The sequence below is a fragment of the Spermophilus citellus genome, assembly GCF_964194105.1.
Source record: "Spermophilus citellus genome assembly, chromosome: 1".
Lineage (NCBI taxonomy): Eukaryota > Metazoa > Chordata > Mammalia > Rodentia > Sciuridae > Spermophilus > Spermophilus citellus.
The window spans coordinates 149606971-149659165 of NC_138182.1; the positions used below are offsets into that span (position 1 = coordinate 149606971).

Sequence of the window (52195 nt, forward strand, 5' to 3'; positions counted from 1 at the left end):
AGCACAAGTACTCCTTCACTTAACTCTGCCATCACCAGGACTTCCATTACATTCTCCAACTTTTTTCATCTTCACCCCATTTTTCAAAGAAGACATATGACCATCATATAAACTCGCACAATCATCCTATTGCCCCACTGGAATATTCTCATATTCTTATGTCTTAAGTTAGTCTTCTTTTCCTCACCCTCATTAAGGCAGGGGAAAGAAGCAATATTCTAATTTGATGATGAACACAGTGATTTCTGAAGTATAGAGAATGAAGAAAACAAGCTCAGTGTCTTCTACATCAGGAGGCCATGGACCAACCTTTGAATAAAGTGACTGAAGCTAGAATTCTTATATGCAGGCAAACATAGGATAGCATGCTTCTCCCTCACAGTCAGGTGGCTGGAGGGTAAGGAGGAACCTATCTAAAGAATACTTCCTTTTATACCACATTTACATAATTTTGTGGTGCTGCAGGCTGTTCTGGCAGGATCAGTGTCAACCAGCTCATATTCATGATAAACTGGCTGCCAACGCTGGAGTTTCTACTGCCAAAACCATTATAGGGAATGTGCCAATAACTGATTGATGCTCGAGCATCAATTTCTTAGCACCAGGAATGTGAATGTATACAGCTAAGGATAATGCAGAAATCCAGGATGGATGGAGTAACAGGTGGGATTTTGAGAATTTTCTCATTCAAAGTGTCAGTACTCCCAGATGCTATGTGGTTTCCTCAGGCACTGACAATCATGTGACAGATAGTCTTTGTTTTCCTACTAGCCAAATACATTTGGGTTTGGAAAAACAGGTGCTTTGGCAATCAGAGGAGAAGAACAATTCTCTATTTCTTCATAGATTGGAATAGCTTCTCCATTACAGTATCCCTTTTTTTCAATTTCAGCATCAGCAAGACTGAAAGAAAAGTGAAAAAAAAAACCAACAGCCAACCATTTGCTCAACACAGGAGTCAATAATGCTGGTGCGTTGACATCCACATGACTAACAACCTTAAGTTCTCGTTTTACACCTGATCTGATATCTTGGGTCATTCCAAAACTGCCTTCACACAGTACTGAATGCTTCCCTTTTTCCCAGTAAATGATGTTACCAAAGATTCAGATGGAAGTTGAAAGCAAAACGGAAATTCATGTTTTCAAGGCTGCAATAAAATGATGGTTTTACTAGCAGGGGGTTCGCACAGGCAATCCATACCATAGCTGTAGTCGCACAGCCAATCGAGATGCGGGCGCTTACACTGGGGCCCCAGAGGGCGGTGGCACGACCTTGGGCCTCCAGGCGTAGTGCTGGTAGAGCCACAAGTTCGGCAGCCTCCAGCGCAAGTGCCGGGCCATGGTCTCGGCGCTGGAGTAGCAGCCCTTGACCAGGCTTTTCACCGGCCTTAGAAACCCAAGGCCACCATAGTCCCCGCCTCTCCTCCCCTCCGGCCAGCGACAGCTGAAGTCCGGAGAGGCTGCTGTGAAGGGCGCCTGCCACACGCCAAGGGCCCCTGGAGGCCGCTGTGCGGTGCCCCACGAAGCACCAATCCACCTGGGGACCTGCCTCTTTAACAAACCTAACTTGGACTTTTTTTTTTTTCCTTTGTTGCGGGGAGTACAAGAGATTGAACCCAGGAGTGCTTAAACACTGAGATACATCCCCAACCCTCTTTATATTTTATTTTGAGACAGGGTCTCTCTAAATTGCTGGGGCTAGCCTCAAACTTAGGATCCTGCTGACTCAGCCTCCCCAAGAGCCTGGAATTACAGACATATTCCACCACACCGTTGTCACTGAAATCTATACAGTAACTTCGCTTTGGGGAAAGATCTCATATCACCTCCTGGCAAACCTCCATGACACTAGCTAGGAACCATCTTGAAAAGGGTTCTATTGTCTGAATTTAAACTGCTCTTGGAGTCAGAAACCTCTACATATTTGGGACCCCACACAGATACCACAGCACTGACTTGGAATTGAGTAGAAGCTGCCTCACAAATTCATCCATATCCAGCAGAGTGATTCCAACCCAAGCTCACTGGATACTTTGCACTGTAGGAGACAGATGTTATGACACAGAAAGGAATGGAAGGCACTGTCCTTGATAAACAGGAGATGAGGGAAATTGTCCTCTGAGATAGGGGCATGGTCAGCCACCTGTGGATTCCTGCCAGTGCCAGGACTGAAGGTAGGTGACCATACAGTTACCATCATATCTCCCCACTCTGCCATGCTCAGGTGCAAGTTACCAATAGGTCTGGGAGGCAATACTGTGGTTTCTGTTGCTGTCCTGTGTACAGGAGCCTTGAGAAACTCTGGTGCTCCTGATATCATTCTACCCTGGCAGTGTACAGCTGGAGGAGTTAAGAATAATTTTGTCTAACTGTAGCCATGTTCTCACTCCTACAGCTGAAGGCGCCAAGGAGACAGATATCACCCCACTTATGTATGTTTGACCAAAGGGGACTATGTCTGAGGTTCAGCTCACAGGTAGGCATTGCTACCCAAGTAGCAAAAAGGAGTTCCATGATTCCCCACCTCTGCACTTTCTCTAACCACACACTGATGTCAGTACTGGGTATAGGGACCACAGACTTGGTGCTGAAATTCTCATCATCACCTCTCCCCATGCAGCTTCTGGGCCAACAGCAGTTATTTATGCCCTTCTATATTGCTGGCACCACCCATGTCAGAGTCCCATATTAGTAGCATCAATAGGGCCTGAGGAATACCCCACCACCAAGTAGAGGATACCATACCTACTTCAGGAGTAGCCACAGAGTGAGCACCCAGAATTTAAAAGAATGATTATAATAGCTCAGTGAGATCCAAGGGGATACAAGGAAATAGTTAAATGAAATTAGATAGACTAGAGGATATGAAGGAGAAATTTAGCAAAGACATAAAAACCTTGAAAAAGAGAAATCTTGGAAATGAAGAGCTCAATAAGTCAAATAAGAACTGCAGTTGAAAGCCTCCATAAAATAATAGATAAAGCAGAAAAATCTCTGAATTTAAGACAATTTTTAGTGAATTACAACATTTTGAAAACTGTTCCAGTGAAACAAAAAAGAAAAAGAAAAGAAAAAAAAGAATGAAGAAAGCATTCAAGATATCTTGATCACCATTAAAAAATGAACAAATCTATATTTCTTAGAATATCTGAAGATGAGAAGAAAAGAGTTAAGGTCATAGAAAATCTATTTAATGATAAAATAGTAGAAAACTTTCCTAATTCTGGAAAATATACAGACATCCATGTAAAGGAGGCTTATCTGACCTCAAATAGACATGACAAGAAAATATATTTATAATTTTATATTATATAGCCAAACTGCCAAAACACAAAACAAAGAAAGAATTTTAAAATCTGTGAGAAAAAAAGCACCATGCACATTTAAGGGTCCCCAATTTGGATCCTTTCAAAATTATGAGACTTGTTTTGTACACCAGCATATTATCTATTGGGATAAAAGTTTCTCCTGTAATTAAAAATAAATTGTACTCTGTAATTTCTTAATATTTTTATATATGCCAATTTGGTCAAATTAGTTCATCTGCCTTCAAGTCTTTTACAACCTTACTGAATTTTTGTGTACTTATATAACCAATTAATGACAGAGGAATGCATTTGAGGATTTGTGTAATTTTTCCTTATACTTATGACACTTTTGCTTCAAGTATTTTGAAATTCTATTATTGTTGCATGTCTATGCTCAACTGATATTTTAATTATGACCAAATGAAAGGATAACAGTTTCTCAACTGCTCCTTTTATTATAATCAAATGTCCCTCTTTGTTGGTGGTGGTGCTAATGCTGCTGCTGCTGCTGCTGCTGCTGCTGCTACTGCTGCTGCTGCCACCACTGCTGATACTGCTGCTAAAATAGAATCGCAGGCCTGTACATGCTAAGTGCATACTCTGTCACTGAACTACATCCCTAACCTTTAAATGCCCCTCTTTATTCCAGTAATATTCTATTCTGAAACACATTTTTCAAGACTTTATGATTAAGCATTGGCTCATATGTATTTTCCATCATTTTATTTTTAAACTTATCTATATTTGTACAAGATGCATGGAAATAAGCAGTGTAGTGCGTTCTTGAATTCCCAAGCATTTTGACAATTTCTTTCTACTTTTAATTGGCATAGTCACTTTATTGACATTTAATGCAAGTACTTATATCTGGAATTTGTATTTACCTTCTCCTTGTTTGTTTTTCAATTTGCTTTTTATTCCTTTATCCTTGTCTCCTGTCATTTTTAAAATTAAATAAGTATAATTTTACTCCATTTTTGCTTTCTATTGGCTTATTAACTCATATTCTAGCTTTTAATTTCTATTTTTTTTTTGTGGGGGGGGATAACCAGGGATTGAACTCTGAGCCACATCTCTAGCCCTATTTTGTATTTTATTAAACAGGATCTCACTGAGTTGCTTAGCATCTTGCTTTTGCTGAGGCTGGCTTTGAACTTGCAATCCTCCTGACTCCACATCTCAAGCCACTGGGTTTACAGGTGTGTGCTACCACCGCTGGCTCTAATTTCTATTTTAAAGTTTTAAATATGCACATATCACTTAAATTATCATAGTCTGTATTCAAACAATATAAAACTTTTTTGTATGTCCCTACATGTTTCAAGATGAAGACTGGTCACTAGAAAAATCAACCAAATCATTAGAGGGTTATATTTAGGGAGTGACAATCGTCAGGGAGGTAAAGGAATCAGCTTTGTGATTGTGATCAATCAAATTGTCAATGATTTAATCAATCAACCAATGCACCCTCTGGAGCTTTCCAGGCAATGTGTTCACAAGGTGCTGTGCTCTGATTCCCTGGGGAAAGGATGGAAGCTCTGTGCTTCCTTCCATACTTTGCCCTATGTGTGCCCTTTATAATATAACTGGAACTGTAAGTATAACACTTTTCTGATTTCTGAGTTATTCTAGTGAATTATTGAACCTGAGCTCCTTGGTTAGTTTTTTTCTTTCTATGTAGAATCCCAAGGAACCCACAATAAATTAACAAAGATCCTCTAGTCACTGAAAATTCCTAGGGATTTTAAAACTCTGCACTAGGGACCAAGGACATAGAGCAGACCTATTATTTACTATATAGAGGCTGGTTGTGGAGTTCATAGGCAGGACATAAGTAACATTTGCCCAGGACTCTGGATTATATTTTATAAGTCCAGATTTGGATGATCTCTGAAGCCAGGGGTTGGTTGGAGTGATCCCTCCTCAGTCACTGTGAAGACCCAATGCCTGGGTTATCCTGTGCCTTTCCCTCAGCTGTCATTCCAAAAGCATGCAAAATCCCTGGCCACCCATCTTTCACTTTCAATGCCCGGCAAAGGGTCTACTGCTGGGAAAAGAAGATTACAGAAATTTGGTTTCACTTTTCTGTTCCTGGAAATTCTGCTCTCCCATTGTGGACTTCTTCCTTCTGTGCTATTGGCCCAATTCCTGGGAGGGCAGGACAAACCCCAAAGATAGTTTAAGCCTCACAGCTCCTTCCACACAGTCCAGGGTTAAGTCCAGCCCATTTTATCTGTGGTAGCCACAGAAGCACACAGGACCAGGACTGCCAGGGGATAACAGGTCTACACAGAAGTTATTTTCTGGGTTGGGCTGCAGGGACGCCCTTCTTCAAACCCAGCTTTTTCTGATCTTTCGGTAGAGCACAAGGAGCTCAACTGTGACACCTTTTCTCCAAGAAACTGGTGAGTAGAAAATATTTTGGAATTAATACAGCTTAAAAATAGAATTGTAAGTCTGTGTTTCTGAGAGTGGGACCTCCTTGTTGTTCGATATGAGTGCCATGGACTTAAAGGCTAAAAGGCGGATGGTTGATGAACAGCTATAAGCCATTCAGAGAACTTAAATATGTGAGACATTTTCAGAGGCCAGTCACAGGCAAGCTTCATTCCTCTGCACTGTAGAAGGACCATGTAAAGTCAGGATGCCAATAGATACTGATTTTCACTGAGAACCTCTGAAATCTGACATTCTTCATCTAATATCCAAATACTTCTCACTCTGAAGAATAGGCATATCATGTAAACATAGAAATACAGAAGCTCTTAGGTCTTCATTTCATCCCTGACTGTACCTCTCCTTACCAAATTGTGGTCTTGATCTTTGCCTCTATGTAAGAGCTCTGCACTTGGAAGGAGGATTTGAATCCCAGTTCTGAGCTTTGCTAATGGCAGGCAGGACTCTACTGGTCTCTCAACCTCTGTTTCTTTTTTCCATAACTTGAAGATGAAAATTATTATAATGTCCTTATAGGGCTGTTAGGATGAAGTGAGGAATATATGTACAGATGCACATGTTAGGTTTATTTAATGTATATTTCCATATTCCCTCTTACTTCTCCCCTGCTCACACTCAGTAAACACACTCTGAATAGCTGGAAGACAAGGTCATAGCAATTCTATATAGTGCTCTGCCCCAGCTACTACCACCCAACTACTGCAGCAGAAAACAAACAAGAGGACATGACTTTTGTGTGTTGAAAGTTTCTCAGGACACAGAAGTTTGATGTCTACATCTGCATACCCTTCAGCCTCTGTCACTGGGGTCCCAGTCTCTTTATCTGCTCAATTACTCAGGACCTATCTCCATGAATATGTATGACATCCTGTATTATTTGCTCTGGCATCCTCTATAAATGCACTAGTCTAAATCAATATCTGTTTAGACTCGTGTTTCACTCTGTTGGATCCTCTTCAAGTCTCTGGCTGTGTTTTCCACTTCAAAACTCACTTTACTCATTCTGTATTTTGCCAGACCTTATATATTCCAGAGGGGGGTGCAGGATGGGCTGCTTTCTACACAGCAATGGGTTGGCCCTCGTACACTACTAGATCCTCAAGATTTACCCTCTCATGTATGTGAAAAAAAAATTATGCCAAGCAATCAAAGTACTAACACCATGCCCATGAGTGGCTGATACCTTTCCCCTCACCCAATGACAAGTCAGACATCTCCATTCTTCCAAGCAGAATGCTTGCCATCTCTGATTATATATACACCAACCCAGATCTTGTATATCTGCTCAGAAAAGTTTCTTCCAGGATTATTCTTGCCGTTTTCTGTCCTCCTGGACTGTAATAAATGACTTCCAGCGAGCTCCTAAAGGATGTGCCTAAACCCTCACTTGCAACCAGATGGCATCTATTTGACCTGCCTTCCTCTCAGACATCCCACCCTGCCGCAGTCCGCCTGCAGCAAAATAACCGGGGGTGACGAACAACTTGTGTAGATTGATACAGCAGGAGTGGGAGCTGTTTATTGTAGGACAGGAGGGGTATTTATGCATTCCACACAGCTTATCTAATTAACATAAACTAGATACATCAGTTAACCAATAAGGAATCTCCACACTTAATGGCTTGCTGGCTTTACTTCACAAACCACTCCCTCTGGCATTTTGCCAGGCGCCATCCAGACTTGTTTACAGACTCTAACATTTCTCTGGCAAAATGCCAGGCACCATCCTGACTTGTTTATAGACTCTAACACCACCCTGAGTTGAGGTGCCTTGGTTTGTAGTCTAAAAATTCTGCCCTTTCTCTCTATTGCATTCAATATATTGGTCTTGCACATTATTCATCATATTAAGCTCTGGATGTGTGATTTCATCTGGTGCCTTGTCTCAAGGTATACATGTTCTTTAATCAAAAATATCTAGGACTCCAGAACCAGGTTAATTCCATTGATATTAGGAAGGGTGACAGAGGCACCTCCATGGCATGGCTGACTTTGTACAAGACCCACTTCAGCCCCTCCTATAGTCTTTGATCACACCATCTCTTCTACTGATGACACTTTCTACACTAGTCAGTCCCCAGGTATCTGATCTTCCTCCCTCATCATGGGCCTGTTTTACACAACAGCTAGAGGTAGGTGGGGGGGTAGAGTCTTAGAAAATCATAAGTGTATAGTCTAGCATGTTTGCATATTTTCTTCTTAATTTTTAACTTCCTTTTTAGACAAGTTTTAGTTTACAGAAAAATTAAGATACAAACAGTTCCCAAATACTCACTGATCCTTCATATGCATAGCATGCCCCATTATAACCCCCCCACTCACACACACACCAAGTTGATATGTTTGTTACAACTGACACATTTGTTCATTGACACATTATAATCACCCTGTGTTAGTCAACTTTCTATTACTGTGGTAAAATATCTGAGAAAATCAACTTAAAATACAAAAAATATTTTGGCTCATGGTTTCAGAGGTTTCATCTCATGGAAATTTAGGTCTGTAATTTCTGGACCTCTGGGGAGGAATAATGTTATGGAAGGGGAGACTTGGAAGAGCAAAGCTGCTCACTTAATGGGTTTCAGGAAGCAGAGAGAGAGAGAGGAAGGGGCCAGGTACAAAATACACCCTTCAAGTTCATGTCCCCCAATGACCTACTTTTTCCAGCTAGGCCCACCTCTTAAATTTTCAACTATCATCCAATAGCACATTAGCTATGAATCCATAAATGAACTAATCCATGATGAGGTCAGAGCCCTCATCATTCCATCACCTCTCAAAAGCTCCACCTCTGAACATTGCTGCATTGAGGACAAAACCATCAACAAATATGCCTTTAGGGGACATTCCAGATCCAAACCACAATGCAACTAAGGTTGCTCTTGGTTCCTACTGTTCTACATGCCAAAGATTTGGACAGATGTATAATGGCATGTATTCACTTTTATAGTATCATTCCAAATATTTTTAGTGCCCTAAAAATCCTTTGTGCCTTTTCATACCCACTGAAGCTCCTGGCAACCACTGCTCTTTTGACTTTTTCCAAATTTGACCTTTCATCTATAGATTGAAATCATACAATATGTAGCCTTTTTTAGAGTGTCTTCTTTTGCTTAGTATTACACATTTAAGATTTAAGCTTCTCAACATCTTTTAATTGCTTAATAGCTCATTTCTTTTTAGTACTGAATAGTATTCCATTTTTTTTAAATATTCCATAGTTTATTAATCCACTCACCTACTGAAACTCATCCTGGTTGTTTCCAAGTTTTGACAGTCATGAATAAAGCTTCTAGAAACACCCATGTACAGGTTTTTGTTTGAACAAATATTTTCAGTTCCTTTGGGTAAATATCAAGGAACATGTATGTTGAGTATACCAAGCCGTCTTCCAAAACAGATGTACATTTTGCATTCCTACCTGTAGTAAAGGAGAGTTCTTGATGGTCCACACTTTTGCCATCATTTAATAGTGTCAGTGTTTCAGATTTGGTCATTCTAGTATGTAGTGGTACAAAATTGATGTTTTAATTTGTTTTTCTCTGATAATGTATGATGTGGAACCTATTTTTTATTTGATTTTTTGTTATCCATAGACTTTCTTTGATGAGGTTTTTGTTAAGGTCTTTGACTCATTGTTTAATGGTGTTATCTGGTTTCTTATTGTTAATTTTAAGGGTTCTTCGTGAAGTTTAGAAAATAGTCCTCTACCAGGTGTGTTTTTTGTAAGTACTTTTCTCCCAGTGTGGGGAGAAAATTTCATTCTCCTAATTTCACCTTTCATAGAGAAGTTATAACTTTAATGAAGCCCAGATTATCAATTATTTCTAATATGGATTCTTTTGTTGTGTTGATTCTAAAAAGTCATTGCCATACCAAGGTGATCTAGGTTTTCTCCTATGCCATCTTTCAAGGTTTTTATGGTTTTGCATGCTATATTTTGAGTAAATTTTTGTGGAGGGCATAAATTCTGTGTCTAAATTCACTGTCATGCTTGTCCACTTTTTCCAACTGTTTTGTTGAAAATATTATCTGTGTTCCATTGAGTTGCCTTTATTCCTTTGTAAAATATCGATTGATATATATGAACACTCTAAACTGTTATTGAGATGTGTGTGTGTGTATATATATATATATATATATATATATATATACATACATACATAAATATATACATATATGCATAAATAAAGAGAGAGATGTTTATGGACTCTTTATTCTGTTCCATTGGTTTACATTATAAGTCTTGAAGTCAGTTATAGCCACCCTATAGGGGGAAGCACAGGTTGGTAATTTCATCTTTACCTTGTTTCACTGCTCATATGTGCAAATATTATTTTAATTAAAAAATAGCTAAAAGAAGATCAATAAAGAATAGCCTGGGGCTGGGCTATGGCTCAGCATTAGCACACTTTTGCCTGACATGTGTGAGGCACTGGGTTCAATTCTCAGCACTGCGTATAAATAAATAAAGGTCTATCAATAACTAAAAAACATTAAAAATGAATAGCCTTGGCAGGAAAGTTTCTATAGAAAAATAAGACCTTGAAAATAATGAAGAATCTCTTCATCAAAATGAGCAGGACAAGATAAGGAAAGAGGCTTGCTAAGAGCAAACTTAGCATGTAGGCCAGAAATCCTGGCAACATAACATGAATAGAAAGAGATCGTTTCCCCAGTCATAATGTGGGACTAGGGCTGAAGTTCTGTTTTACCTTAACAGCAAAATCAAGATCTTCCCTACTGTGCTAACTCTTTGAACTTCTCACTTCTCTCCTCCCACTAGTGCCCTCTACTTCTCACAGCCATGGGTCAGGCATCCTCCTCCACAACCCCTAATAAAGAGGCTCAAGATTTTACCTTCAGCTGTGACAAGTTTTTTAAGACTTTCAAGATGGAAAGCAAAATCCTCTCTCCAGAAACCATTGCTTCAATTCAATCACACCTGGATGAGGGGAATATTCAGAAAACTGTTTCTGCAATTAACGATGCATTGAAAAACATCCAGAATGCCCCACTGAACATTGCAGTGACAGGGGAGAGTGGAGCAGGGAAGTCCACTTTCATCAATGCCTTGCGGGGGGTGGGGCATGAAGAAAAAGATGCAGCTGCCACTGGGGTGGTGGAGACAACCATGAAGAAAATTTCATATCAACACCCAAAGCTTCCTAACGTGATAATATGGGACCTTCCTGGGATTGGAACCACTAACTTCCAACCCCGAAAGTACCTGAAGAAAATGATGTTTGGTGAGTATGATTTTTTCATTATCATCTCTTCTACACGCTTCAAAGAAAATGATGCACACCTGGCCAAAGCCATTGCAAAAATGAACAAGCAGTTTTACTTCGTTCGAACAAAAATCGATAGTGATGTATACAATCAGAAAACATGCACACCTAAATCCTTCAATAGGGACGAGCTCCTGCAAAAGATTCGAGATGACTGTCTCAAACACCTGAAAGATAACAATATAAATGGTGCTCAAGTCTTCTTAGTCTCTAGCATTCACGTGTCTGACTATGACTTCCCTAACCTGGAGACCACTCTTCTGAAGGAGCTGCCCGCTCACAAGCGCTACATCTTCATGCAATGCCTGCCAAGTGTTACTGAGGCTGCCATTGATCGGAAGAGAGATTCCCTGAAGCAGATGGTCTGGCTGGAGGCCCTAAAGGCTGGAGCATCAGCTACCATTCCTATGATGGGATTAATCAATGATAATGATATAGAGAAGTTAAAGGAGACCTTAACCCTCTACAGATCTTACTTTGGGCTGGATGATGCATCACTGGAAACTATGGCTAAGGATTTCCAAGTATCCATGCAGGAACTCAAGGCAAACATTAAATCTCCCCATTTGCTCTCAGTTGACAGGGATGAATCCTTAGGGGAAAAAATACTGACATATATTGAGAAAGTTTGCTCAGTCACTGGAGGATTCCTTGCCACTGGTCTTTACTTTAGAAAGGTCTTCTATTTACAAACTTATTTCCTTGACACTGTGGTCAGTGATGCTAAAGTTCTCCTTAAAAGGGAAGTTCTTTTCACAGACTCAGAGATCTCTGAGCAGAGCTTTAAAAATGGGGTAAGTGAAGCAGAGAGCCCCTGACTTTACCTCAGTGTTTTCATGGCACTGCAGACTGAAGAGATCGGCTTAAGGATCTCTTGAAGCATCATGGCCAGGCTGCAATATTCTTGGATATGATCCTTCTTGGCAAAATAAAGTACAGGAATCTGGAATTGTATGCTAAGAAAAGAGAATATCTCTGTGTGCTGGTTATTTGTACCCAGGAAAGGCTCATTGAAGATATTGGGCACAGTGAAGTTTCTGGACACATAGCATATCTTCAAAAAATTTTTTTACATAGCATGTTTTTTAGAGTTCCCAATATTTTGCTAAAAAGGTATCATTCTGATCATTTATCAGCCAATTAATGTTGACTCATATCTTTCTTGTTTCTTTTAGGATTATCATTTTATTTGGTGAATACATAAAAAGAGAAAATTGGGGGCTAGGGTTGTGGCTCAGTATCAGAGCCCTTGCCTGGCACATGTGAGGCACCAGGTTCAATCCTCAGCACCACATAAAAATAAATGAATAAAGGCATTATGTCCATACACAATTAAAAAAAATATTTTTTAAAAAAAGAGTGAGTTGCGGGGCTGGGGATGTGGCTCAAGTGGTAGCGCGCTCGCCTGGCATGCGTGCGGCCCTGGTTCGATCCTCAGCACCACATACAAAGATGTTGTGTCCACTGAAAACTAAAAAATAAATAAAAAAGAAAAAAAAAAAGAGTGAGTTGGATATTGTGTAATGGGAATGACTGAGAAACATTAGCTATACAAAACTTTCATCTAAAGTACTTTATTACAGGGGTAAGTGCACAAGATAGGAACTTGGTCCAAGGGTGTGCATGCTGGAGGCCTAACTACTCCTTGGTTGTTAACAAAGATCATTGTGTGCCTGAAGTTGAAATGGAATAAGAGAAAAGAGGATAGTAATAAAAAAAATAAGTAGAAATAAAAAGAAATACAAAATTCCTTAAACAGGGCTGGGTTTGTGGCTCAGCAGTAGAGCACTTGCCTAGCACGGCAAGGCCCTGGGTTCGATCCTCTGCAACACATAAAAATAAATAAATAAAATAAAGACATTATGTCCAACTACAACCAAAACAATAAATGTTTTCTTTAAATTCCCTAAACATATGAAAAGATGTTCCATCTCTCATCTGATAAGAGAAATGTAAATTAGAAACAGAATCTACACCTAGATATAATTTCTCACATATTAGATTTGGAAAACTTACAAAGTTTAATTTTGAGTGAAAATTTAATTTTGTTTTACTCTTCTGGTATCAATAAAAAAAAGATACAAAAAATCACATGGTCTATAATTAGGCTGGGGAATTACACATATATTACATATGTTTATATATATATTTAACATATATATTTACACATTGACTCAGTGGTCCTACTTTGAACAATCTGTCATAAAAGTTAGATATAGTAGAAAAGGGTATTTGCTTGAAGTTATTAAATTTGGCACTATTTGAAATAGGAAATACGGTAAACTATTCAAATATTCTAGTAGGGAATTGTACATCCATAAAATAGAAGCCTTGACAACCATACCAGGGAGTGAGGAATATCTTCTATATTGCTAAGATGCCATCTTCAGGACAGACTGTTAAGTACAAAAATCAAGATATAGAAATATGTATATGGAATGTCACTGCCAATCCAAGAAAGTTCAAAATATGAATATGCCTTCAACATACCTTAAAGAATAACAAATCCTCAGAAATCAAATTTAATAACCTTTAAGGGAAAGGATCATACTGGGTAGAGGGACAGTAGTAAAAGCTACATTTCACTTTAGCTTACTGTATCTTGGAACCATGCTAAAGTTTTATATAGCTAAACAGCAGAATAATTAACCTTTAAAAACAATATTTATGAAATAGAAAATAATATGAAACAAATTAAGGTGGTTGGCATAACCAAATGTAAGTTATTTTAAGATTATAAAATATTTTCATATGAGGCCTGGGGATATAGCTCAGTTGGTAGAGTGCTTCCCTTGCACATACAAGGGCCTGGGTTCAATCCCCAGCACCAAAAAATATACATATTAATATGAGAGTAAATTTCTAGTAGAATATATTCCAAGAACAGAGACAATGATAAAATAAAACTTACACTTTTATCAGTAGCAATATTTATAATAATAACAATGATATTGCTTTACTGTGAATGTATTATACACATTAGGATAAAGCCAAAAAAAAAAGCAATTAGTTTAATGTCATTAAGTAACAAGACATTCAGAACAACAGACAAGAGATACAAATGTAAGTTGAAATGCTGGTGCACATCTGTAATCCCAGACTCCAGAGGCTAAGAAAAGAGAATTACAAGTTCAAGACCAACCTCAGCACCTTACTGAGGCCCCAAGCAACTTAGCAAGACCCTGTCTCAAAATTTTAAAGAAAAAAAAATTAAAAGATCTGGGGATGTGGCTCAGTGATTAAGTGTCCCTGGGTTTAATTACCAGTACCAAAAAAAAAAAAAAAAAGATTTAAATGTAAAACAAAAAATAATAATAATTAAAGTAAAAATAGGAAGTATGAATACATGAGATTTTATCTTTCTGTGTACAGTGAAAAAACCTAACAGCAATGACTAATCCAGGAACAATGAACACTCCTGTCACCACCCAATCTGTGATCTTAGAATACCACTGCATATATGACTCTGGGGCAGTAAATTGAACTTCTTAGTCTGATGCAATAAATATAAAATCTGCATTGTAAGGTTAGAAAATAAGGAAATTGTTGAAGAATGTTACAGATATGACCAAACAACTCAGAAAACAACTTGAGATGGTACCACTAGACTAAAATGGGACAATTTGAGAATCTACGCGTATAAGAACTGCAGGAAATTGAAATATGTCCAATCTGTTTTCATCAGCAAGGCCATAGTTAAACTTTGGTCAACTTTGAAGTATCCTAAGAAACCAACGCTTAATTTTGAATACTGGCATATAAGGGATTAAATCACATATAATAAGAATAAGTAAAACATAATATACATAGTAAATCATAAATAATATGCAATTTTATGTATAGTCCATGTATGAATTTATATATTTTCATTTTCAGAACACTCTACCCCAAAAGGACGGGTATTAAGGGAGGTACCACTAAACCAGTGAAGTTGGCAGGAGAGAGCATGACCAGTATTTGAGAACTGGTTATTGTGAGGAATCTTGAGTGTTGTTATCAGAAACCCTGAAAAGCAAGCAAAGGGCTAGAATTTGGAAATATACCACTTGCTGAGAGAGTTCCAACATCATAATCAGGAAATAACCTATCTCTGAATGAAAAAAAAAAAAAAAAGCAGAATTCTAGGAGAAAGAGCAAAAACTGTGAAGGAATCCCAAGATATCAGAACCCTTCTCTGTGTGAGTGTTTCAGTCTGGGTCAGAACTAGACTTTGGAATGGTTAAAAAAAAAAAAGCCAAAATTTGGATGTTATATTTGTTGATATGAACCAGACAGCACTGTGTAGGCTTTAAAATGAGATTGTTGAACTACACAAATGTAATCGTAAAAGTTATGAGATAGGCTAAAGATAATATCAGGGATAGAGAATAGAGACCTAGAAGGACATATTAAAAGGAAATTAAATTGTTTTTTATTTAAATTAAATTAATTGCTTTATATTTCCTCCTACTTTGTAGAACATTGAGGCTATCATTTCAATAAACTGCTTTTTTTAATGTTTTTGTAATAGAAAAAATAAGGTCATTAAGATTTTAATGATGAAAGAAAATTGTGTTTAGTAGTCATGATTAGTTCACTATTCCTGACTTGGTAACAGCTAAAAGAAAGGGAAAAAAATGTTAAGCTAGCTGAGGACAGTGGTGCATGCCTATAATTCCAGTGGCTCAGGTCTCTGAGGCAAGAGGCTCCCAAGTTCAAAGCTAACTTCAGCAACCCTGAGGCACTAAGGAACTCAGTGAGACGCTGTCTCTAAAGAAAATACAAAAAGTCACTGGGGATGTGGCTCAGTGGTTGAGTGCCCTTGAGTTCAATCCCCAGTACCGAAAGAAAAAAGAAAACAAAAGTTAAGAAGCTTTCTGATTACACTTCTTTCCTGATTGTGCGGGATCTTTTTGACAAAGTCTAAGCAGCAAGAAGTGACCACTCTCAGATTTGTAAAACATGTTAAATGAGCTCTGCATCATTTTGGCTCTGGTTTAGAACCCCTTAGAAGAGAAGGAGAAAGGAACACTATAAGAAAAATAGAGGCATTATTTGACAATTCTTTTTTTGTTTGTTTTCTTGATGATGCTGGGGATTGAACCCAGGGCCTTGTGCGTGCAAGGCAAACACTCTACAAACTGAGCTATATCCCCAGACCTTTGACAATTCTTTTTATGAAATGAAGAAAAGCAAAGTCCTTGGTTCATATAAAATTTCGACCTCTTGGATGCAGAAGTAAACAACGTAAAGTAAGCCCAGGATAGGAAGGCATTCCAACTTGGATCTTGCAAAGTTTGTTGATGGGGAGGTGATCACAGGTTTTGATACGTTTCCCAACAGAGGTTATTGCATTGTGACTAGAATTCACACTCCTAAATAGTTAGGACTATGCTTTTGGTCCAGAAGTATCTTCTTTTACTAATGTTAGGAGATGGGAATAGGCCCCTTTTCCTAATCAGTTGGGGTCAGAAATGTGAGTGGCATGAAAGATATACAACCCTGTTGACACATTCAGTATGTAAATGATTATTTATATAAATTGAACATGACTGTTTCGAGGATGTAAAAGCAACTGAGTGGCTCAAACTAACCTTTTAAATAAGAAAATTGACTGGAAAAGAGATTATGTCAAATATATTGATGACAAATACAGTTTTAAAAAACTTTGCTTTGTATGCATATAAGTATATGTTGTGTGTGCATACCTAAGTTCCTAGACGTGTTCCCTAACCCAAAATCGTTAAAAGAATTCACGACAATGCTTTATTTTTAAGGTTTAATCCCAAGGCAGTGAGAGTGAATGGAAGGATGAGAGGTAATGCAAATTGACAGTTTATACTGCTTGTCACTGCATCAAAATGAGTCACAGAGAGACAAGGCCCAAGATTCAGCAAGTGGACCTTTTCAGTCATGTGGTGTATCTCTGCAGAGGTTCAGTGGACAAAGTCTCATGCCTTGCAGATTTCTATTGAGTGAAAAAAGAAAGGGATCACCTACTGTTTTCTATTAAAGTGTTAAAGAGGTATTTAAGCTCTGCTATTATTTTATTTAAGAGTAAATATATTGCACAAAGAAACAAGTCAATTTTAGAAGAATCTATCTGCATCTGACAAAAATGTAAGTTTGCAAGTAGCTAATATGCCAACTGTATTTCATGGTGGAAATAGGTATTCACTGTTTGCCCAGTATGAAACCCAACCTGCCATCATGCACCAGGGCAGTGTGGATGATAAAGACAGAATTCCTGACCTATGAGATCACTGTTTAAAGTTGTTGTTCATCTTCAGCTATGAAGAACATTAGCCCATGATTTCTTTTTATTTTTTATGTTTTTAGCAAACAAACTGGTGGAACCCTCTTTATTAGATACAGAGAGCCTGGCCCACACAGGGGACAGATAAGCTTAGTCACTGTGCCCAAGGACAGGGACTTCTAAGGGCAGGAATACTGTCCTGCTGAGACAGGCCTCACCCACTGCAGCCTGGTTATCCCCTATCCCACATTTTCATGGGATTGGGGACATGTGAATCCAAATGTTTGTCTGTTTTCCCTTTCCTCGTGTTTCCATTTACTCTCTGCTGGTTTCCTTATTTTGTCACTTGAGTAAATTAATCAATATAATGATACCACAGACAACTGCTCTATCAAAAGTTTTGCAAAATTCACCTACTGGAGAAAATAGGAAGTGAAAAAATGGGAGCTCATAACTCACTCAAAGCTTATGTAAGAAATATGCTATGTCAAGAGCTTTGTAATGTTTTGAACAACCAATAAAAAAAAAAAAAAAAAAGAAAATAGGAAGTGAGAAAAAGCCATCAATACAATGAGATAAAACACCACAGTGGATTTGGAGACACCTTGAGGGGAGACAGCCCCTACTGGTTCCTTTTCCCATGGGAAAGAGGACACCTTCTAGGGTGGCTGGGAAGAGGGTAGGGAAGGTTTGAGGGAGCTCTCAATATCAGAAGGGCAGGAGATAAAGAAATAAAATAAAGGCATAAGACTGGAAAAAATAGAGACACAGAGGTGACACGAGAGACAGAGTTACAAGGATAAAGGACAGCAAGACCACAAGGTATTACCAGATTTGTCTCCAAAGGCTGAGTCTTTTTTTCTTCTTCTTCTCAGAATTGTGGAAACAATAATAAGATGGAGCACTGGTTGAGCAGTAAAAATTTTTATTCTTGGCCAAGAACTAGAAAAGTGGGAGATAAACTTGTAAATCAACTTCCTGCCCCTTGGGCATCAGTAGGGTAAAAGAAAAGAGGGGAAAGAATAGACTAGTAAGGGGGAGAATATTTATATCTTTTCTGAGTATGTGCTGAGATTTTCCAGGAATTTGGGCACCACCATTTTTGCTCCTTTTAATAGTACTCTCAAGTCATTGTCTTGGAGTTTTAGTCAGCTTTTCTGTTGCTGTGACTAAAAGACTTGACGAGAACAATTTTAGAGGAGGAAAAGGTTACTAGAGGACTCACAGTTTCAGAGGTCTCAGTCTAATAGACAGCAGGCTCCTTTCAGGGCTCCAGGTAAGGCTGAACATCATGGTGGAAGAGTGGGGTGGAGGAAAGCAGTCCACATGATAATCATGAAGCAGAGAGAGAGAACCAGTCACCAGATACGAAATATATACCCCAAAGGCATGCCTCCTCCAGCCACACCGCACCTGCCTACAGTTACCACTCAGTTAATCCCATCAGGGGGATTCATTCATGATTGAGTTAGGGCTCTCATAATCCAATAATTTCTCTTCAAAATCTTCTTGCATTGTCTCACAATGAGACATGTGTCTCACACATGAGCTTTTTTTTTTTTTTTTTTTTTTAGAGAGAGAGAGAGAGAGAACCCGGGCCGCACGCATGCCAGGCGAGCGCCCTACTGCTTGAGCCACATCCCCAGCCCACACACATGAGCTTTTGAGGACATCTCCTATCCAAATCATAATATAGGGCAATTTGTAAATGGTCATGGCACTACGGGTGGCATTTAGCATGCAGATGGAGTTATGCTGAAGTTAGAGGTTGTCTGGCAGCCATTTTAGATCAACCAGTTTCAGCTAGACCACCTGTAGAAGAACTTCTGGGTTATAGGCATCCAGTCATCAAAGATGAACAAGATCAGGGCAGGGTAGAAATTCAGCTAGGTCACCTAGAGAATTTCTATTGAATCTCATCCAAGCACTAGCTCTTAACATTTGATAAACGGTAAAATTGTATCCGATTTTTAAGTCTCTGCTGCACATATTTCCATCTAAGGGCAACTTTTGGTCATTTTGATTTGTATAAAGGTCACAAAGGCCCTCTTTCATCCAGGCCCAACCTAGATCAGGGTAACTTGTGGTTTGGGGGGTTTCTTTGTCTGTTTTTGTTTTATCAGTAGAGGAGTTTTGGGACACAATCCTTTAACCTTGAGAGGCAAGAACAACTCTGGAAAGAAGAAATTTATTAGTCAGTGTTACAGTATATTGTTATCCTTTTAACTACAGTTAGATCAGAATGTCTTTGTGTGGACTGCTTTAAAGGGAGACATGATGAAAGCATGTAGTCTCAGTCTATAGAATTAATCCTTTAAACTCCATGTTTCCACCACTCATATCTGCCTGCTGTCTAACATTCCCCTTCCCACAAAGAACTAGAGAACCTGGGGCTGGGGATGTGGCTCAAGCAGTAGCGTGCTCGCCTGGCATGCGTGCGGCCCAGGTTCGATCCTCAGCACCACATACAAACAAAGATGTTGTGACCGCTAAAAAATAAATAAATATTTTTTTAAAATTCTCTCTCTCTCTCTTAAAAAAAAAAAGTTTAAAAAAAAAAAAAGAACTAGAGAACCTGAAGCATCTTAGAGAAGTGGACACCATTGAGGTCTTTCTTCAGCTGCTTCCTACTGGTGAGGACCATAGGCCTTGGAACAGGAGTCTCCCATCCTTGTTATCTGTCAGAGGGACATGAACAATCAAGGTAAGTTAGTATCAGGGCTAAGAGATCGATGGTAAAACTTAGGAGTGTTTGAAAATGAATGGTATTAGAGTGGCAATTGAATCCTGACAGCCTGGACTGATTGAGAGAAACAGTGAACAAAGAGTTAAATTCATAATTTCACAGTAATATATGAGAGCAGAGTATGATTTTTTCCAAATAATTATTTCCAGAAATACTAACAACTTTTTTTAACCAAGATCCAAGAGGTTAGCAGATCTGTTAGATCTGGCTAAATTGACTCAGTACAAACTTTTGATTTTGGCAGAGTCTTTTGTGATAGTTATTACCAGGCATGTAAGCCTAAGAATCCTTTCCTTTATAACCTCCTGGCTTTATTTAGTTTAGGATAGGGCTGACATGAGTGACTCCATCTTTTATTTTTTTAATTGCTTCTTTTTAGTTATACATAACTAGTAGAATACACTTTGACATAATTATTCAAGCATGGACTATATCTTATTCTAATTCAGATCATAGTACCTCTCCTTTCCTTTTCCTTTCCCCTTCCCCTGCTCCCTTCTCTCTATTAACCTTTCTGCCATTTACCCATAGTTATTATTTTTTAAATTAATTTCTTGTTCGTGTACATAATGTTGAGATTCACTGTGGTGTACATATACACAGAAAAATTATGTCAGATTCATTCCACTGTTTTTTCTTTCCCTGTCCCCCTTCTTTCTGTTCATTCTCCTTTGTCTAATCCATTGAACTTATACCCCACTCCCCACCTTATTGTAGGTTAGCTTCCACATATCAGAGAAAACATTCGACCTTTGGTTTGGGGGGATTGGCTTATTTCACTTAGCATGATAGTCTTCAGACCCATTTATTTACCAGCAAATGTCATAAAGTCATTCTTCTTTATGGCTGAGTAATATTCCATTGTGTATAAATACCCACACTCTCTTTATCCATTTATCTGTTGAAGGGCACCTAGGTTGGCTCCATAGCTTAGCTGTTATGAATTGAGCTGCTATAAATATTGATGCAAATATTGTGTAAATATAAATATTGTGACTATGTCACTGTGGTATGCTAATTTTAAATCCTTTGGATGTATCAAATAGTGGGATAACTGGGTCAAATTGTGGTTCCATTTCTAATTTTTTGAGAAATATACATACTGCTTTCTAGAGTAAACCAATTTGCAGTCCCAATGTATGAGTGTTCCTTTTTCCCCATCCTCACCAAAATTTATTGTTACTATACTCTTTCTTAATAATTGCCCATTCTGGCTAAAGTGAGATGAAATCTCAGTGTAGTTTTAATTTGCATTTCTCTAATTGATAGAGATGTTGAACATTTTTTCATGTATTTGGTGACTGTTCATAGATCTTCTTTTGAGAAGTGTCCATTTAATTCCTTTGCCATTTATCAACTGGGTTATTTATTTGTTTGAAACTTAACACCCTATCTGAAGTACAGGTGGCAAAGATTTCCTCCCATTCTGTAGGTTCTCTCTTCATGCTCTTTTTTTTTTTTTTTTTTTTTTTAATCTTAGAGGGTCTCTTCATGCTCTTGATTGTTTCCTTTGCTGTAAAGAAACTATTTATTTTGATACTATCCCATTGATTGATTTTCTTTTTTGATTTTACTTCTTGTGCTTCAGGAGTCTTGTTAAGTAAGTCAGTTCCTGACTTTTAGAGTGTTAGGCCTACAATTTCTTCTAGTAGGTGCAGGGTTTCTGGTCTAATGCCTAGGTCCTTGATCCACTTTGAGTTGCATTTTGTACAAGGTAAGAGATTGGGGTTTCAATTTCATTCTACTGCATGTGGATTCCCAGTTTTCCCACCACCAACAAGATAGTGTCTTCAACAAGAGGCTATCTTATCCTATGTATGTTTATAGCACTTTATGGCATCTCAAAAATATAGTAGGAGATGACTGCATTTATGTGGGTTTGTCTCTGTGTCTTCTATTCTATTCCATTGGTCTACATGCCTATTTTGGTGCCATTTACCATGCTGATATACATAGATATATAGATATATATATCAGTGTATATAATTTAAGGTCTGGTATTGTTATGCCTCCTGCTTCACTCTTCTTGCTAAGGATTGCTTTTGCTATTCTTAACCTCTTATTTTTCCAAATGGATTTCATGACTGCTTTTTCTATTTGAAGAACATCATTGGTATTTTAATAGGAATTGCATTATATCTATACAGTGCTTTTGGTAGTATGGCCATTTTGACAATACTAATTCTGCCTATCCAAGAACATGGGAGATCTTTCCACCTTCTAAAGTCTTCTTTCTTTCTTTAGTGTTCTGCAGTTTTCATTATAGAGTTCCTTCACCTCTTTTGTTAGATTGATTCCCAAGTTTGTTTGTTTTAGACACTATTATGAATGGGATAATTTTCTAATTTCTGTTTCAGCTAATTCATCCTTGATGCATAGGAACATAATTGATTTGTAGGTGTTAATTTTGTATCCTGGTACTTTGCTGAATTCATTTATAAGTTCTAGAAGTTTTCTGGTGGAGTTTTTTCAGTCTTCTAAATATAGGTTCATGTCATCGACAGAAAGAGTGTGAGCTGTTTTCTTCTACTTACAATATCTTTCATTTCTTTTTTTTTTACCTAATTGCTTTGGCTAGAGTTTCATGGACTATGTCAAATAGAAGTGGCGAAATAGGCATCCCTATCTTTTTCCAGTGTTTAGAGGGAATGCATTCAGTTTTTCTTCATTTAGAATGATTTTGGCCTTGGGTTTGTAGTATATAGCCTTTATAATGTTGAGGCATGTTCCTTCTATCTCTTGTTTTTCTAGTGTTTGCATGAGTGGATGCTATATTTTGTCAAATGCTTTTTCTGCATCTATTGAGAAAATCATGTGACTCTTGTCTTTAAGTCCATTTATGTTACACCAAAAACTTTTAAAAATACACTTAATAGACCAGAAGATATTAACATATAGACTTTTTGAAAAGCCAAGTATACTTCATATTTATCAATCAATGTAGTATTTTTAATTTGCTTATAAATTGTTTAGATGTTTTATCTTTATCATGGTTTTTAGATTACCCAAGCATAGTTAATGTTTTAAGACATTTTTTTCTATCAAAGAAAAATATGATAAGCCATGGACATTGAATTTTAAACATCTTAGCAGAGACAAACACAATCCTATTTACCTGCCACCTAAAAATAAAATATGTAGGTAAATAATTTTATAGACATCTTTACTGTTATCTTACCAACAAACTTAAATTAACTTATTTGTCAAGGATTTAAGTCACATGAACTAAAAGGCCTTTAGTTTTATGTCCCTTTAAATTTATGATTGGTGATGGGATATGGCTCAAGTAGTAGCATGATCACCTGGCATGCATGAGGCACTGGGTTCGATCCTCAGCACCACATAAAAATAAAATAAAGATATTGTGTCCACCTAAAGCTAAAAAATAAATATTTTTTTAAAAATTTATGATTGCTTGGTTATCTATAAGCCAGTTTGGTTCCATGTAAGCACAACATCCAATCCATGTGTACACAACTATACATAAAAATAGGCAGAAAACAAAGACGCACAAATGTGTGTCTGCCAGAGATAGTGAGCCCTCAGGAAAAGGAAAAGTTAGGTTTCACTATCTCCTCAACTAGCAAGTATGCAGAGAGCAAAGTTAGTGAAGCAGCAGGCATTTGGGCCTCTCCCCTGAGGAGAGGGAAACTACAGTTGCCTTTATCCAGAGAAAGAGATAAATCTAAAGGAACCAAGATGATAAGGGAGATGAGATCGAGATGATACCACCTATGAGAATAAGGGCCATCCCATTCCCCTGGTATTAAAGATTGAACACCCAAGAAACCCCAAGGCAAAAAGTTTTATTTAAAGAATAGAACAGAGAGATAGACAGAGAAGGGGTCTAAGTAGGTGCCCAAGGAAGTGAAAGGGGGAGTCCTGCCTCTTTTATACATTTTAGATTTCCTTTGTTTTCATTCCCTCTCCTCCCCTCAGGCCTAGTGACCCAAAAGGTGGCGTTATCCAAGGTCAGGGACTAAGCCACCCAGAGATACAGGCAGGTAGGGAGTCACCCAGGGCACTCATTAACTCCTTTCTGGAGGTAAGTAACTTGGCAATAGGTGGAGGAGGGGGAAATTCTCTAGAGGTATTAACAGTTTATTTTCTTTCCTTTTAAAGCAGCCCCCATCTTCCAAATCTGACCCAATCATTCATTACCCACACTAACTGTCCATTTGCCCCACACCCTCAATACCTGAGAGAAGATCTTATTGTATATTGTATTGTGTTCTTGGCTTTCATGTTTTGAATGAGAGGATCACAAACAGACATGAAATTCATGAAAGTTTATTATAATAATAAACTTTTTTATTTTGTTTAAATATTTATTTTTTAGTTTTAGGCAGATACAATATATTTTATTTTTATGTGGTGCTGAGGATTGAACCCAGTGCCTCACAGGTGCTAAGCAAGCACTTTACCACTTGAGCCACAACCCCAGCTCCAATAAACTTTATTATTTAAACTCCTTTATGTGCTTTAGACCTCTACCTAAGGCCTAGCTATTCTTCTCCTCAGTCTATAGCAAAGGACTTAAAATCAGCATACTACAGGGACACAGCCACATCAATGTTTATAGCAGCACAATTCACAATAGCTAAACTGTGGAACCAACCTAGATGCCCTTCAGTGGATGAATGGATAAAAAAACATGTGGCATATATACACAATGGAATATTATTCAGCAATAAAAGAGAATAAAATCATGGCATTTGCAGGTAAATGGATGGAGTTGGAGAAGATAATGCTAAGTGAAGTTAGCCAATTCCAAAAAAAAAAAAAACAAATGCTGAATGTTTTCTCTGATAAGGTGACTGACTCATAGTAGGTGAGTGGGGAGAATGGGAGGAATAGACAAACTCTAGATAGGGCAGAGAGGTGGGAGGGGAAGGAAGGGGTTTAGCAATGATGGTGGAATGTGATGAACATCATTATCCAAAGTACATGTATGAAGACACTAATTGGTGTGAACATAGTTTATATACAACCACAGATATGAAAAACTGTGCTTTACATGTGTATTATGAATTGTAATACATTCTGCTGTCATTTATTTTTTAAAAGTAAGTAAATAATTTATTAAATAGTTTATTTACTTTATATATAATTTTTAAAAGTCATTTATAAATAAAAGTTTATTATATAATAAACTCATGAAAGTTATAAGAAAAGGAAAAAAAAAAGGCAGGAAAGCACCCTTAAGGAAAAGAGTTGATGCTCTCAGAAAGAGGATACCTCCTTTGTGAGCTCAGTTTTATCTGGGAAGGAAGAGAGGTTTCTACAGAATCCTGCCCAAGAACTGCCTCTTAACTTTTGAGTGATGGTAACAGTGCATCCGATTTTTAAGTTCCTACTATGCATGTTTCCACCTAAAGGTAACTTTTGGTCATTTTCATTTGTGTAAAGGTCACAAAGGTCCTCTTTCATTGGGTCCAGCTTTTTTGTTTGTTTGTTGTTTTGGTTTGGCTTAGTGTTTTTTGTTTTTTCAGTCAGGGCAGTTTTTGGACATGCATCCTGCATCCCTATTAAAGAAGAACAATCCTGGAAATAAGCTCACTAGTCAAGGGTTGTAATATACTATCATCTTTTTTAAACCATGTTGTACAGAATGGCTTTGTATGAGCTACTTTAAAGAAGACATGCTCAACATCCTTAGCAATCTGGGAAATGCAAATCAAAACTACACTGATATTTCATCTCACTCAAGAATCAAAAATGAAAATAACAATAAATTCTGGCCAGGATGTGGGGTAAAGGGTACAATTATACATTGGGAATACTAAACAACATTTTATTTGGGGAATACTTTCTCACTTTGGGGAGGTGATGTATACTTATACATTATTGGTGGGACAGCAAATTACCACAACCACTTTGGAAAGCAGTATGGGAGATTCCTCAGTAAACTAGGATTGTAACTACCATATGACCCTGTTTTCCCACTTACTGGTATTTATCCAAAAGAACTAAAATCAGCATACTATAACAGTACAGTAATATCAGTGTTTATAGCAGTGCAATTCACAATAGTCAATTAATGGAACCAGCCTTACTGTCCCTCAATAGACAATTGGATGAAGAAAATGTGGTATGCATACACAGTGGAGTTTTACATAAAGAAGAATTAAATTATGGCATTTGTGGTTCAATGGGTGGAACTGGAGAATATCATGCTAGTGAAATAAGTCAGATTCAGATATTCAAGTGTCAAATATTTTCTCTCATATGTAGAAGCTAGAAAGATATAAAGAATTTAAGTAGGGAAGAGGGAATCTCATGAAAATAGAAGGGAGAATAGAAGGGGAATGAGGAGGGAGAAGGAATGGGAAAATGGGAAAAGGGAGGAATAGCAGAATTGAATTAACCAGACTATGCCATGTGCATGTATGAACATATCACAATGAATTACACTGTTGGGTATAAATATAAAGCACAAATTTAAAGAAAAATAGGGGATTTGCAGAGTGGATCTAGCCAGCAACCCCCTACACTGCCACAGCCCAGAAAGGAAGCAGTGAAAGAACAGCTGACCAGAGAGGTAGGTAACAGAGTAAATACTCTAAATTTCAATACTGGACAATTGAGACTTGGAAGGACTTGGAGTTTAGTTCTTGGAGCAGAAAATAAAGACAGAATCCCTTGATCCCCAAACCCTGACGGAGGGGTAACAAAGAAAGAAGGAGTGAATCAGCCCCAAAACAGCTGGAAAAACAAATAAATAAAAGCAGACCAAGTTAATACAGAATAGAAGCAGCAAAGACAGTCAAGGAGAATTCATGGTTCAGCCCAAATTGTGGACTAAAAGCATATCACAGGCAGGGCAGCCATTTTGTATAGTTCACAGCTAACCAGTTTTCCTAGAGCAAATTAAGTCAATACAGCTTCTCCCTCACCTTCAGATTGTAAAAAATAAAGGGAATACCTCTGAAACAAGTTTTCTCAGATACCTGTCTAGAAGGAATATGTAGAGAGATCACTGCTAGATAAAAATTACTGAAACCCCCTCCCCCTCACTGCATAAGGGGACTGGGGTGGAGTTGATCCAATAGCAAATCACTCCTGGGGAGAGCTAGCCTCAACCCAGCCTCTGGAGTTCAAGCAAACCACTGGCCAATTGACATCCTACTGTTATGGGGAGACACATCAGAAAGCACTCTAAGTCTGAATTTCAAATCAAAAGAGAGCTTTATTTACCTCGCCAGGGACTGTCACCTACCACAGAGACTCAAGCTCTGTGGGAGGACAGCAGCTTCTTGGTCCATCCAAAGAGAATATAAGCAAAAAAACATAATTCAACCATAGAAATTAAAACATTGATAAGTGGGATCTGTATGCTCTAGGAAGGACTGGAATTTTCCAGTCAGCAAGCAAGTGATAAACAGAACCTAAAATACAATTAGCTTTGCAGTTCAGTTGACCAGAGTCCTGGGTTCAAGCAGATGCTAGACAGTCACATCCTGAACTTGGGCGGGGGTTGGTGGGGTGAGAATCTACATTATTTTTTTATTTTTTTTAAGAGAGAGAGAATTTTTTTAATGTTTATTTTTTTAGTTTTCAGCGAACACAACATCTTTGTTGGTATGTGGTGCTGAGGATCGAACGAACCCAGGCCGCACGCATGCCAGGCGAGCGCGCTACCGCTTGAGTCCCAGCCCCAGCCCCGAGAATCTACTTTAAAGTCATGTAGACCCACAAGGGCATTCACACCCAGGATGTAGCTCACCACGACCACCATTGCATCTTGAGTAGGGTACAATTTGTGGGATACAAAGCACAGAAAGATAATTTTTTATAAGAAAACAGCTTTCATTTCAGTTTCTCAGAAACAGCTCTTGTAACATTTTTTATAGAAGGAAGCAAAATGGAGTCTTAGGCCTGTCTATGACCGTTCTTGCTTTATAATTGTCTTATCTCAAAATCTTATATCTTTAATATATATTTTTTTACTAATGTGTAACCTATAACTTACACTCTTATTGATTGTATTTGTCAGTTCACACCACAATACCACCTCCTTCACAGTGAGCTTCACAAGCCAGAGCAGAAGTTTCTGTGCCACAGATGACCCACAGAGAGCCTGCACCCACAGGCCCCACAGTTTCAGGTAGCCACCAAGTGCTTATATTGCGCTACTCTGTAGAAGTCACAGCAGGGTGGAGTGGGTACCCAAGATTCACAATCACCATAGACAGTAGGAGCTCAGGTGTAGACAGGCTAACTAATGCTCTACCCCAGTCACAAGGATGGTACCCTAGTACCTGGCTGCTGTAGAGCAGCCAGGGTGGAGGTTTCTGCCCCACAAACCACCCACAGGGAGGCCACAAGCACAGGTCCCACACTTGCAGACAACCACCAAGTTCTGTGCCACTTTTAAAAAAAGGTTTGTGGAGGGGAATGGGCACATAGCCATCCACAGCACTTGTAAAAACCCTGAACTCTGCATCCTGTGCCTCCATACCCAGCAGAAGCAGCCAGCAGATGCAGCACAGACCCCTCAAAGCATGAAGATTTGGACAGTTGGGCTGATGAACAAGAACTGGCTGGTGAGAAATTCATAGCAACCAGGGAGGTCATTCCTGTGCCCCAGCACCTCTAGGAGGATCCACAGCTGGGATTCCCAGAGTTTCCAGTTACTCAATCCTCATTCAGATGCATGGAACCACATAAGGCAATTCCTGAGGATAACCTCAAGCTTCCAGCAGAGAACTTTGCACATACACAATGGCAGTAAACCCCACAAAAGGGCTTAGAGAGGAGTACCTCACACACACCAGTCACCAACTAGTGTGCCCAGATACAAGCCCACAGACTTAATCTAACCCACTAATGGGAATTAACTGGGTGGTAACTGTAGGCAAGCATGGTGTAGCTGGAGATGGGTCAATGGGGGCATGCTTTTCGGGTTTATATTTTGTCTATGTGGTGAGGGGAGCTAAGTCTCTCCCTCTTTGCTTTCTGATATCATGTCCTGAACTGCTTTCCACCATCATGTTCTGCCTCACCTCTGGCCCAGAGCACTGGAGTTGGCCACCTATGAACTGACACCTCTGAATCCATGAGCACCAAATAAACATTTCCTCCTCTAAAATTGTTCTTGTCAGAACTTTTGGTCACAGCATTAAAAAAAAAAAACTGACTAAAACACAGATATACATTGTAGTTGAGGGGAACTGACTAAGAGGTTTATTAGACACCTTATCACTGAAATCCCAAATGATGTCCCTGTTGCTTGAGTGATCCAGCAGGGAACTGACAGATTCCAACAATTCCATGCTGTCCCACAAATTGCCTATGGCTCCTTCAGTTCCTGGAAAACAGTACTTATGCAGAAAATCAACACTCTGGCTTAGAACATGGATGGCATATCCTTCCCTTTTTCTCCAAGCTTGGTCTCCTACAGAAGACCCACAATGCCAGGAATGTGTAGGTGAAAAAGAAGCACATTTCCTTCACACTAGGGTGAATGGGTTTAGAACAGATAATTATTGGGGTACTGTGTGGTGCTGAGGAAGGTCAGAGAGGGATCCTGACCAGGGCCCAAAAACTCCTGCCCTGGTGTTAAGGGTCCTCCTTTAATGTCATTACATGAGCAGGACTATTAGTCAAGCTCCTGGTATATTACCCCTCAACCACAAGAGTCTCAGCCCTCAAGCAAAGGCAATTCTCTCTAGAACTGTCCAAAACTGAAATTCAGGCCAAGGAGCTCCAAAAGGACAGAGTGATGGAGTCCTCCCAGGAAAAATCAAGAGGAAAGGAGAGAAGATGACCTGGCAAGGACAATACTCTCTTCCAGGATTTCCTTCTCAACCCAGGTCTTTGGCACGGCTCCATCAATCTGCTCTACTATTTCTAGGTCTGAGTCCTGCAGTTCTGCCTCATCCCCAAGAGAGTTTCCACTCCTAGAAATGATTCCACTTCTCTAAGAGTGTCCCTGCTGGCTCCAGTTTCACATTTTTTCTAGAAGGGGCAAGGGTGGCACTGTAGTACTGACCTGAGCCTGATGCAGAGGTATATATGATCATTGCTCTGGGCATAAGCTGCCCCAGGAACAAGACAGCTTAGCAACAGGTCAGGGCACCATGGGTACTGCTTTGTTGCTTAAACTCCCAGGAGCCTGTGTCCACAGATGATGCCCTCAGCCTTGTGTGATACTCACATTTAACTACTCAAGCCCGACGGATGGCTGCAAACAATCACCACAAATGGTTCTACCCAGCTCTGGGACTCCCCATCTCTACCACACAGAGCTGAGAGGCAGAAGCTCCACATAAAACACAGCTCCTTTGCCCCACACTCAGTGCTGTCCTCTACCCTGGGTCAATGCACTAGTTTCCTCCAGGACATCTGGGCTCTAATTGCTATCTCCTTCTGATCTCAGATTCCTTTGAGTTCAGAAGAGGCTCACAGATCCTGGCTCACCATTTTTGTCTCCACAGAATCAATTGCCACTGTCCTGGGCGATGTACTCATTTGGAGAAGCAGGCCTGATATCCCTGGGCATGAAGGAAAGTGACCAGTTCACCCCAAGACTGAAACAATGCTCTGATTACCAGGGCAAGGCAGAGTGGCTGGATAAAGTATGAAATTCTGAGCATAGCCTGAGGACCACAGGTGGTCTTGTTATCTTCTGAGTGTCCCTGGTCTCCATGTTCCATCACAGGGCTCACCCCAGTCTCTGAGCTGCCCTGTGTTCCTGCAGAGTACCTGCCTTCACACAGAATATTCCCACAGATGCAAGAACCCTTCTCGTGGATGTATCTCTTCACCCTCTTCTCCAACACTGCAGCCTGGTAAGACCTCCATGACAGAGCTACACTGTCTAGGATCCTGCTAGCCACTCTTGGGAGTCCCCAGCCCTGTTCTTAGTATGGGGCAGGCTGCCAATTACTCTCTCCAGCACTTTAGTGGTTTTTCCCATATCTGTGATCCACACTATGCTGCAGGTTCAGAAATTTTCCATCACAGCCAGGGACAGTAATGGCACAATCTATAACTCTAACCTCTCCAGATGAGACAGGAAGATTGAAAGTTCAAGGCCAACCTAATGAGATCATGTCTCAAAATAAAATTAATTAATTAAAAGGGCTTAGAATATAGCTCAGTGGTAAAGCACTCCCGAATTCAATCCCCAGTACTGAGGGAAAAGAAAGAAAGAGAGAAAGGAAGGAAGGAAGCAATGGAGGGAGGGAGGGAGGGAGGGAGGGAGGGAAAAGAAAAGAAATCCCCATCACACTAACTAGCAGGAGTCCCCTTCATGCTTTGACTGTAACACTTGCTGATCTGCTGCTGCAGCTTGTTTTATTTCCTTTCTCTTCTCCCCCTCCCTAATCACTGGGGAAGCAAAATTAACCTTCTTCCTCACCTAGGCTAAATTATTTGTCCATCAGCTCACAGACCAAAGGAATGAAGAGATCTAGACTTTGTTGCTGGCACCTGCAGATCTAAGAAATGACTATTTCTACTTTCTCTCAAGGCTACAAATGAATTATGACCCCTGATAGGGCACAGCTGGAGTGTAGTTTTTGTATCTCCTTTTTAAAAGCCCATTTCCCTGGTGCTTAGAATCACAACCTCTGAAACAGGAATCTGCTCTATATTCTCCTTTGCTAGCAAAACGATAAAACTTTATTTTCTTTTTTCTCAAAACCTTGTTCTTGTTATTGGACCATTAGGGAAAAGAACTGAGTTTTCAGTACCAATACCATGTCATGATTCACCACTATACTCAGTTCTTGGATCTGTGCTGGGCTGACTGACTTACCAGCATACATGAGGAGGTAGAAGGTTAAGTTTCTGCAGTGGTCATGACTGGCTGTATGGTCCTAGGCAGTCTTTTAATTTCTGGATGCATCTCATATCCTCCTTATAACAAGGCAGGTTTTATAGAACAACCAGATTTCTTAGTGAAACCAGAACATGGTATATTTCCTCAGCCATTTCTTCCCTCCTACAGCCATAAAATGTCGCTTCATCTTTGAGCAATTTCAGAGATCCTACTGACCTCCAGGAAGAAAAGCTTTCCAAGGCATTTGTGGTCAGGAGAAAGGTCCCAAAGAAGAGGACATTTTCTGAGCCTTTGGCCAGAGAATGACAATGCTAACATCAAGTTATGAAATTCTTCTGCCAATGAGAGACTATGAAACTGGCTTTTCCACCCTTGATTCCTCCTGGGGTCAGAAAACAACAGCCAAGAGCCCTTTTCAATGGGATATGCTTTTACCTTAGGCCAATAGTGAATGCTTCACCTGGGTCTTCCTGAGTAAGATGAAAGGAAGAGAAAGAGGATTAGGTTGCCCAACAATTGCAGACACAAAGGAAGGAGGGAGTAGGCATCCCACAAATCTATATTGTTTCTGTCCCCAAGATCTCAACTGAGATGTCTGAGTGGACCCCACCTGGTCCCTCTACATAAGAGACAGTTACCATACTAGGTACCATTAGAATAGCAAATGTCTCACCTGAGTGTATCATTTTCTAATCTTGATAGTTCCCCTCACTCACACCACCATTCTCACAGGGGGAACAACTGGAGGAGGGAAAGGGAAAAGGACAATGCTCTCCTGTCCCTGCTGAGAAAGAATTTCAAAAAAGAAATGTCATGGAGGGATATATTTCTATTTTATAAGACTCTGGGGTTCGTTGACTGACTACGGCAGTGCATGCTTGTAAACCCAGTAAATCGGGACTCTGAGACAAGAGAATTGCAAATTGAGTGCAGCCTCAGCAATTTAATGAGTGCTAGGAGCCACAAGCAAATAATATGATGCATGGCACTTTCGGTTGTAAGGTGACAGCCAGCTAGCCATTGAGATGATATGATTATGTTAAGATTTACATTCATATGGAAATTGGACTCCTGCTGTTCACCTTGGCCTGCTACGGGACTCATGTTACGGAGAGTTCCCATTGGTTGGGGAAGGATAGTAGGAGGGAATTCCGGGGGAGGTCCCCCACCCCCACCCCCCCCTTCTGGTAGACGAGGGGGGGGGGTGGACCGGTTTTTGACTTGCCCGCGAGTACGGAGTATTGGCGGCTTTTTCAAAAATAAAGTTTTGTTCCTGTTTGAGTGGCTTGTGATTCTGTGCCCAGCCAGACTGAGGCAAATGAGAACTTGTTTCTAATTTTAAAATAAAAAGACTGGGGACGCAGCTCAGTGATAAAGTGCCTCTGGATTCCATCCCCAGTACTAAAAAAAAAAAAAAGAATCTGGGGTTTGTTTATTAGACCAACTGGCTATCAGAAGATATTTGCTGAGCCATTGTTTTCCTCCTACAATTAGAAAATGAATGTCTGCTTCCTTTCTGAATAATTTCAGAGTTTGTATTGACTTTCAGACATACCTATCTCATGCTCTAAGGAGTTAGTAATTCAGAAACATTCCATCAGTCATCACCTAACAGTTCTGAGTGCTACATGAAGAGCTAAGTAAACATTTTTAGGATAAAAAAAAATTAATATGTTTCATTTTCAAAAAGTACTTGTGTAGTTGAATCTACTTGCAAGAGAATTTTCTAGACAAACTCTGCCTGAAATCAGCTGGCCACACTGCAGTCTGAGGGCTCAGAACAACCAGTTTTTGTGCCTTTCGCCTTCTCCTTACTTCTGTTCTAGGCCGGGCTGACCTCAATCCCTACACCTGGTTAAATGATCACTCAGACAGAGGCCTGGCAATGGGACTCCTATCAGACTCTGCAAGCCTGCCAGGTCTCCAGCATTTAAGAGATGATCCAGCTCACATCACTTGGGTTTAGAAGCTCCTGCAGACGGTGGGAAAAGTGAGAGGAGTACATCCACTTGAAAGATAATTCATTTGGGCTGCTTTCTTGGACCTTAGAGACTTCTCTGAGCCCATTTGCAAAACCCTTCAGAAGATCCAAGAAAGAGATTGGCCTCAAGAAGAAAACTCAAACATAAAAAAATTACAAACTTTTTCTCAAAGTGCAATTGGCAATTTTGTATCCCTCTTTTGGACTCTATTCAGATTCTACCCTAGATTCCTCCCTCTGGGTTGGAGAAGTAAGTGCTCTTGAGAGGACTGGCAAAAGTTTCACCTCCAGAAGCAGCAGATGTACTGTTTTCCAGGGAACAATTCTACTTTGGTCAGTGCCTGTGACTGACCATTCCAGGTCTGTTCTCACCCACCTATCCTCTGGAGGCTCATTTTGATCATAGGCAGACGTAGGAGCAGTAGATATGACTGTGGCACTGAAAGGGGTATATTTTGGGTATTAGACTCGAGTCTCCTAAGTGTAGTGGTCAATCTGTGCCAGAGAGAGAGGAGCCTGGGGTTGGTCCTGTGCAAATGGGCAGTGGGGTCATTTTCAATGGACTTAGGTAATATCTTTCTCCTCTATGATTTACATGAGTTCCACATTGTATTTCTGAGCATTGAGTTTTTGGATTTGATATTGAAAACATATAGTCAGTTGGTGTCAGGGCAAGGCAGAAGAACTAAAGTCATGAAGTTTCCTAGTGTTGTTCATAATCCTCCTTTAACCCAGGTTTTTACCTCTCTTATTCGCTTCTCCAGTGGATAAATTAGAGCCCCCAGTTCATTGTAAATTCTCAGCTATGATATCAATTCCTCATGCTGTGTGACACTTTAGTTCAACTTTAGCATGTAAAGTTTTAACAAACAAACCACCCCATCAACATCCAGGTATTTCAGGCATTTGGCACCACTGCATGTGGATACTGCTCACTTTGTGTGTGTGTGCACATGCACATGAATCTCATGAATTAAGTTCTTTATTCCCTCTTAGATAGGTGCTTTACTCAAATATTCAGACACAATTTCTTTCCATTTCCACTGAAGATAGAAAGTAGAAGTTATCTTTATAAATAATGCTTTTCATTTCTCTAACATTTAACTATATCTTCCACTGTGTACATATTTCACATGTAAAATTCCTGTCTTCCCCAACTAGACTATAGGCACCAAAATGGTCCTTTTTTATTTCATTTCACCTGAGTCAATAGCACATTGTGGACCCCACACAAACACTGTGGATAAGGGTGGGTGAGAAAGTGAGTGATGGTCAGTTCCCAGCCACATCTGTCCACTCATTCGGATAAGCAAGGAATAGTAGCTTATGCTTTCGTTGTTTAATCCTAATCCACTTCCTCAAATTCCAAGATCCAGAGAGGGACTCACATCCCTGTAGTACAGAAGTAATAATTAGCTTTTAGCCTTCTATGGTATTCTATTATCTCTGTTATCGGTGTCCTTATTTTCCTGTGTGTAGTTATACTTCTCATAGTTGCTTCAGGTAGCCTGAACAGTTGATCAACATTTCAAGCACTCAGGGGCTCCTGAGTTCAGGACAACTGCACTTGCAATTGTCTGGAAAGCCTGTTTCACCTGCACAACACACACAGCTAAGGCCATGCTGCCCAGAGAAAGGCTATGAGGCCTCCCTTCCCTTTTGCCCAAAGTGAAAATGAGCTGGCTCCACTCTGCTTTTTGAAGTTTGGGTAGGGGATCAAGTTTCAAGTACAACAGAGATTGCAGGGAAAGGCTCAGGTAAATCTAAATAATCCTTAGCAGTTCCTCTACTTGGTGCTAATAGTATTTTCACTCATCTATAGAAGAAATTACTTTGCTTAGCTCTTAAATACTTTAAGACTTCCCTTTATAGCTGTACCTCTCACTCACTGCCCTTCTTAGAGCAGGAGAAGGGGCCAATATTAAATGTGATGTGCAGAGTAGTATGAGATGTTCTTGCAAGCCTAGGTGTTGTCTTTGAGCATGTGGCCTTCTAATTCTTGGGATTGGAAGATATCAAGAGGGAACCCAGCATAAGTGGGTGGGGGGATTTGTTATGACTGTTCTGGAGTCTCAGCAAATCTCCATTTTTGGATGCTCTTTAGTTCTCCAAAGGGGAAACCATAATTATAAAGGTGTGTCAGGTTCAACCCTCACCAGTTAGGCATGAATAAGTAGGTCCTTTAAGATATTTAGTAGGTCCAACAGACATGTGTCACCTGCAGTTCTGGGCTCCAAGAGTAGGAGGAGACTCGCTGGATATATCTATTATATGCATCCATATTCTTTCTACACAAATAGTTTTGGTCACAAATTTGCAGTCACATTACATTACTACCCTTTGATTGAGATATATACAATATCTACTAGGAAGGACAGGACCCAGGTGAAGAGTGAGATTAGCCACATATATGTCTGAGGTTATCGGGTATTTGAAAGGATTTTCCTGAGGGTCTCACACATCAGGTGAAAAGGATTATTATGGGAAGTGCATCTTTGTTTTCACATGATAAACTCTACCGTTGAATTTGCTACTGTGCATGACCATTATTTTAGTAAAAATGAATCTATGAAAGACAATTTAAATGAGGTTACACATGAGGCAATCACTGAAGTGGAGTGATTGAGCATTAAATTTGGTCTTGAAGAGGTTGGTAAAGATAAAAGAAGAGCCTGAGCCAAGGCGAATTTTATATGTAGTCTAGAAGTCCTGGCAATGCCCACATCTACAAAAGCAAGAGATACCTGCCTGGCTATAACCTGGGACAGAGTTTGAAGTTCTGTTTTACCTTAACCTCCTCAAATCCCAGCCTGGGGTACTTTTTGTCCTTTCTTCTTCTGACTTCTAGTGCCCTCTACTGCTCACAGCTATTGAATCAGTCTTCCTCCTCTACAACCCCTAACTAATACAAAGCCTTTTGATTTGACCTCCAGTTTTGACAAGTTTTTTTAAATACCCAAGATAGAAAGCAGTACCCTCATCATTTTGATTCTATTGCATCTGGAGGAGGGGGACATTCAGGACAGTTTCTGCAGTCAGTGATGCATTGAGAGACATTCAGAATGCCCACTGAATGACAGGAGAGAGTGAGGCAGAGAAGTCCAGTTTTATCAATGCCCTGAGGGTTGTGGAAAAATAAAAAAAAAGATGTAATTGCCACTGAGACAGTGGATATAACCATGGGAGAATTCCATATGAACACCCAAAGTTTCCTAATGTGATAATATGGGACCTGGCTGGGACTGGAACACTAACTTCCAAGCCAAAAAATTTACATTTGCTGAATATGACTTTTTCCTTATCATCTCTACTATACGCTTTAGAGAAAATGATGCACAACTGGCTAAAATCATTGCAAAAATGAAGATTTTCTACTTTGTTTGAACAAAAATTCACAGGGACATATACAATGAGAAGGTCATATACAATGTCCTTCCATCAGAACAAGTTCCTACAAGAGATCTGAGATGACTGATACAGCTGCAAAAGGATAATGTGAATGATGCTCGAGTCTTCTTAATCTCCAGCATTCATGTGTCTGACTATGACTTCCCCAAGCTGGAGACCTCCCTTTTTTATAGACCATTTCACTTCTTGAAATGCCTGCATAGTGTTACTGAGGCCACCATTGACCTGAAAAGGGAGTCCCTGAAACAGAATTTGTGACTGGAAGCTTCAAACACTGGAGCATCAGCCACCACCCCTTTTGTGGGAATCATTAGTAATAATGATGGAGAAGCTGGAGGAGACCTTAATTCTCTACAGGTCTTACTTTGGGCTGAATGATGCATCACTGGAAAAACACAGCCAAGGGTGTGCATGTGTCAGGACAAGAATTTAAAGCAAACACTGTGTTGAGGGGAGAGTCTTTAGAGGAAAAATGTTTAAGTGTATTGAAAAAGTTTACTGTCATGTATATTTAAAATAAAAAATTTAAAAAGTGAAAAATCTGTATGCAAATCAATTGGGACTGAATGGATTAGCTTCTCTTTCAGGTCATTCGTTTTCCTGAAATATGACTGCCGCTTACTGATAAGAAAGCTAGCATAGCAATTCAGAGTCCTCATTGTACATGGCTCAATAATCTAGCAAACCCTGTACATGATGTTTAGTACCAAGTGCATGAGTTCTGAGATATAAACACATGAACTTGGATCTCAACTCTGCTAACTAGCTAAGTGATGTTACCTAAAATAATTCTCTAATTCTTTTTATCTCTGTATTAATGGGACTATCAGATTCTAATTGAGTTATTTGGAAAATAATCAAGATGATAAATGGCATGCCGTAACCAAAAAAAAAAAAAAAATCTATCATCGAGAAAGTTTGCTCAATTACTAGATGACTCATTGCCATTAGACTTGACTTTAGAAAGACCTTCTGTTTGAAAAATTGTTTCCTTGGTACCATGGCAAGAGATGCCAAATTTCTTCTTTAAAAAAGAAGATATTTCCACCAGGCATAGTGATACATGCCTATAATCTCAGGAACTTGGGAGTCTGAAGCAGAATGATTACACCTTCAAGGTCAGCACTAGCAATTGGCAAGACCCACAACAACTTAAAGACATCCTGTCTCAAAAACAAACAAACAAACAAAAAAGCAAAAAAGGACTTGGGAATGAGCTCTTTGGTAAAGCACCTCTGGGTTCAATCCCCAGTGTCAAAAAGAAGAGCTTTTCACAGAAGAGGTGGGCTCCACGCAGGTTTAACACCACTGGTTATTGAAGGAAAGTGGGAACAGTGAGGCACCTGATGGTCCCTCATCATGTGCCCATCTCATGGTACTTTTCTCTTCTTCCTGACCTTATCATACTATTTGACAAGACTTTAAAACTTAGAAATGAGTAAGACATCAAGTCAGAAGTGAAAAAGAATATGTAGACCTGAGAGAAAGCTTTAATTTCATTGATTGTAACACAGATGAGTGTTCTGGGCAAAAGTATAGTCTGTGAATTTTCCAGATTGAAACTTGGAAGTTATGTGTGTACCTTTAACCACTGATTCAGGTGACTGATTTACATGGGTATGCCTTGTGATGGAAAGTTGCAATGACTTGCAGATTTCTAAAAAGAGACACCCCCTCCAAGTCCATTGGTTCACCCTTTGGGTCCTGCACACACTGTTTGTACCAGAGACTCTCCCCAAACCCCTCCACTTCTTTATCCCCATCTCTCAAGCCTGAGCCCGAGGACTGATCACCAGGGCAGCCTTCCTTGGCATCAACCACCAGTCCTGAAAGAAGAAGCAAATGACCACTATGAGGCTCCCTGTCATTGCACCTATAGCTTCCTCTATAGCCCATTTAGACCATTAGACCATTTCTTTCTATCACCACTTATCTGCAATTCTTCATTAATATCTGTCTTCCTCACTAGGCTTCTTTACTCACTCAAATCTTGCTTTCTTAACTACTCTCTCCCCTTCACTAACTTGGCACCTCAAACACAGTAGTTCAAGAAATATTCACTCGAAGACAGCTAAAATTTTGACAATGTGATTTTCATTTTCATCATCTCCATATATTTGCTCCATGACTGTGAGTGGTCTGTGCTTCCTCAGGGATGCTAAGTTCTCTCATCTATAAAATGGGTACATATGTGGCCTCTAGGGTTAAGGAGCACAGTTAACATAATGGCCCAGGTGACTCTGAGGTGTACACTCTCAAGGGAGCCATAATATCCCTGTAGACAGGGCTACACTTCCTGAGGAGTGGTTGAAAGGATTTCAGAGCAAGGTATCTATTTGAAATCTCCCAGACTCCAAATTAGAGCAAAGTCATATTCTCTATATGAAGATAGAATGATTCCAACCACAGTCCACTTTTTTGCATGTAACAGTCACCCAAAGGCTTATCTCAAACCTTCCTATCTGCTGTCTTTCTTGAGTATCAATCTGCTCAATAGAAGTAAGTATAGTGTAATCTCACTGCAAAAAAAAAAAAAAAAAAAAATATTTCCTTAAAAGTTTACTCATTCAGGGGCTGGGGTTGTGGCTCAGTGGTAGAGCACTCGCCTAGCATGGGTGAGGCCCTGGGTTCGATCCTCAGCACCACATAAAAGTAAATTAATTAATTAAAGGTATTGTATACAATTACAACTAAAAAATAAATATTAAAAAAAAATTTACTCATCCAGCCAGATGCAGTGGTACATGCTTGTAATACCAACAGTCTGAGAAATAGGACATTCACAAGTTCAAAGCCAGCCTCATCAACTTAGCAAGACCCTGTCTCAAAAAAAAAAAAAAAAAAATATATATATATATATATATATATATATATATATATATATAAAGGGGCTAGAGATGTGGCTCTGTGGTTAAGTGCCCTAAATTCAATCCCTGGTACCAAAAAAAGAAAAAAAAAGTTTAACCATTCATATTCAAACTGATACTCATCAGGGGATTATTTTTAATTCTAATTTTTTATTCAGATACTGAGATTTTACCTTCTAGTAGGACAGATAGTTTAAAAAATAGCTAAACAACACATACATTATTTTTTAAGGAAACTGTGTTATGATTTTTTTTTTCCAACCTTATATTTTACTTAGTTCCTGGAACCAATCTCAAACACTAATTTGTTGAATTATCACTCTAGCTTTGTATTCTTTCCAGGAAGAAAAAAATGTTCAATGTAGGCTCCAAAGGGTTTTGATGTAACTGTAGGAGAAAAAATACATAAGGTACTTCACTAATGGCCAGTGCATTGTGTGGATATAAGGCCTTAGGAATAGTGATACCCCAAATCTGTCCTGTTTTCCTCCTGCCTACACTCAGTGGAAAAGAGCAATTTTACAATATAGAAAGAACCAGAGCACAGAAAACAGCTCTTCCTCATCACTCCATCCAGATTGATGTACAACAGGCATCTTAGAATAGGGGAAGAGGTATCAGTTACCCTTGGCAACAGTGATGGAGTACACACAATAAAGAAGGAAGATCAAGAAATGGAAATTCACATGGAGTATCCATGCCCATACTGCCTTTCAAAGCAAATGGAAGACCATTCTCTGGTCCTGCAGATATCTAAGCTTTCTCTCCCTGTCATTTAGGGATGTGTATTCAAACATAAATCAGCCTTTTCTAGGCAACACTGCAAAACAAGAAAAAATTTCACTTGCCAAATGCAACTATCCCATTGCTAATGTCACTGGGGCCTATTCCACTCTTTCACTTTGCTCTTAAGTTCTCTACCATTCCACCAAATCTCATGTCCAATGCAAGGTCCATAACCAAGACAATGAGCAGCAGTAGGGCAATACAGACTGCAGGGCAGGTAGGATACTGGAGGGCATCTACTCAGAGAATACAACTATAAGCAATTATTCCCTGACCATGACCATCACCTCCCAGCTCCACAGCACTCTGCCCAAAGTCACTCAACATGAGCAGTTCTAGAGTGTGATGCTGGGCAGAAATTTTTACTTCCTCAGGCACTCTCCCTAGTTGGGGAAACAACTGGGTATGTTACTTCTACAATAAGGTACAGATAAGCATAGCTTTGTCATGCTAAGATCTACCCTACCCTGCATCCCACTGTCTCCAGGAATCCCTGTCAGTGATACAACCCTCCCCAGGACATGTAGTTCACAGGGAGGCCTACATTTATACTTGCCTAGAGCCCACCCTCTGGAGGGCTGTGTGGTTTCCAACTGCCCTACTGTCCTCAGAGTCTCCAGCTTTCCACCTTCACAGGTGTTGGGTTAAACATTAATCAGTGCCTAGGAAAGCTTGTAGTGAGATAAAGTCTCTAAAAGAAAGTGGTGATGAGGGAAATGGAGAGCATGAACTGGCCACTTTCCTTATCTACAATATTTAGGATAGACTCAAAGCAGAGTGACCCCAGTTGTAAAGGAATGTATTTATAAAATATCTGGAGAAATCCACCTGTGTACTTTGCATGCAACCTCTCCCATATATTCCCCCTCGTGGTAGACATGAGGTAGTCCTCCATCGTATCCTGGCTCACCACAATGGAGGAGTGAATAAGTAATAAAATGCCCAAAACCTGTCCACTGAGTCCTCCAAGTTCTTTCTTTGGGTTTGGAAAACAGCATACCAGGGCATTTGCAGCACCGGGGTTGAACAACAGGTATGTTATGAATGTTCCTACTGTGCCATCTGAAGAGCTAGTCACATTTTTAATTTATAGAACTCTTACTCCATAGGGGACAAACCTGAATAGTTTTCCAACTCTCTTCTTTTTTCCATAAAAGAATATGTGTCATCCCTAGATATATATGAATACGTGTTTAGAACTTGGACACAGTCAATTTTCCACCCAGATTTTCTTCTACTTATTCTACAACTATGGGCATCCGGTTACCCTACACAATCCAGGAGAGTCCTTCACATTGTATTCTTGGTTTGTTTCATTTCCTGGAGTTTGGAACTTAATGAACATGATACACCTACCTCTACACACCTGGTCCCAGAGAATGTTCTTTGCCAACAGCATCAGCAAGTAAATGAAGGAATCTTCACTCCTTCCACTCAAGAGTCTGGCCCTGGTCAGGTAACTGCTGCCTCCCGTCCTGTTTGCTGTTTGTGCCAGTTTTCTAATGCAGAAAATTCCTGAAAGCCAGTGTGCCTCCTGCTCTAGTACTAACATTAGAAATGCCCTTCCCTCTGTTCCCCAGTAGAATAGGCTCCAAGCCTGGTTTCAGCACAGGGGTAAGGATTAAGGATAGCCTACTGTTCTGGATGGTGATCCAGCATCTTGTCTATTAATACCACAGTGAAACCTAAAAGAAGAATTGGGTCTACATGGGGTGCGCCCAGCTCTTTGGGAAGAATTCTCATTATCACTCCTTTTCTTCATTGATTTCCTATGCACAGTGTGTGAAAGTAGCAAAATAGTTCTTCTAGTTACAACTGTCCTCTTGAATCCTTGCACTTGTAATTATTATTGTACTCTACTTTCCAAGATGTTTGCTCTATCAGTAATGAATGACTTTTGAACTAGACAACAGTGAATCTAACCTATGTCTAGGCATGAAACAATTCACCATTTAGAAAATCATTTGCCTATGCATTGCCACATTCCTTCCACAGAGGCTTTCATGACATGCATTTGGCCCATCTACTGCCCCATGATACCTATAGTCCAGAAAGGAGAATAGACATAACTAGCTTACAACTCAAGCATGGAGGTGCTGCTTTTCCCATTTTAGCCTCATTTATGTCATTCCCTTAGTGGCATAATGGAGCTATTGGTACAGATAGGATCTATCCCAGAAGGTGAAGGAAGACTCAGTGGAAGGATGGTCTTTTGTGAAGAAAAGTAGTACCTGCCCCACTCCTTCCTGGGCTCTGGGTTCCTCTGTTTAGCAGCTAGTTTCCCCTTTTCAAAATCCCACCACCCTGTGGATGTCTGTTTCTAGGTCCCCAAAACATTTCTGTCAAAAAGACTCTTCCCAGTGATGATGGCTGTCTCTATAATGCTATTCCCAGAGGTCTCTTAAACCTTCCCCTCTTCTTCCAGGTGTAACTCATCTAGGGTAGTTTCCAAGGATGTCGGGGTATTTCATCACTCCCTGAGGTCTATAGATATCACTGCCCATACTGGGGTTTGGGGTCAAGGAGTGCAGAAGCCAAAATTAGGACAAGACCAGAGAGTGGCCTCAGAAATGTGGAGGCATCTCTAGGGAATGAAATCTGACCAGGCCTCTGCCCTCTTGTCCTCTGCCTTTCCCTTGCCCAAACCCTATCTGTTAAAATACATGTGCACATGCACACACTCACTCCCTCATACACACACACACACACACACACACACACACACACACAAACACAAAAACACACAGCCTCTTTTCCTATTTATTTACTTTTTGTTGTGCTACAGATCCCAGGGCTTATTGGGTAATCACTCGACTGCACAGCCACATCTCCAGCCCTCTCCATTCCTTTTTATCTGATTTCAGATACATCAAGATGTTAAGGAACATGGAGTCCCGTGTGATTGCCCAGGAGTCAGCTCTGCTGCTGTCTCCCTTATGTAGCCTTTGCATACCCTGCTCTTTCAGCCCCCAGCCTCCCCTCTCCCTTTCTTGCCCTAGCCAGGCCCTTCACCCGTGACATAAGACCACTTACTTTTCACTACCTTATACAGCAAAAAGTTTTGATATCCCTATTTTAGAGACGATTGTTCAAGTCACGGTTTTCAAAGGTGGACTAAGGACAAGCTTCTAGGTCTTCTGAACTAAGGTGGCATTGGAGTATAGTAGCAAGATCATCATGGTTTTCCTTCAGATTTGCATGAACCAGATTCTAACCCAGTTCTATGATTTAACAGCTTGATGAACATGGCAGGTACTTAACCTCTCTACCTCTGTATCTACATCTTTTCAGTATGGATCATACAAAGCCCTGAGACCTTGGGACAAATCAGGTCATGAGTGTCCTAGAAGTGGAAGCCTCTGTCCTTGACAGGGTCCCACTCTCTGTTATCCTTGCACATGTAGTCAGCCTGGCATCCATAGGTACATTACTTTTTGCACCCAGAAACATATGGTCACCCCATCTTTCCATGAGGGGCAGAAAGTGGAGCTCTTGCTGAGATTGAAGGATATATCCCACTGCAAGCAGAAATGGAACTGTTCAAGATTACCTGCATATCATGATGGTCTATTCAATGAGAGGCAGGAGAAGCAACACAAGAGACATGTGGTGTCCATGGAAGAGGCTCCAGGGCCTCCCACCGTACCCATGAGGTGACAGGGAGTGAGGCATCTCCTGCTTGACTAGCCAATGCTAGTGTCCTAGGGAGGGATGAGCCATTGAGATGGGAGGGGGTCAGATCAGCCCTGAAGAGGGCAATTCACATAAAAGCACTGTGTAGAGAGGGAAATCATCAGACAAACTTGGAGAGTTCCCAAAATCAAGCTAGAAAAAGTTAACTATATCAAATGTCACTGAAATGCACAAATACAATTGCTAAAAAAGTCCTCAGAGTTTGATCAGAACACTAGTTGTTCAAGGCAGCCTGTGTGACCCCCTGGCTCTGTACTCTCTCCCAAACTCCACTCTTCCTCCTACACCATGCATGCCTGATGAGGCTGAAGAGCTTCCAAGGTGCACATGCTACAGTTCATAGCCATATGTGTGGCACAAGGTGATGGTATCATCTGAAGGTTTCTCAGTTTGCCTTTGATGGGGTGGACTATATCACTTACGGTTTCAAGGCTGACACCTGGATGGCCACCCATCATGGTTTCCTCATTGCCAAAGGGAACAGGGAAGCTGACTTGGTCATTGAAAAGTAAAGAAAGTTGGGGCTAGAGTAGAAGTGTATCTACTTCCTAAAGACTCCTAGAATATAGGAACAAGCATATGAGTCAGACATGTACCCTTTCCCTCCGGCCCTCAGCTGTGCCCAGGTTTACACCAGGGAGCAAGATAGGTTTGGAACCATCAAAGTGAGATTGGGGCTGTGGTTAACCAACATCCTGTACAGCTGTCACTGAATTATGCCATCTCATCCTGAAATGAACTTACTATATTAAAATGTCATTCAATAAACATCAGGAACCTCCTTATCCTGGCTTCTACAGAGAGACTAAAAGATGCCTCACTGCTCATCCTGGGTACTTCTTGTGGGCAGAGGCTGCCTTCCTACAAGAAGGATTGAAAATTAGTTTAGGGATGGGGGTGTTGGGGTAGGGGTAGAGCACTTCCCTAGCATGTGTGAGGACCTGAGTTCAATCTTCAGCACACACATAGAAAAAAAGAAGAAGAAGAAAGAAAGAAAGAAAACCCAGAAGGAAAGCACCCATTAATACACAAGGGGACTACACTAATTAAGTAGGAATTGTGGGGGGTTATGGAACAGAGGAGGATGGGCAGGGTGGGATTTGAGCAAGAGCACATGTAACTTGAGATTTGCTTCCCTATCCAGCAACATCCACCTGCACCTCCATCCTTTCACTTGGAAAATATTGATAAACTGCATGAACCTCTAACACTTGTACAGAAACTGAATGAAGTCATGAGTATTTAGTAAGGTGTGAAAACTGTTCATAGGTAAAATGACTTTCTTTTTATTATGATCAATGCATGTAACAGGGAGCAGGGCTCTCTTGAGTGCTCTGCAAAAGGAAGGAGGGGACTTTGGCCCTCCTGCAGCCTCCGCCCTGTGTCGCTGCTGAAGTCCCCCTTCCTCTGCAAACAGGACTGCCCCGGGCCAGGTGGCTGCAGCCCCGGCCGCGCCGCGCTCGGCCCCGAGTCCCCCCTCCGGCTCCAGCGTGGTGGCGCCCGCTTTGTCAGCGCGCGGCGCTCGCCGGTGGCTCGCCAGCCCGCGGCAGACGGAGCCGCAGCCGCCGCCGCCGCTGTCGCATCTTCTCGCCCCTCTCGGCCTCGGCTGCCCGGGACTTTCCCGGCCCCGGGAAGTGAGAAGCGGCTCGGGACATCCGCCCGCAGCGGCCCGGCGCCTGAGCGACTCCCCGGCCTCGGCCCTCCCTCCAGGTCGGTCCTCGGGCGCGCGGAGCGGCCGCGGCGGTGGTGTGGTGGCGCCCGGCATGTTTCAGAGCCAGCGGCGGCTCTGCTCCGCCCTGCTGCAGAGGGACGCCCCCGGCCTGCGCCGCCCGCCCGCGCCCCGGCTGCGCCGCCACTCACCCCCGCCCGCGATCGTCCCCCGGCCCGCGTCCCCCCGGCTCCTGGCGGCGGTCTCGGCGGCCTCGGGCGCCGTGAGGCCGTGTTCCGGGACAGTGTGTTCCATGGGAAACGGTACGAGCAGACTCTATAGTGCTCTCGCCAAGACACTGAACAGCAGCGCTGCCTCTCAGCACCCAGAGTACTTGGTGTCACCAGACCCAGAACATCTGGAACCCATTGATCCTAAAGAGCTTCTCGAGGAGTGCAGGGTTGTCCTGCATACTCGACCTCCCCGGTTCCAGGGGGACTTTGTGGATCTGAGGACAGATTGCCCCAGTAGCCACCCACCCATTAGGGTCATGCAATGGAACATCCTCGCCCAAGCACTTGGAGAGGGCAAGGACAACTTTGTACAATGCCCTGTTGAAGCTCTCAAGTGGGAAGAGAGGAAGTGTCTCATTCTGGAGGAAATCCTCGCCTACCAGCCGGACATACTGTGCCTGCAAGAGGTGGACCACTATTTTGACACCTTCCATCCTCTCCTCAGTCGCCTGGGCTATCAAGGCACCTTCTTCCCAAAGCCCTGGTCACCTTGTCTGGACGTTGAACACAACAATGGACCAGATGGCTGTGCCTTATTTTTTCTCCAGAACCGATTCAAGCTGGTCAACAGTGCCAATATCAGGCTGATGGCCATGACGCTGAAGACCAACCAGGTGGCCATTGCTCAGACTCTGGAGTGCAAAGAATCAGGACGACAGTTCTGCATCGCCGTCACCCACTTGAAAGCTCGCACTGGCTGGGAGCGGTTTCGGTCGGCCCAGAGCTGTGACCTTCTCCAGAACCTACAGAACATCACCCAGGGGGCCAAGATCCCCCTGATCGTCTGCGGGGACTTCAACGCGGAGCCCACCGAAGAGGTCTACAAGCACTTCGCGTCCTCCAGCCTCAACCTCAACAGCGCCTACAAGCTGCTGAGCGCCGACGGGCAGTCGGAGCCCCCGTACACCACCTCGAAGATCCGGACCTCGGGCGAGTGCAGGCACACCCTGGATTACATCTGGCAGGCGCTGAGCGTGCGCTCGGCGCTGGACCTGCTCACCGAGGAGCAGATCGGGCCCAACCGGCTCCCCTCCTTCAACTACCCCTCCGACCACCTCTCTCTGGTGTGTGACTTCAGCTTTAACGAGGAACCCGACGCCCTTCAATGAAAGCTCCTCTGGCCTTTAATCACAGGAGTCTTAACCAGGGGTGTTCAGGAAACTGAGTAGGAGAGGACGTTGCCTGAGGAGGGTCCCCAGGCTCTGCTCCCTTCCTGCCTTTCCAGCATGCCCTTGGGAAGATCCCGTTAGTTCACGAACCTTTTCAACCAAAACCTGTAGCAAAAAAGCTGTGTGCACTCCAGTTTCGGCTTCTCTGTCCTCCCTCCTGACCTGTCATTGAAGGGCATTCAGCTGGGCTCGCTTGAAGCTTCTCAGTTTGCGGATGCTTAGAAACTCGTGGGCTTGCTCTCCTCCTCCATAGCGAACACTCAGTAGGTAGGAAAATCTCGCTAGAGCGCGTTTCAAGTTATTTATTTGAGTTTTTCAAATGTCATCAAGATATGCATGGCAATATTTATTATTTTTATATCTTCATGTAAAACTAAATTATAGCATCATGAACGTTTTAGAACCGTGCAAGACACAAGTTATAAGTAACTTATAGTAATTTTCTTCAAACTTTAAAATGTTCCCCTCTGGTGGCCTAACAATGTGTACAGAGCAGCTGTTCAGCCTGGCGGGGTGGGGAGGGTGTTATCTAAGTCTAAAAATGGGGACTGATGCGCTCTTCACAAATACTGCTCTCTCTGCCTCTGTGTTTCCCATTGTGTTTCTTGAAGAAATTCCAGTTAGTTTTCCATTATTTAATCATTGCTGTATATTGTCCTTTTTCCATTGGGATAATAGTCGTATACATTTGAAAGTTAGTCAGTATCATCATCATTTGTGTTGGAATGTGCTTTCACCATGATTATTTAGGAGCTGTTATGTGGCGGTGGCTAAGAAAGCCAGGGGGACCTTCTTTTCAGAAATGTGAAGGCTATTTTGTTTCGTTTTGTATTTTTTTTTTTTTTTTTTTTTTTTTTTTGTACTGGGGATTGAGCACAAATGTGCTTTACCACTGAGCTGCATCCCCAGCCCTTTTTCTTTTTTGTTTTGAGACAGGGTCTTTCTGAGTTGCCCAGGCTGGCCTCAAAACTTGTGATCCTCTTGCCTCAGCCTCCTGAGCTGCTAAGATTACAGAGATGGGAAACTTTATAGAAAGCTTCTAATGGGCTGTCATAGAAATTTCCTAGGAAAGCCAGATGGACTGGTTTAAAACATCCACAAAGAAGAATGTAAGAAGTTAAAAGATAAACCACAATTCTCAACCATCAGAAATAAAAGTGATAAAGATAACAGGTAAAGCCTCTTCCAAACAACATAACCCATCAGGAGTAAAACTGGTACATATTTTATTGTATGAGTTGTAAATATTTAAGATTAATAAATGGCCTTTTAAAGCAAAAAAAAAAAAAAAGGAAGGAGGGGAATTGGCAAGGGCATCTCTTGCCCTCCTGTGTGTCTATGCATATGTGCATGCAAACATGTGCATATTTATATGAGCATATGTGCATGAGTGTGAGTGAGAGAATTGGGGGCCATGGGAGTCTGTCTTTTGTTTGTGTCTTCTAAACTGAGGATATGGTTCAGGACAGGCTATTCATGACCAGAACTTGGTGAATTGGTGAGCAGGTTGAGCAGCACTACCAGAAAATGCCCTGGAAATGCAAATGAATCTCCATCATCTCACTTACAGACTGGATATCTCCAGATAAACACTTTCTTGGCTGTTCTCTTTGTACCGGGCAAAAATATGGTGTACTTTTCACCTCCGTCTCCCTTCATGATGTTGGAGGCAGTTGGCAGACAGCAGCCTTAACTTGAGTGTTGAACTCAGATTTCTAAATAACAGCTCCAAACATTTATTGAGCACCTGCTGTGTACCCTGCATTATGCCAGACTCTCACATTATATGTGTCATACTAGCTAATCATCCCTCCTTTCTTTCCTTTTTTAATGTTTTCTTTACCAAAGTCCTGGTAGGTTATAATTTATAGCTGTGAATAGTAAATTTCTAGAAATTCAAAGATCAGATGTGTAGAGGAATTGTTTTTATCAGCAACCAAATAGTTCTTTGTGAATAACCAAACACCTTCATCCAGCCCCTTGGAGCATCCACCTAAAACCTGAGAGAAAATTGGGGTGCTCCCATCTCACAGAGAAGGTTGGGGCTCCAGCTGGCTGGTGGGAGTGCTGATTGAGTGCTCAGGTGCTCTGCATTCACAGCCCTCATAGCAGAAACCTCCAGGTATGCAAGTAATTATTCCCTGCTAAAAGTTTGCCTCCAGAAACCAGGAAGATCACAGGGACAGGGAAAGAGCCTTCTCATACTGGAAGGGGATCACAGGCCCAGTCAAGGCTAGAAAAGAGGTGAGTGAGAAGTCCTGCCCACCCACTTTTGTACCCCATGAATGCAGAGAAAGTGTGGGAGAAGACCCTCTTCAAGAAAATCCAGCACCCCTCACCCTGCACTCTCCTCCATGTGGGTAAACCAACCTGTGACCAACCCACAGGGAGACCACACTGAAGTTCTGGGCTTATGGATTTCTACTAGGGATTTCTCTGTGATCTGGCTTTGCTACAAGAGCCCTTGGCGAAGGATGTGAACTTGTAGGAGACAGCACCTTGCAGAAATGGGATGTTGGAGGTGTCCCTGGAGGAGCTGAGATACACCTGCCAAGTAGAATAACAAAACTGAATGAGTCCTTCACAATGGCCTCAGGCAAGAAGCTTATAAGGACTGATAAGCTTTGTCACATATAGGGGTTCCTTGAGACGCAGAGTGTGGTTAGGGGAGCCCCTTCCTGGGCTAATTGGAAAAGTCTCCACAATATTGGGCCCCCCCTATTATTCCACAAGCTTAGCCATGTACCCAGCTGTGTGCCTGATTCTACCCCAGTAGGTACTTCTAGGGCTTCTGAGGCTAAGGAGTTGGTCCTGGGGATGGGAAAACTGGCTTGTTTCTCCTACCTGGAAGAAACCACCTCAGAATGACATTGTTCAACTACTGATTGGCTTTAGAGCCCATGTCCTTCTCATCCTCCTCATCCTCTTGTTGACTGGGGAGTTTTGAAATATATAAGACAGGTTTCACACAAGAGGGAAAAGAAGTGTCCTGTTTGCAGGGAATGACCTCCTAGAGAAGATGGTTTGTGACAACAGTCAGCAGGACCTTTCTGACCAGTGAGCTTTCTCCCAAGAGAAACTGGAAACCAGCTCCTCCTCTCTCTCTTTCCTCATCTCACCTTCTACCCCCCAATCCTCTCCCTAGCATTAAGGAAAGTGGGTATGGGCTTCACCACAGGAGTAGCTTATAAGGACTGTTAAGCTTTGTCACTATAGAGGTTCCTTGAGACGCAGAGTCACCCTTTAGAGTCAAATGATGATTTTTCTGGACTGGGAGACATTTGGGACGGCCTGCTCACAGGTTCTGAGTCCTCTTGTCCTGTCCATTTCCTCCATCCTCTCTGCTGGAGAAACATGCCCAGCTCCAGACACAGGTGTTTAGAGACCACACTATAGGCAGAGGCAGGGACAGTGGATGACTCCTCTCAGCCCACATGGTGAAGAAGGAACAGGTGTACTGACTTGTCCTTTAGTGTGGAGCCAGCCCTTCCTAAAAGGCCTGCCAGCTCTGAAAGGCTATCTATCCCACAGAGTTGCTAGGTCCCAGCTATGCCCCTTGTTATACAGGAGACAGGTTTGTGCCATAAAACATATTTCTCAAGCATGATGTTGCCATGACCATGTTTTTGTTAGCTTTTGTTTTAGTGAGACTCTGTCTCAAAATTTAAAAATAAAAAGGTCTGGGGGCATGGCTCAGTGGCACAGAACTTGCCTAGGATGCTCAATGTCCTGGGTTCAATTCCCAGTTTCAACCCTCTCCACACACACACACACACACACACACACACACACACACACGAACCAAAAAATATATATATATGTGTATATATATATATATATATATGAGATTCCCAAAATCCTATATTAGTCAGCTTCGGCTTTGCTCAAAGAGACTGTCTTCAAAGCACAATGAGATCCCCTCAATGAGAGTCTATATTTCTGCTGTGTTCTCTCTGCATATACTACAGAAGTCTATGGAAGTCCTGGCCAGCAGGAAGCTTTGCCCAGTGTTCAAGTAGAAGTAATTAATGTTGCTGGTACTAACATTACTGATTTCAGAATTGTTGACTTTTTTTTTTTTTTGGTAATGGGGATTGAACCCAGGAGTACTCAGAAACTGAGCCACATCCCCAGGCTTTTATATTTTATTTTGAGAAGGGTCTTGCTAAGGCCTCATTAAGTTGCTGAGGCCGGCTTTAAACACACAGTCCTGGGCTGGGGATGTGGCTCAAGCGGTAGTGCACTTGCCTGGCATGCGTGCGGCCCAGGTTCGATCCTCAGCACCACATACAAACAAAGATATTGTGTCTGCCGAAAACTAAAAAATAAATAAATAAATATTTAAAAAAAAAAAAAAAACAGTCCTCCTACCTCAGCATCCCAAATCACTGGGATTACAGGAATATGCCGCCTGGCCCAGCAGTTGACTGTCTTATTAACCGACTTGTTTTTACTATTTTAGCTATGAGGCAATTAATTCTATTTTGATGAGGAACCTCCCCATCCTGCTAACAGCAGACTAA

The 52195-nt window shown here is 41.0% G+C and overlaps 2 protein-coding genes and 1 pseudogene across 4 annotated transcripts; 2 read left to right on the forward strand and 1 right to left on the reverse strand.

Moving 5' to 3' along the window:
- Window positions 1-430: 430 nt before the first annotated feature.
- On the reverse strand, window positions 431-9264 carry LOC308651792 (arrestin domain-containing protein 4-like; annotated as a pseudogene). Its single transcript has 2 exons — window positions 9189-9264; window positions 431-1588 (listed from the first exon to the last, which is right to left on the reverse strand). The product of its transcript is annotated as an arrestin domain-containing protein 4-like (transcript).
- Window positions 5591-12333, forward strand: LOC308653459 (interferon-gamma-inducible GTPase 10-like). The gene is made up of 2 exons (XM_081302030.1): window positions 5591-5715; window positions 10554-12333. The coding sequence occupies exon 2, from the start codon at window positions 10575-10577 to the stop codon at window positions 11874-11876; it is 1302 nt and encodes a 433-aa protein (XP_081158156.1). The 5' UTR covers window positions 5591-5715; window positions 10554-10574; the 3' UTR covers window positions 11877-12333.
- Window positions 12334-46144: 33811 nt separating this feature from the next.
- Window positions 46145-48184, forward strand: LOC308650244 (nocturnin-like). 2 transcript variants are annotated; one of them, XM_081296253.1, is made up of 2 exons: window positions 46145-46272; window positions 46516-48184. In XM_081296253.1, the coding sequence occupies exon 2, from the start codon at window positions 46524-46526 to the stop codon at window positions 47610-47612; it is 1089 nt and encodes a 362-aa protein (XP_081152379.1). In that variant the 5' UTR covers window positions 46145-46272; window positions 46516-46523; the 3' UTR covers window positions 47613-48184. The 2 variants fall into 2 exon arrangements, with proteins under 2 accessions (XP_081152379.1, XP_081152378.1); XM_081296252.1 differs by having other exon boundaries at window positions 46188-48184.
- The last annotated feature ends 4011 nt before the right edge of the window (window positions 48185-52195 follow it).

Bases quoted from the DNA above. Each gene is read 5' to 3' on its own strand.
- LOC308653459 (XM_081302030.1), top strand. From the start codon at position 10,575: ATGGGTCAGGCATCCTCCTCCACAACCCCTAATAAAGAGGCTCAAGAT.
- LOC308650244 (XM_081296252.1), top strand. From the start codon at position 46,326: ATGTTTCAGAGCCAGCGGCGGCTCTGCTCCGCCCTGCTGCAGAGGGAC.